Here is a 72,089-nt window from a genome sequence, read left to right as displayed (position 1 = left end):
TTAAGAAGGATATTGACAAGCTGGAACGTGTGCAAAGGAGGGAGTCCAAGATGATCAGGGGGTCTGGAAACCAAGGAATGGTTGAGGGAGTTGGGCATGTTTAGCCTGGTTATAAGAGGAGACTGATAAGAGACATGACAGCCATCTTCAAATAACTAAAGGGCTGTCACATAGAAGATGAAGCCATCTTTTTCCCTCTTGCTCTGGAAGGTAGGACCCCAACCAATGGATTCAAGTTACAAGAAAGGAGATTCTGACTAAACATCAGGAAGAACTTTTTGACAGTAAGAGAAGAACCTTTTGACAGTGGAACAAACTTCCTCAGAAGGTGGTGGGTTCTCCTTCCTTGGATGATGAAGCAGGCCTATATATGATTTAGAATGTGTAGGTTCACTCTTTTGCAAGGCCAAGTCAGTCTTCTTTGACCGCAATAAGCCACCTGTAAATTAAGAATGGACAAAACTGTCAATTTTGGTTTCCCCCAGTTTCTTATTTTCCCAATTTTAAGTTCAAGCAACTACATTTCTGGAACAGTTTGCAATCTGGGGAAAAAAAATAACCCTGATGAAAGTTCATTGGCATTTTGATGCGTATTTATTCTAACATACACATTATAGTATGCAATTTTGCCTAATATACATATTTTTGCAAGCAATTTCCCCTAATGCATTTTTTCTATGCTATCGTCATTAACATACTTTTTGTGCACACTTCCCTCAATATATGCATGCATATATGCATACAATATTTGGAGGAGTGTGAAAAGTGTGTATAGCTGCATTTCAGTTTGTGCATTCTTCTGGAATGTGCAAATTGGGTTGTTGTTGTTGTTTAGTCGTTTAGTCGTGTCCAACTCTTTGTGACCCCATGGACCAGAGCACGCCAGGCACTCCTGTCTTCCACTGCCTCCCACAGTTTGGTCAGACTCATGTTGGTGGCTTCGAGAACACTGTCCAACCATCTCATCCTCTGTCGTCCCCTTCTCCTTGTGCCCTCCATCTTTCCCAACATCGGGGTCTTTTCCAGGGAGTCTTCTCTTCTCATGAGGTGGCCAAAGTATTGGAGCCTCAGCTTCACGATCTGTCCTTCCAGTGAGCACTCAGGGCTGATTTCCTTCAGAATGGATAGGTTTGATCTTCTTGCAGTCCATGGGACTCTCAAGAGTCTCCTCCAGCACCATAATTCAAAAGCATCAATTCTTCGGCGATCAGCCTTCTTAATGGTCCAGCTCTCACTTCCATAAATCACTACTGGGAAATTGGGTAGGTTCAAACAAAAATAGGAACAAGCCTCAGTGAGTGTATACAATTCTGAGCTAGATTGACCCAATGGTCTGACTCAGGATAAGGCAGCACCCTATGTTCCTTTGCTGTGTTTAAGAGACTTTTTTTCCATGTGTGCAGTTGCTTCTACAGCAGCATGTCATATTACGGTACTTAGGGCCAACAATAGCTTGGATGAGGTCACAAGTTATTGGACTGTTCGGTGGTGTGGAGGGTAATAACGCTGAAAGGTCAGGTTATCGTGCACCCCGCCATAAAGTCCAGCGAGGCATCCCTCTACTGTGATGATCCTTAAATCCTCTTGCACAAAGGGGGGGGGTATTGGTTTGTTTCTGTTCTTTTTTATTATGTATTTTGTTTTGTTTTTTATATTGTAATTATATACTGTGAACTGCCCTGAGATCTATGCATATAGGGTAGCATACAAAAATTAATATATATATATATATATATATATATATATATATATATATATATATATATAAAGAAAATATATGTAAATAACTGAAAGACGAGATCACAGAAATCATAGTTTCAATAAATTGCAGCTTAATTTGGAATGCTGGTGTCGTGGTCACTCTGACCTGCACATCACCTCCGGACGTTTCACGGTCTATTGATGATGTGCCAACGACAAAATAAATACCTTCAGACACTCACACACCTCAGACCAGGATAAGGTAAAATAAAACAAGATGATTTATTGTGTACATAAGCTTAATGGTTGCAGTACAAATCTTAGATGTCCCAAATTACAGATGGTTCCTATACCGGCCTATTACCTCTAAATATAAATTACCGGCCTATTACCGCTAAAGTCAACTAAATAAATATTTGTAACAAATCACACAGCTCTGTATCCTGTCTGCCTATAATCACTATCTCTTATCCACCTCAATATTAAACCAGATCTCTCTGCGAATAGCCAACCAACTCCTAACTCCACACCAACTCAACAACTCAACTGACTTCAACTACTCACTGACTCCAGGGGTGGGGTTTTTATACTCCCCCAGAGCCCTCCCCCCTGGGTTCTCAGAGTTCTACTAAGATTAACCCTCTACAACCTGGCAAATTTTTAAGCTGATCGCTACATAACCTCCCCCCTTTTTAGGTTTGAATCCGGAGGGGTACTTTATTGTTTAAGTCACCTCCTGATCAAACAACACAGTTTAACATACAAACATTGGAATCTACATTAACTATCCTTACCTCCTCCCATCCAAATATACACATATACATACCACCTCTAAATGCATAAAACAACTTTTTTTTAATGTCCACTTGGTCTTCTTCCTCCGGTCTCCTGGGTAGATTGTCAGTCCAAATTTCGGATATCAGAGGTACCGCTGTCGCTCTTGTCGGGTCTAGACGTTGATGACGCACTTGATCTATGAGATGACTTTCTGTGGGTGTCAACTGGGATCTCTTCTCTGACGTAAACTCGTGGACGCTCGCAACCGACCTCTCTTTCACTCTTGTCTCCCTCGCGAATAGCATTCCTCTCAGGTGGGCATACTTTTACTCTGCCTCTGGGTCTTGGAATCTTTGCTGCAGACACAACTGGCATGGTGGTTGTCTCTGCTATTTCTTTAACTAGAGCTTGTTTTCCAGCCTTTCGCTTCCTCGCTCTTCTAACCATCTTAGGCAGGGGTCCCCAGACTTACCCGCCTTCGGGCCGGAGGGCGGGGGAGTGCGCTCCAGTGCGCATGCGCACACCCATTTACTGGTGCGGTGGCGCGCTTCCAGGCCGGAAAAATCGCCAAAATTTGTTTGTGTGCATGCGTATGGGCCTCCCCCGACCCGGAAGTGCACCTACCCCGACCCGGAAGTGCACCGGAAATGACCTCTTCTGGGTCGGGAGAGGCCCATACGCATACACAGAAACGATTTTCGGCATTTTTTTTCAGATCTGGAAGCGCGCCGCAAGAGCGGGCGGCGCGGGGCGGCGCGGGCCGGATTGGGAGGCCAATTGGGCCGCATCCGGCCCGGGGGCCGTAGTCTGGGGACCCCTGATCTTAGGGATAGCTGTATCATCTGATTTCTTAATATCTTCCCTAAGTTTTTCTGGCAAATTCTCACTTTTCAAGATTTCTACTTCTGTTTCTTTTACTTCAGCTGCAACAGATTTTCTATTGCGCTTAACTGACCCACATTGCACATTCAGCTTCCTCTTTTTGGCACCAATTTGGTCATTTCCTTCTGTATTACTTAAGTTAGGTTCTTCAGTAGTTTCCTTAAGAACTATAGGTTTGGTCTCTTTGGTTTCTTTGGAACCGATAGACTTCCTGATCACATACTCTGCTTTCTCAGCTGGCACTTGAGTAATATTGCAACTATTTTGGACTTTGCTTACATGGCACAGGTCCTTCTGCCACTGAGTATCAGTATCATTCAGACTTGTATTTGAAAGAGTAATCGTGTCAGTTACTGAAGTGAAACAATCTCTAGGCACGGATCTTGACCTATTGAGTTTTCCTGGACCACGGTTAAACTGTACCCCTCTGGGTTTGTCAGAAGTGTTTGAACCGCTCTCATTCATAGGTAATATTTTCGCTGTACCAGGAACCTGGTATGAGAAGGTTTCCCTACCCATACAACTTTTTTTTTTTTAAATACATTTTATTCCAGTTTTCCAAATTCAACAAATTAACAAAACCAATCTTTTATACAAAATCTTATATTCACATCTTTTACCTTGCTCCGCCGAGCTATGACTTCCCCCCCTCCCTTCATGCGGGTTTCTTGTTAATTCCCTTTTTTGCAGTTCCTTTTTTGACATATTGGTCAATTCGTAAGGTTTATTTTAATCCTGCGAGAGTTTTTAATGATCTACACCAGTGGTTCCCAACAGGTGGTCCGGGGACCCCCAGGGGTCCGCGAGCTATGCCAGAGGGGTCCGCAAGATGCTATTAGAATAAAAAATATATTAAATATATTTCGTATGCTAACAGATTTTTTGTTTTGGCCGCTTCCTGCATGAGCAGAGTCTAGCGCAAAACTAGAATTAGATAGAGGCAGTAGTTCTGCTGTATGCCGTTTGGTGGCGCTTTACAAACACTACTGTTTTGCAAAGAGGCAGCACGTGCATTCTACTAACGCTCACCTCCCCAAGATGCTTTGCGCGTGTCGGCTTCATTTGTGCGCTACTGCGCAGATACCCTGTCTTCTCCATTCCCCTCCCTCCTCCCTGGCGCGCGCTGCCTCTTTGCAAAACAGTAGTGTTTGTAAACAAAGCATTGTTTTTCGCGGAAGCTACAGTTCGCGTAGTTAAAAATGGACCGTTGGTTAAAAAGTGGTTCATCTCATTAAGAACTGAAAATTAAAACTAACTGTATACTGATGGAGTACTCTGTTGTAACTGTAAAAAACGTATAAATATAAAATATAAAAAGACTCTTAATTTGGCTCACACTTTTTAATTTTAGGATTAGGAATTAATGGGGGTCCTTGTCACAATAGCGGCTCGATGAGGGGTCCTCGAGAAAATTTTGTTGGGAACCCCTGATCTACAGTTTTTCTCCATATAGTCCACATATTTACTCCAGCCCTTTTGAAACCTTGTCTCCCCCTGGTCACGAATCTTGCATGTCAATCTAGCAAGTTCAGCATAGTCCATCATTTTTATCTGCCACTCCACAATTGTAGGTAATTCCTGTAATTTCCATTTTTGGGCTAACAAAGTCCTAGCCGCGGTTGTTGCATACATAAACAGTGTTTGATCTTCTTTTCTAATCTCTCCTCCCATTATTCCTAACAAAAATGCTTCTGGTTTTTTTGGAAAAGTATATCTAAACATCTTTTTCAATTCGTTATATAAACTTTCCCAAAATCTTTTAACTTTTTCGCATGTCCACCACATATGATAAAATTCACCATCTTTCTCTTTACATTTCCAGCAACTTTTGTCACTCATTCTATACATTTTAGCTAATTTAACTGGAGTTAAATACCATCTGTACATCATCTTATATACATTTGCTGTAAATCTTAAAGTTTGATTCCATAATTTCAACCACGCATCATATTCAATATTATGCCCCAAATCTTTTGCCCATTTAATCATCACTTCTTTTGTCAACTCATCTTTTGTATACCACTCCAACAACAAATCGTACATCTTTGCCAAAAGCTTTGTTTTGCCTTCTAGCACTTCTATTCGAAATTTGGATCTTTTATCCTCAAAACCTATTTTTCTATCTTCTTTAAGCACATCATTTATTTGATGGTATTCTATCCATCCTGTTAACACTCCTTTAATGTCCTCAAAAGGTTTTAAACTCCATCCTTTTTCAGTTTTCGTCAAGATTTCCTCATGCGTGGCCCGCCTCTTCTCCATATTTACTTTCTTAACTGTTAATACCTCTGCTGGTGAGACCCACCAGGGTGTTTTAGTCTCTAACAGCCTTTTATTTCTTTCCCACACCTCGTACAGAGATCTTCTTATCACATGATTCGTAAACCCGGTATGTGATTTCTTTTTGTCATAACATAAATATGCATGCCATCCAAATCTATTGTTAAAACCTTCCAAATCTAACAAGTCCGTATTCTCTAGAGTTATCCATTCTTTTATCCAACAGATACAAGACGCTTCATAATAAAGTCTCAAGTCTGGCAGGGCGAATCCACCTCTTTCTTTCTTATCTACCAAAATTTTATGTTTTATTCTAGGTTTTTTCCCCTGCCAGACAAATCTTGATAAAATCTTTTGCCACTCTTGGAATTGCCTCGTACCTTTAACCACAGGTATAGTTTGAAATAGGAATAACATCTTAGGTAATACATTCATCTTTATTGTTGCGATTCTTCCTAAGAATGACATTTTCATATTAGTCCATCTTTCCATGTCTTTCTTTATTTCCTTCCATACTTGTTCGTAATTATCACTATAAAGATTAATATTCTTTGCTGTCATCCATATTCCCAGATATTTTACCTTTTTAGCCACGTCGAGTCCATGTTTTAACTGTAATTCCTGTTTTTCTTCTTTCGTCATATTCATTGCCATAACCTTGGTTTTTTGTCTATTTAATTTGAATCTTGCCAATTGACCAAATTTCTCCATTACTTCTATAGCTTCTGCAACACTTTCCTTTGGATTTTCCAATGTTAAAACTAAATCATCTGCGAAGGCTTTCACTTTAAATTGCTTTGCACCTACCTTAATACCTCTAATTGTAGATAGGTCTCTTAATCTGATCAATAATATTTCCAGGACCATGATGAACAATAACGGTGATAAAGGGCAGCCCTGTCTAGTTCCTTTTGTGATTTCAAAATATTCTGTTAGGGTGTTATTAATTATCAATCTTGCCTTTTGCTCTGAATAAATCGCCTCGATCCCATTCACGAATGTATTCTTCCCAACCATTGATTCCAAATTCCTCTTCATGAATTGCCAAGATATATTGTCAAAAGCTTTCTCAGCATCTACAAACATCAAAACAGCTGGTTTATCTATCTTGGTCTCCAGATATTCTATTACATCTATTATGTGTCTTACATTATCCTTTAACTGTCTACCAGGAAGAAAACCAGCCTGATCCTTATGTATTATTTGATTTAAAACTTCTTTCAATCTCTTGGACATTATATCTGCGAAAAGTTTGTAATCATTATTCAATAATGAGATTGGTCTATAATTTTTAACTTCTAAGCCATCCGTATCCGGCTTTGGGATCAATGTTATGTATGCCTCTTTCCATGTATTTGGGATCTTTCCCCCCAACAGAATATCATTCATCATTTCCTCTAAAACTGGAACCAACAGTTCATTCAGTACTTTATAATATTTCGCCGTTAAACCATCTGGTCCTGGAGCTTTACCTTGTTTCATTCTCCCTATTGCTTGTTGTAATTCTTGTGTCGTTATCCTGTTATTTAGCTTCTTCCTCTCTTCTTCTGGAATTGGTTTCAAGCCATATTTTCCTAGATACTCACTGATCTTCTTCTCATCTTCTTTCTTTTTGCAATACAAATCCTTATAGAATTTTTGAAAGGTTTTCTTAATCTCCTTTGGATCTTCCGTCACTCCTCCCTCTGTTTTAATCTTAGTTATTATGTTCTGATTTTGACGTTTCCTTAACTGCCAAGCCAACAGTTTTCCTGTTTTATTCGCCGATTCGAAATTTCTTTGTCTCATTTGTTTTATTTTCCACTCAATCTCCTGATTGATCAACATGGAGAATTGTGTCTGTAACATCTTTATATTATTCTTTATTTGCTGATTCTCGGGTTTATCAATCAGGTTCTTCTCATTTTCCATGAGACATTTCAAAATTTCTTCTTTCTTCCTTTCTTTCTTTCGTTTCAGAAAACTGTTTTGCTGTATTAGAAAGCCTCTCATCACTGCTTTACTTGCATCCCATACCATATCCAGTCCGGTATCTTTGTGTAAATTCCAATGAAAGTAGTCTTTCAGGGTCTTCTTAGCTTTCGAGACCACCTCTTTATCATCAAATAGATCTTCCTTCATTCTCCACCTGAAGGACTTTTGGTCTTTGCTTTTCAATTCCATGAATATAGAATTATGGTCTGACAGTGTACGTGGTATTATCTCTGTTTTACTCACCCTGGGCACTAGTTCCTTGGAGATCCACATGTTATCTATCCTTCCCGAACTCTGATTTGGTTCTGAGAAGAATGTAAATTGTTTAGTTGTAGGGTGCCTCAGTCTCCAAATATCCACTAGACCCAGGTTTTCTACTAGTTCAAAAAAGGATTTTGGTAATTTACCTTCATTCTTCCTTTTCTTGGTCCTATCCAATTCTGGCACTGTCACTCCATTAAAATCGCCCATAAGCATTATCTTTTGATCCATATATTCAGTCAGCCTTTCCTCCAGATTCTTGTAGAATTCAGCTTTATTTTCATTCGGTGCATAGATTCCCACCACTAACATTTTTTCTCCCTCAATCGATATTTGAGCCGCGATTATTCTTCCTTCTTCATCTTTAAAAATCAATTTCGGATCTAATTTCTCCTTTATATACAAGACCACTCCTCTCTTTTTCTTTTCCATCGAATTTATAAACTCTTTACCCAACCTTTTATTTTTAAGAATATAACTATGTTTTTTTGCCACATGTGTTTCCTGAAGACAAATTATATCCAAATTCTTCTTCTTCAAAACATGATCAATTTTATTCCTTTTAATCTTATTATTCAAGCCATTCACGTTCCAGGAATGTATCTTCAATGCCATTTTACTTCCTACTATCAGGAAGAACAAAAAATTATTTTCCTAAACTTGGTCGGGTTCTTTATTTAAATCCTTATCTTCTTCTTCTTCTTCCTCTCTCTCTGATTCCTCTTCTTTCTCTTGATCTTGGTCTTCTTCCTCTGCCTTTTCTTCTTCTTCCTCTCTTCTCTTTCTCCTCCTTCTTTGTGGTCTTGGGTCTTCTTCCTCTTCCGCTGTTAGTTCTGCTAGAACAGCCAGTTCTGGGTCCAACTCTCCCAAAAAAATTTCGTACTTCCTCAAGAATTTTCCGATATCCTGTATACTTGTCAGCACATGTCTCTTCTCCTTATAATGAAACATCATTCCCTCGGGGTATTCCCATCTATGTTGAATTCCATTTTTCTTAAGCAAGGCCACCATTGCTTTATAATTATCGCGTTTTTTCAAAAATCTTCCTGGTATCTCTTTAAACACAATTATAGGCTTGCCACTGATGATTAGCTTGTTGGTGAAACTCAGTCTTAAAATCTCATTTTTCATCTCCATTGTATTGAATATCACCACACAATCACCAGGTGCTTTCCTTGCTTTGGCCTTTGCTGATTTCACCTTAATTCTAAACACATTTACAATTGTCTGACTCACTTCTTCATCTGTTTTTCCCATCCATTTTGCCAATTCAGCAATTATTCTCGATTTGATATCTTCTCCCGTTTCTTCAGGAATACCCCTCAATTTCAAATTCAACTGTCTTTGTTTCATTTCTATCAATGCTGAATTGTCAAGCATTTGTTCATGTGCCTTATCCAGTTTTTTCACTTTGTCTTTCACTTTATCCGTTTCCTTTTTAACCTCTTTTACTTCTTTTTGTGTCTTCTTAATTGAATCTTCCATTGTTTTGGATCTCACTGACAGATCTTTTATCTGAGTCGAAAGCTCTCCCACCGCTCCTTCAATCTTCTTGTCAATCTCTCCCAATTTCTTATCCATTCGCTGTTCACTATGTTTAAATTCATCTTTAATTTTTTGCCATAAAGCTTCTAGATCTTTAACTTCTTCTTGTTTAGAGCCTCTTCTGTCTTTCGGTGTGCTTGCCGGCTTCTTTTCCTCTTTACCTGCCATTTTTATTCAGGAGGGAAACAAAAACAAACAAACAAACAAAAAAAAGACAAAGAAAATCCCCCTTCTCACCACTAAAGGGTACTGCTCAAAATCCCAAGTTCCTGCAATACCCAATTTACCCCCAGATGGCACTATACTTTGTCCCAACTCCTGAGTATGTATATTCCCTTCTCCACCACTGGGTGGTATACTCTCAATTCTCAGTCCTCTTTCAATACTTTTCCACTCTCAGTACATAGAAGGATTACAGATTGCAATTCCCCTTAACTCAGTCCCTCCTTAATAAGCTCCCTTCCGCTTCTTACTCAATTGAGTTCACCTTTAATTTCAAAGACCTAAAACAAAGAAGCCAAGTCCCGCAACTCTTCAGCCACTTGCAGGCTTAATCCACATATAGAATCCAATGCGACCCAAAACAAGTTAAAAGCTTCAGCCACTTGCAGGCTTAATCCAATTAGGGAGAGTAAAGACCCCAGATCTGCATTTCTAAAGCTGTAAATCCCTCTCTTCAGCCTCTTGATGGCTCAATCCAAGATCGGCCCCCCCTTCAGAGCTCAAAGTTAGTGTAGAAATACTCTACTCATAATTGTTTTAGAAGTCAGCCTTCTCCTCCCCCTCCTTCAGTGCTGCAGCGATGTTAAAACAGCTTTCAGGCAACTCAAAACCGATCGTATTTTCTGGGCTAGAGCACAGATAATACACAGTATCTAATTAGGGAGAGTAAAGTCCCCAGATCTGCATTTCTAAAGCTGTAAATCCCCCTCTTCAGCCTCTTGATGGCTCAATCCAAGATCGGCCCCCCCTTCAGAGCTCAAAGTTAGTGTGAAAATACTCTACTCATAATTGTTTTAGAAGTCAGCCTTCTCCTCCCCCTCCTTCAGTGCTGCAGCAATGTTAAAACAGCTTTCAGGCAACTCAAAGCCGATCGTATTTTCTAGGCTAGAGCACAGATTATACACAGTATCTAATTAGGGAGAGTAAAGACCCCAGATCTGCATTTCTAAAGCTGTAAATCCCCCTCTTCAGCCTCTTGATGGCTCAATCCAAGATCAGCCCCCCCTTCAGAGCTCAAAGTTAGTGTGGAAATACTCTACTCGTAATTGTTTTAAAAGTCAGCCTTCTCCTCCCCCTCCTTCAGTGCTGCAGCGATGTTAAAACAGCTTTCAGGCAACTCAAAGCCGATCGTATTTTCTGGGCTAGAGCGCAGATAATACAAAGTATCTAGATCACTTGCAGATCCACCACCAAGATAGAGACAAAGTATCAATATAGAGTCTTTAGGTAATTCTTTTCACCCCTCAAAACTTGCCTTGTTACAAAATAAACAAGGGCTTCTGCAAAACTCACTCCGCAGGCAGGCAGTTTCACTTTCCATAGCTCAGCTCCTCCGATTTTCTTACTGCGCCATTTTCTCCCGCTGCTGGGACGGGCCCCGTTTTTGCGCCCCACAGCTTCACAAATCCGATTTCTAATCAATAGCCAATTATCTCCTCCGTCTTTTGACACGGATTATTTATAATTTAAGAGAACTTGCTGCTTACCATCGGAAGCCAGAGACTGCGCTTAACGGAGCCAGTGGTCTCTCCCCTTTCGCGCCCGCAGCTCAATCCCACGCCCGGTTCCCAGGTTATAAAAACCTAGAAAAACCAGGTGTAGGAGAGCACGCTGGGCACTGCTGGGTGCCACGACCCTCAGGGTAACCCCCCCTGAGGTTTTAGAAGTCCGCAGAGCCTTTGCGTGACTTCAAAGCGCTCCGTTAAGCTCGAGATTCCCCGAGGGGCTATCTCGCACTTCCTTTGATGTCCGCAGCTCGCCGGAAGCTCCGCCCATACAACTTTTTGGAGATTGGGCTACATTAGGAAGCTCTTGTGTGGGTCGTGAGAGACAAGGATCACTCTCTAACTTGGAATCTTTTTCTTCCCCCACTTTAACTTCTTCATGCCCTTTTACTGCAACTTGACTCAGACTAGTTTTATCTACTTTCCCCCAGCCTTGATAAAGTAAGTTGTTTTCCTTCGCATCACTGGTCTTAGTAAACGTATCCCCTAAAGTACTTGGTGGGCTAATGATCCCTTCTGGGTTCTGAGTAATTTGCATTAACAATGAATCATGTAGCAGCCCCTCAGTGTCTTCCTTTTGCTTTTTAGCCAAACTAAGGGTTTGGTTCGCAATCACAGGTTCTATAAACATTTCTTTTCCTTCCCTGGCTTGTGTAGCTTGGACTTCCTTATCTAAAAGTCTCTTGCTCAAGCCCAACTTCTCAGGGCTTTCAGGCGTTAATTCCTTATTATTTGCAGCTGCCTCAAAACAAGACTGTAAACTTGTATCAGCCTTTTGGCTCTCAGCAAACTTTGAGGGTTGATTAGAAACTAAAGGAATTAAAACTGTTTCAGAATTTCTCTCAGCAACTGTGTCAATGCTGGGTAACTGTTGCTGGCTTGGTGCTCTAGTTATCACCTTTGCACTCTGTACATGTTCAATAAGATCCCAACCGATTAACGCTGCTGCTGGGATTTCTGGTGACACAGCCACTTGCCATTGGCCTGACCAATTTTTAAATCTTAGCTGTACCGAAGCTACTGGCAAGGTTGCAGGAGTTAAGGAGATTCCCTTCAGCGTGATTGTTTTTCCTGGGATATAAGCGTTTTTATCGACAACCTGAGAGTGCAATACAGTCACCCGCGAGCACAAATCTTTCAGAGCTATAAAATGTTGACCCTCAATCCATATTTCTTCCCCTGTTCGATTTAATAAAATCTCATCTCTCTGAATAAGGTAACATTCCATCACTCTAGCTATGGGTACTGTCTCCCCTGGTTGAGGCCTATCCGTGTGTGGCATTGCCGTGGCAACTTCAGCTTCAGCAGAGGTCGACTCCAAGGCTCTGACACAATATGTCTGCTTGAGAGACCTGCTATTATATATCTTATGTTTTCCTGGCTCATTTCTACAAAAGGCTTGCCGGTGCCCTTTGCGACCACATCCCCAACAAATGATTTTGGGCTTTTCACCCCCACCACTTTTTATACATTTTTCCTCAGCTGCCCCCGATATGGTGGATGTCGTATTTGGTCCTGAGGGGAAATTTTTCTTTACCAATTCCGAGGTAAATTTTGTTGGTGAATTTGGCTTTTTATTTTTATTTAACTCTCCCCAATGTTTTTCTTTATTTCTTGGACCATCATAGGCGTGATCTCGTATTTCATTAATCTCATCCCCCAATCTAGCAGCTTCTAGTATCGTTGCAGGTCTCTTTTCCTTAATGAGAAATTTTAAATGAGTATTGATGGTGTCATAAAACTGCTCTAAGGCAATAACTTCTTTAATTTTCTCCACAGAATCTGCACCCTCTTGTTCCAACCATTTGTTTAAATAATTTGTTAACTTAGCCCCCAGCTGGGCGAAAGTCTCCTCACGCAATTTACTGGCGCTCCTAAACTGTTGTCTTAAATGTTCTGAGGTAATCCCAAACCTCGAAAAAACTAGTTGTTTAAAAGAACCAAAATCTTTGGACTGTTCCAAGGGCATTTGTGAATAAATATCAGTTGGAGCCCCACTTCTAGCTCTCAGGATTGACATTTTCTCATCTTTAATTTTAAAATCTTCACATGCCCTCTCAAAAGAAATTATGAATGCCTCAGGACTATCCCTGTCCTTATATTCAGGAAAACGCTTCAAATCTACCTTACTAGTAGTTTGCGCAAGTGTATTATTACTGTTGTTCTGGTTTTCCTGTGCTGTTAATTCTAATTTTTTCAATTCCAGTTGAAATTGCATTTCTCTCTCTCTCAGTTCTCTCTCTTTCTCTTTCTTCAGCTTGTAATCTCATTTCTGTTTCTCTTTCTCTTAATTGTCTTTCTTCTCTTTCCCTCTCAAAAGTCATTTCTTTTTCTCTTCTCTCAGCTTGTAATCTCATTTCTGTTTCTCTCAACTGATATTCCTTCTCTAATTTCCACCTCTCAAATTCCTCAGACATTTGTGGAACCCTCCCCTCAGATGGGGTTTCACTAACTGTTTCAACTCTAGACTCTTCAATTTGTAAAGACCCATTTTCCTCCTGGGTTCTTTCAACAGAGGTTTCCCTCATAGCTGGTTTACTTTTCTTCGGTGGCATATTTTTTATTATTTGTTGGTTGTTTAATAAAGTTGGTTGAAATAAAAGATTGTCTCTTTAAAACTATTTCTTCCGGCTGGGTTTTCCAAAATTAGGTGTAAAGTCACGCCTAAGATTCCCTTTTAACCTTTTCCAGCGTACTTTATCAACCTCTCCAAATAAAAACCTCTCAGCCAAAATAGTTTTGAAATTAAAGTAAGTCTGTCTCCTCTACAATCTCTCAGCAATTAGGAACTCTGCACCGCACCCTAGGGCCAGTTAATTTCTCTCAGAATTAACCCTCTCCCCTTCCAGGTGTATGCCCTTCCTTTCTCACTGGATTGTAGGCTCTTACTTAATTTCTAGTACTTTCAATCTTTCTTTATTCCTGACACTTTCTGTCAGAAAACTCAAAATTGTCAGTCTCTCAAATAACTAGGCGTGTGGGTGTTGGATTCGAAACACGACGCTGCCACCAATTTATGCCTCACTTATATCGATCAATCTATCTATCCCACCGCTACCACCAGTTTATGTCGCGGTCACTCTGACCTGCACATCACCCCCGGACGTTTCACGGTCTATTGATGATGTGCCAATGACAAAATAAATACCTTCAGACACTCACACACCTCAGACCAGGATAAGGTAAAATAAAACAAGATGATTTATTGTGTACATAAGCTTAATGGTTGCAGTACAAATCTTAGATGTCCCAAATTACAGATGGTTCCTATACCGGCCTATTACCTCTAAATATAAATTACCGGCCTATTACCGCTAAAGTCAACTAAATAAATATTTGTAACAAATCACACAGCTCTGTATCCTATCTGCCTATAATCACTATCTCTTATCCACCTCAATATTAAACCAGCTCTCTCTGCGAATAACCAACCAACTCCTAACTCCACACCAACTCAACAACTCAACTGACTTCAACTACTCACTGACTCCAGGGGTGGGGTTTTTATACTCCCCCAGAGCCCTCCCCCCTGGGTTCTCAGAGTTCTATTAAGATTAACCCTCTACAACCTGGCTAATTTTTAAGCTGATCGCTACAGCTGGCAACCCCATAAAAGAACAACTCCTGTTTCTGCGCATAAGTTTCTGGCAACTGCAGGAGATGGAAAAGAAATAGGATTTAATTAGCATAAGTGTTGTGGGATGATTCTCAGCTTCATGAACATTAAAGGACTAGTACATCCAGCAGTGTAGAAATTGGGATATGTGCCACGAAAGCTGAAAGTACGTTTCCGAGCACAGTTCAAAGTGTTGGTGCTGACCTTTAAAGCCCTAAACGGCCTCAGTCCAGTATACCTAAAGGAGCGTCTCCACCCCCATCATTCTGCCCGGACACTGAGGTCCAGCTCCAAGGGCCTTCTGGCGGTTCCCTCATTGCGAGAATCCAAGTTGCAGGGAACCAGGCAGAGGGCTTTCTCGGTGGTGGCGCCTGCCCTGTGAAATGCCCTCCCATCAGATGTCAAAAAGGAAAACAGCTACCAGATTTTTAGAAGACATCTGAAGGCAGCCTTGTTTAGGGAGGTTTTTAATGTTTAAGAAATTAGTGTATTTAATGTTTCTGTTGGAAGCCGCCCAGAGTGGCTGGGGAAACCCAGCCAGATGGGCAGGGTATAAATAAATTATTATTATTATTATTATTATTATTATTATTACTCAGTCCTTAATTTTAAAGAGCATTTTAATTAAAGAATAGGAAAAAAGAGAAAGTTACTTTGAATATAATACTGATCACCAAAGCACACAAAGAATTACAGTATATACAGCAGGAATACTAACAGGAAGAGCAAGGAAGCTATCATCTCCTCCCTGGGAGCTTGCATACCCAGGTCATTGCACTTGGCCACTATTTTGTGTAATGGGAAATAGGTCAGTGTGTAAAAGCAAGATGGAAAAAATAGCATTGTTTATCATGCAATACCAAGATTTATTGTCTGTGACCCTGCAATAATAGCAATGCTAGCTTAAGCTCAACCTCTTCTAAATATAGGGCCGGTACTGGCCATGTTGCAGGCTACCAGGAAATAAACGTTAATTTTGTAATATAAATCAGCCTTCACCAACCCGGTACCCCTCCAGATGTTTTGGAATGTGACTCCTATCAGCTACATCCAGCATGGCTGTGTGGCTGGTGCTGATGGGGAATTGGAGTTCAACACACTTGAGGGACAACTGTGTTGTGAAAGGTCGAGCAAACACATTAGCATTGAACAGTTATATGTACAAAAAGTAAAAAAAAAATAGTTTAAAAAGAGTGAGAACTGCGTGCTCATGAGCAACTCTTCTGCTTCCCTTCCTTCAACACTGCTCCCGAGTTTTGAGGCCAGGAGTGCTAGTTCACATAAGAAGTAGTTCCTGTATAGCAGGGGTGGCCAACTCCCAAGAGACTGTGATCTGCTTTCAGAATTAAAATCTGGAGGTGATCTACCCCCATTTTGGGGGGTTTGGCTCAAAGTTGTTGAGCTTCTTTTAGGGAGAAGGAAAGGGGGGGGTGACCAGATTTGGTAACCTTTTGGGGGGAGCACTGCCCAAATACTTTTCTTACGGGGGACAACAGAAACTTTTGGTACGCCGCACAAACTCCTTTACCCACTCCATTAATCCAGTGTTTCCCAACCTTGTGCCTCCAGATGTTTTGAGACTACAATTCCCATCATCCCTAGCTAGCAAGACCAGTGGTCAGGAATGATGGAAATTGTAGTCCGAAAACAGCTGGAGGCACAAGGTTTGGAAACACTGCATTAACCTATCAAGATTTCTTAACAAATACATGCCTTCATCCATTGTTAGTGTGACACCTGCACCACCATTTTGGTAACCAACTGTTCGATATCAGGTGAGTACTGTGTCAGGGCCAGCTTCAGGGAATCCTTAAGGTGCTCATCTGTCATGTTTGAACGTTGCTTACTCTTTGTCATTTCTAAATATGAAAATGCAGCTTCACACAAAAAAGTAGAACCAAAACATGAGTGTAAAATTTCACTGCATCTTCTCAAATTTGGAAATTTCTGTCTGAGCACAAACTTCCAAAATGATTCTTCTTCTGCACGGGTCCTCAGAAAAATGTCATTTTTCAGAGTTAATATCTAATTTTCAAGAGATATTTTGCACAATGAGTAACTTGTACTGATAATGACAGCAATTTTTAAAATGTTCAAATCAGAATGGAATGGAAATGACATGTATGCTACAATTAATTCAATTTTTTCAAAGTCGCCAAATCTTTTTACTAACTCCAGAATAACAGAACCAATTTCAACCACATACTTCTCTGTTTGAAAAACAAAGTCAGGATTTTTTCCCAGATGGCCCTGCATATTAGGAAAGTGATCAAAAATTTTGATTGTAAGATCAGCCATCCACCTCTATCTCTCTCTCTCCCCCCCCCACCCCCCAGCTGGGTGCCAGCTAGCAGCATCCATCCACCTCTCTCTCCCCTCCCCACCCCCCAGCTGGGAGCCAGCTGCTAGAGTGTCTCTCTCTCTCTTTTGCTATCTGGCTCCTAGTGGCTCTGAGTCGCGGCTCCCACTTTCCTCCAGCTACTCACTTGGGTCCTGTTACTTGCTGAGGAAAGTGGAGCCATCCCACGCAGGCACGCAAACTCACGCACACCCCTCCCTCTCTGCCGGCATGAGGGAGGAGGAGCCGGGGAGCTCTAGGCAGGCAAGAGAGACGGGGAGCAATCCAGCCATTCTGTGCAATGCACTAACACAGTCACACATAAGCTCTGTATCTGGAAGAGGGAAGGAGCTCTCCCTGCAATTGCCTATGGTTATTGAGCTTTTTGTGGGGGAGGGACAAGAGTTATTGAGGGGTTTTTTTAGGGGGAGAGCTCTTTCTTTTCTTTTAGGCTGGTGGTCACTAAGGAACCCACAATCTACCGGCGATCGACCAGAAACGTCCTTGGGATCTACCAGTAGATCGCGATTGACCTGTTGGCCATGCCTGCTGTATAGCATCACAGAAATTGGCCCAGGACAGAAAGGCTGTAATGTGCCAAACACTGTTATGTTTCATGAAGTCTGGTCTTTATGAAAAGAAATGCAGCACTAAAGAGACACAAAACGGTGGGTAAAGAGAGAGAGAGAGGGAGAGGGAGTCTTTTGTATTCTTTCCCTCATCTACCCCAAAAGGAGAGAAAGAAAAAAGTTACTCTTTTAAACTTTACTACAACTCCTGTGACTATAAAGTTATGCCATAAGTCATTACAGCACTTTTCACACATGCAAAACAACTAATTTCCCGATTTTCATTTTCTTTGAGTAGTGCATCATCAAGGCCACGGTGTATCAACAAAAGTCTTTCTCGACTTGTTTCCATGTCCTTTGCCAGATTGCTTTACTTCTTTGCTGGGAAGGGGGAAATAAATCACAAAATTATTATCTGAAATTAGGGGCACTTTAAAAACAAACAGTTAAATCTGATAAATTTAGTAAATGCCTTCAGAACTTAAGGTAGGGTTGCTTGAGATAGCAATAATAGTCATTCGCTATACAGTGGTACCTCAGGTTAAAAACCTAATTTGTTCCGGAGGTCCGTTCATAACCTGAAACTGTTCTTAACCTGAGACACCACTTTAATGTTGGGAAAGATTGAGGGCACTAGGAGAAGGGGACGACAGAGGATGAGATGGTTGGACAGTGTTCTCGAAGCTACGAACATGAGTTTGACCAAACTGCAGGAGGCAGTGGAAGACAGGAGTGCCTGGCGTGCTATGGTCCATGGGGTCACGAAGAGTCAGACATGACTAAACAACTAAACAACAACAAAACAACAATAATAATACTGTATATTTCTGCATATAAGACTAGGAAAATCTTTTCAAAAGTCAGGGGTCGTATTATATGCCGGGTCGTATTTATTATACGATGAGTATATCCCAAACTCTATATTTTACCTGGAAAAGTTGGGGGTCATCTTATATGCCCAGTTGTCCTATACGCTGGAATATTTGGTAATTTATTATTTATACCCCACCCATCTGGCCGAGTCTCCCCAGCCACTCTGGGCGGCTCCCAATTGAATATTAAAACAATACAGCATATTTAGCTAATGGGGCCTCCCGCTGCCACCACGTCGCCAGAGCACAATTTCTGTTCTCATCCTGAAGCAAAGTTCTTAATGCGAGGTACTATTTCTGGGTTAGTGGAGTCTGTAACCTGAAGCGTATGTAACCTGAAGCGTATGTAACCCAAGGTACCTGAAAGATCAGCATCAGTTGGTTTTTGCAGCTATTTTAGTTCTACAAATCTATTCAAGGATGTGCAAATGTAGGGAGGTGGAACATATTCGGATGGTCCGCCCCCACCACTTAATGGATCCAAATTGTTTCCAGAGTGGTAGGGGATGCTTTATCCCATGTTGATGGCCTTTCAGCCGATTCCCTGGTGGCCCGCTGGAATGTGGAGTTAACTAGGGCTATTGACTGCTTGGCTCCAAAGCGCCCTCTCGGATTGCATGCAGCCCAGACAGCCCTGTGGTTTTCCACAGATCTGAGGGCGATGAAACAATCGCTGAGATGGCTAGAGTGCCGGTGGCGGATAACTCATTCTGAATCTGACCGGACACGGGTAGGAGCTCAATGTCGAGCCTACCAAGTGGCGGTAGCGATGGCGAATAAGACCTTCTTCACCACCTCTATTGCATCTGCAGAAAACAGCAGCAGGAGACTTTTTCAGGTGGTTCGCAGCTTAGTGGAACCACCTGCTCCATTGGGGCCCAGTCTGGGCCACATGATCTCCTACAACGATTTTGCAAATTTTTTTGCAGATAAAGTTGCTCAGATTCAGGAAGAGGTAGACTCCACCATGGGAGCAGGGCCGGGGTGGGGGAGTACTAGAGGTCTGTCTAGTCAAGTTGCATGGGATCAATTCCAATCTGTTACCTCCAAGGATGTGGACAGGCTGCTTGGACGAGTGAAACCAAGCACCTGTCTCCTTGTTCCTTGCCCATCCTGGCTAATGAAAGCTAGCCAGGAAGGGCTGGGTGATGGGCTTCATGGGTTAGTGAATGCTTCTCTCCGTGAGGGAGCCTTCCCGAACCCGCTTCCCGAACCCGAGTGGTTGCTGAACAATTCCAGGCACGCCTGGAAGCAGCAGGCCATTTGGATCCCTTCCAGTCAGGATTCAGGCCTCATCATGGGACTGAAACTGCCTTGGTTGCACTGGTTAATGATCTCCGGTGGGCTAGGGACAAAGGTGAGAGCTGATCCTGCTGGATCTCTCAGCGGCTTTTGACACCATCGAGCATAACATCATTCTGGACCGTCTAGAGGGGCTGGGAGCTGGGGGCACTGTTATACAGTGGTTCCGCTCTTTCCTCCTGGGCCATGTTCAGAATGTGGTGGGGGGATGAGTGTTCAGCACTGATGGCCTGCTGGCGGTTCCCTCGTTGCGAGAAGCCAAGTTACAGGGAACTAGGCAGAGGGCCTTCTCGGTAGTGGCGCCCACCCTGTGGAACGCCCTCCCATCTGTCAAAGAGAAAAACAACTACCAGACTTTTAGAAGACATCTGAAGGCAGCCCTGTTTAGGGAGGCTTTTAATGTTTAATTTTTCTGTTGGAAGCCGCCCAGAGTGGCTGGGGAAACCCAGCCAGATGGGCGGGGTATAAATATATTATTATTATTATTATTATTATTATTATTATTATTATTATTATTATTATTATTTGAAGTGTAAGACTGAATGTAGAAGGTCCCAAGTTCAACCCTTTGCATCTCCAATTATGCAAAAGATCTTTACAGGACACCCTGGAGAGCCATGGTTTGTTAAACAAAATATTTTATTTTTTAAAATCTATTTTTTAATTTTTCCAATTAAAACACAATTATATCACATCAATTATTTCCATTATTTCAAATTATACAAATACATATCAACTGAACCAAATGTTATGCCAAATCATCAAATTTTTTGGCTTCCCATGCTTCAAAATCTGGGGATTCTAGATAACTGTCTGCACTGCCGTCTTTATTCTAATGTCCAAATCTTCAAACTCGCAGTCTATAATAGTCCCGATCTTTTCCAACAGTCACTCAAAGTCCATAATAATCCCGATATTTTCCCACAATCCCTCTAGATGTTTTCTTTCTTTCAATTTTGCCACAGCTGCTGAGATAAACATCAAACGAGATTTAACGCATATTCATTCTCCTGTGTGAATTTTATCCAGTCCGACCTCCCCATAAATCTCTCTTTATCTGGAGTGCCTCTCCTGCTGCGTCGGCCGTCGAGCGCAAACAAGCGCCATCTTGCATGACTCAGATCGTTTTCCACCTTCTTCTCAGGCTTCTTAAACTGTCCATCTATCACAAAATTACAGCTTTATCAGGCAAGGCCCAGCCAGTTCAAATTATGCACAGTCTCTTAGCAGATTTATGGCTCTCCTTGCCCTTTAGCTGCACTTTGCTTCAGACCGCTGTTCAAATTCAATGTGCATCACACCTCGTAAATCCACCCAACAACTCCAGGCACACTCCAACAACTTATCCGATTGGGGAGGTTTTTCCTCTAACAGCTTTACGCAAACAGCTTCTAAAAACATACTAAATAGCAATCCTCTAATTATATAAAGTCCGATAATCACACAGGTCGTTTCCATTTCTCATTTGTTCCAAATACCAGGGCAGTCCGTCCGGGAAGGTGGTAAGTGCCTCTTAAAGTATTAAAAAAATAAAAAATTCACTTCCCTTTTCGTTCCGTCCCAATCAATCTTTCTTCTGAAAATTCCTTGGCAGTATCTTCTCCCCCTTCTTTTGAAGCATGTCCATGAATTTAATTCCAATTATCCTCTTTAATCATGGAGATCTCGCTCACACAGGGTGGCCTCCGGGAGTTCCGGCCCCCATGGGTGCTCGGCCCAGGCCCCCCCACCCCTCAAAGAGTCAGGGTGGGTTAGGGGGCATCCATGGGCCAGTGCCCCCGTCAAAACCCGGGGGGTGGGGAGACTGCTATTACTCCCCTAGCAGCCGCCAAATTCCCCATGAAGGTCGGAGAGGTGGAAAAGGGGTCAGCCATTTTCCCCCACGAGTGAAACCGGAAGCCGGTTTGTTAAACAAATTATGGCTTAGCATGATGTGTTTGGCCCATCTGGCTCTGACTGTGAGGGGCTCTCTACAGTGTTCTGTAAAGATCTAGTGGTTTCTAGCTATTCCTTTGTAGCTTAGCAAACATGTTGGGTGGGGTGGCTAAACAAACCAGAGTTAAAGAAGGGTGTTGGGCTTGTGACTACACCAAGCCATAATTAACACAAACTAAGTTTCACAAGCCAACAATAAATCATGGCTTTAGACTGTAGTGTGCTGATACCAAACAAACAATAGTTTAGGTGGTTGGCAGGGTTTGGATGGTCAAACTACGGCTTAATAAACTGTAGTTTAATTTACCATGGCTTACTGTTATGTGCAAATGAAATGTCAGTACAAGGCAGGTTTGAATGTCCATGTGGAGAAACAGTGACATGACCAGGTTATGTGAATGAATGCTGTTCTGTTATAAAAAGGGTTTGATTTGTAAATAGTTCTGAATGAGACAAAAAGATTGGCAGTTTACTTCTAACAGAGACCTGGAACATAAAAGGTTTTCTTCAGTTAGCGTAACAAGAAAGAGTTATGCTAACACAATTAATAAAAGGGGTGACTATATGCCTTGCAAGGCTTTCCATGATGTCAGTGGACATTGGAGACCAGCTTCTTAAGACAGGGTAGTGGAACCAAAAAGGTCAAACTGTGGCAGATCTTCTTAGTTAAAAATCAACAAGACGTTGGGATTACAGAGCATAATTTTTGTGTGGTTGAACTGTTTTCTGACTGAAGGCAATATAAAGACAGACAAAGCACTGACGAGAGAGAATGAAGAGGGCAGTCACAAGTCCAGACTGAGTATTTCAGCCTAGCCTACATCAAAGGGTTGCTGTGAAGAAATGGGGAGGGGGGAACCTTGAGCTCCTTGCAAAAAAGGTAGGATATAAATTGAATAATAATGTCCTCTTATTTTACACTTCAAGTATCCCCATCGACTCTTTAACACAGTACAAGTGGGGTTTAATGAATTTTACTTACTTTCTCATTCAATCTAGTGTTAAGAAGATGCACAAACAGTTGGAACAAACAGATTAAACACTCATGATTATCTCATTGATGAATTGCTTGAATGACTTGCAAGTTCAGTTGCAGTCCTAGATTAATTAATCTTGATTTCCATGAAATGGATTTAGTTTAAACAGAAACCACTGAACTGAATAGCAAGCCAGAGATTAATGAAGTACATAAAACATGAACATTTCCCCCCACCCCACTCAATTCCCTGCGGATTATTAACAAAATTGGGAAATTGTAGTATTTTTAGTAACCATTAGTCTAACAGAATGATCACATCCACCACCAATACTATTTTACCTTTATTTACAAAGGAAGGAATGTATTTTTTTTTTAAAAAAAAAACAGTAATAAAGTGGCAATTCAAAATGTTGCAGTGGGGAGGGGTGTTCATGGTCAGGGTTCCTGACCACCAGCTAAGCAATGTTGCAGGAAACTCTTCCCCCTGACGCTGTGTGTGCCTGGCAACTTTGCCTGTAGACCATTCGCAGCCAAGTGGAATCTGCAGCAAACCTTGCATAGTAGAAGGTCCTCCCTCAGTATTCCAGTCAGTCCTACCTTCTTTCAAGATGTTCCAATCCAATTCCTCCACAGCTCCCTCAATATACTTTAACCATTTAGCATGCTTTGTACTCATTGGACTGTTTCTGTCTCATTCCCCTCTTCTCCCCTTTCAGGTTCTCTCTCTCTCTCTCTCTCCCTCCCTCTCTCTCTCTCTCTCCCTCCCCTACTGTTGCAAACCTTGGGCCTGCTGATAACCTCCGTCTGGTGTGGGGGTGTCATAATTTTGGGAACACAAGTTCCACACTCAGATAATATGTTTGCCATTAGTAAATGTTCTATTTCTGAACTGCCTTATTTGCTACAAGGCTGTGAGCCTCTCAAGGGGGGCAAACAGAGATCTACAAGTTTTACCCTGGCTCAGTAGCCAGCCATTATTTGTGCCCACTGCTGACTCCTTCCCTAGTCATCTGCATTTGCCAAAGGGCTGGGGAGGGAAGATGTAGAAGGAGAGTTGCTTCATATTATTGTTGGCTTTGGAGAAGGAAGAAGCTCCTTTCTATCACTGTTCTCCATTGCATTGCATTCTGGGCCTCAGCAGTTGACAGAAATTCTGGGAGGGCAATCTGTGGACTGCAAAGCCCCCTGCCTGGTTTAATAAGGGGTCAGGGCCATTTGATGCAGCAAGTGGGTTTATGGAGCCACAGCTGCAAAACTAAAATCTGTAAAGATTCGGGAAATAAGGAAGTTTGCCAATGGCTTTAAAGTGACGATAAACACCACTATTTGGAGACACCCGCACACACACCAATTCATAGCTAGAAAAACTGGGCCTCAGGGACTATTTTTGATGAAATATTCAAGGTTTGTGTCTTACTAGAAAAACTAATAACTAGAAGCGACTTCCGGTCTGCTGCGCTGGCGAGAGGGCGCAGAAGCCTCGAGCTCCGAGGCTTCTGGCTTTCGCGTGTGTGGGGGGAATCCCGCGTGGGTGCGCGGACCCCCAGAAACCCCGGGTTGTGCTTCCCGGGGGCATTTTGGCCCGGCAGAGCTCCTTAACGCGACTCCTCCGCTACCCGAGAAGCCTGTGACCTCTCGAGAGTTAGCGGAGTGGTAGTTGCGGGAGCCATCTTGGGCATTTTCATCACCTTCCGAAACGAAGCCCTGATCCCTCAGGCAGTTAGCAGTGGATGCCTTCCATAAATTAAAGGATTGGAAAAAGAACTCCACGTGGGAGATCTTAAAAAAATGGAAGTCGGTCTCCCACATTGGGCATTTTAAAATACAGTAACTTGATCTCTGACAAGGGAAGGGAGAGGAACAACCAATTCGTCAGAAATAAGACTTTGAAACCCTCCAGGAGACCGGACCTTGGTTTCTGGAGAGATCAGTGAATGGACTCAAAATTTGTGGATATTACGAAGAGATGATATGGTTTACTTGGATTTAATGGAATAGCCAGGACGGGACTTAAAATGGTTTCTACTATGTAATTTGATTCCTGCCACATCCGGTTTTATTATCTGCTGTTTCCCACAGGACCTAAGACCAAGGACGATGGAAGTTCCAACACCATCACAGGATTTCTACTACCAAAAGATCTTTCTGTAACTTTTGTACATTAAAGAGGAGCTGAACAAGAACAATACGCAATGGAATCAAATTTAAAAAAGACTGGAGGTGCCATGTAATGATGAAGAAAAAGACGAGGAAAGAGGACAGATCAGCTCTGAGACAATACAGGAGGAAGTACAAATGATAGACAATAAGGACACTCAAGAAAAATTTAAAAGTTACAAAGAAGAGGAGGAAGAAGGATGGCAAAATGTCCCACATGTGAGAGATGTGGGTCTGATTCAGGACTTAATTAAAGAACCCCTCAATCGAGAACCAGAGAGGACCCTTGCACTCCCAGTGAGAGGGAGCGCGGGGAAACCACTGGCAAACTGGGATGAGAGGAGGGTGCTGGGAAGCAACAAGAAAAATGGGGAAACAACATGCTGAACTCACAAAATATTGTGGGAAGTTTGCAGTGAGGGTGGGTGTGGGTTAAAAAGTCATTCATGTGGTTAAAGGCTGGATTGATGGGGAAAGTCTGACACTGGTATGAACTATGGAATTTGCTGGTTTTTCTGGATTATCTGGGTCCAGGAGAAGGAGGGAAGAATGAGTATTAAAAGAGAATTCTTTTCTGATGAAAATTTAAGTTGGGGAAGTAATTAACTAGAATGTATGTATATAAGAATTGAGTGAATAGATAAAAGTGAAAGGATATAATCAGAGAGGTAATTTTAATTAATGGGAAAATAATTGGTATTATGTGAAAACTGTTCTATAAGGATCTCGAAATGGGGAACCAATGGGGGGGGGAACCGGGGGAGTCTAAATGATATGATAATGTGATAAGAATACTAGAAATTTTTGTTTCTTCTTTTTTATGCATTTTTGTTTGGTTATGGGTTTTTCTCTTTTTCTTTTTTCTTTTTCTTCTTTTTATATTTTGTATTTTTGAATGGTTTCTTTTATGTGAAAAATGAATAAAGATGAATTTTAAAAAAACTAATAACTAGAAGCACTAATGCTTTGAAATGCGCCTCCTGTTTCATGAAAGGGGGGGGGGTCAAAACAATGGAAAAATCCCATAGCCCCACTGAAAGCAAAGCTACTAAATACAGGCAAAACTTGCCATCATTCTAACATCACTCCTTTCGCATCTTTGCAAAACCAAGCAAAACGTTAGTAGTTAGAGAAGCAAGGAGTAAACAGCAGTTTAGTAGAAACAGTGTTAAAATCTATAGTAATTTTAGACATGCAAGAATTCCATGTAATAGGCCTTTTTCTGGATTTTACATCAGCATTCAGTGGGATTTCCCCCCAATACCCGTTGGATCAAATGAGGAAATCTGAAACCAAAAGGCAAAAAGACAAAAAAACAGCAACCCCAAAACCCAAAGTTTTGCTAAGCACTATCCCAGAAACATGTGAACCCCATGCAAAAGATAGCTCATATCTACTTTTCAGAAGGAACAAATATTTCATTCAGGAACTAATTCCTTTTGGCAAATGAATTTCTAAGATCAAAGTGGTATTTATCCTAAAACGGCCACCTGAACTTTGAAAATGTCCAGATAAGCCAAGAATTACAGAGCCATAAACTATTTTCTAATACCCATAAGAGATCTATGAACAACCAATAATTTAAGTTCAGGAATATTTTTTCATTATCTTGTATACATTTTTTTATACAGCTAATTTTTGAACTGGAACAAAAACCAAGTCCCTGAATATGGTTCAAAATTTCAATTACTACCTACCCTTACGTAGTTCTCCAACAGCTATCTGTAAAATATTTAAAATATATATGTGTATATGTATGTGTGTGTGTAAATATAAATATAAATATAAATGTCTACATGTCTAGCTTGGATCTCCCAAATTAAATGACTCTAATTGACAAATACAATAATTAATAATTCTACAAAACAAATACAAGAAACAGCAGAACATTAATTAGGTTAATGGCAGGTTGTTAGCTTTAGGGCCGGTAATGACAACATGTAGTCAAGAGCAGAGAGAAAATGTGTCCCACAGGTTGGCTCATAGCCTCATCCCCTCTCCCCAAAACTGCAAGATTGCTAGTCCCTTAGCTCCCAGAGGAGCTGATTTGGACAAGAGAGAAAGAATACATGGAGTGTAGATCCCAGTGGAATGATGAGTGTACACTTAACCTGTTAAAGACCGGCAAGGCTGAACCTGGCGTAAATACCAACTATACCAGTTGAACTCAGCAGAGTAGCGCAGGCACTGCGGAAACTTCTTGGTTGCAGGATGAAGGCAAGTTGCAGGAACACAGGAACTCACTGCCACTAGTACTGTGTAACTATTTACAGCTTTATTTACAGGAACAAAACAACAAACAGTACATAGATCAGTACTTCTCTCTATCTCTCTACAACACAATAACCACATCAGAAACACACCACCAACTCTCCACACACAGCACATATTCACCCTCAGTCTTTAAGGGTTTTTTCCACCAATCACTTTGCTGTTGCTTAGGGTCTATCACTAGGCAGATTATCCAGCCCTGGAGATTGCTGAATCACTCTTCTGGGCATGTTGCCAGCTCTTAATTGCTATGTGACCAGATGCACGTACTCACACAGTAAAAAAAAACTCAACACCCCCTCACATCTGATCATCAGAGCAATTAGTTCCTGAGCATATGCAAAGTTTCTTTCAACACACTTTGTTAAACAAACCCAAACTTTTACACATTTGTTCATTCTTGACACTTGTTAGCGGTTTTGTCATCACATCTGCAATGTTCTGATCACTAGGCACATATATACATTCAATTACATTCTTTTGTATATTGCATCTGACATTTTGGTATTTAATTGACACATGTTTCATAGAATCATAGAATCATAGAATCATAGAGTTGGAAGAGACCACAAGGGCCATCCAGTCCAACCCCCTGCCAAGCAGGAAACACCATCAAAGCATCCCTGACAGATGGCTGTCAAGCCTCTGCTTAAAGACCTCCAAAGAAGAAGACTCCACCACACTCCTTGGCAGCAAATTCCACTGCCGAACAGCTCTTACTGTCATGAAGTTCTTCCTAATGTTTAGGTGGAATTTTCTTTCTTGTAGTTTGAATCCGTTGCTCCGTGTCCGCTTCTCTGGAGCAGCAGAAAACAACCTTTCTCCCTCCTCTATATGGCATCCTTTTATATATTTGAACATGGCTTTCATATCACCCCTTAACCTTCTCTTCTCCAGGCTAAACATACCCAGCTCCCTAAGCCGTTCCTCATAAGGCATAGTTTCCAGGCCTTTGACCATTTTGGTTGCCCTCTTCTGGACACGTTCCAGCTTATCAGTATCCTTCTTGAACTGTGGTGCCCAGAACTGGACACAGTACTCCAGGTGAGGTCTGACCAGAGCAGAATACAGTGGTACTTCCCTTGATCTAGATGCTATACTCCTATTGATGCAGCCCAGAATTGCATTGGCTTTTTTAGCTGCTGCATCACACTGCTGACTCATGTCAAGTTTGTGGTCTACCAAGACTCCTAGATCCTTTTCACATGTACTGCTCTCAAGCCAGGTGTCTCCCATCCTGTATTTGTGCCTTTCATTTTTTTTTTTTTTGCCCAAGTGTAGTACTTTACATTTCTCCTTGTTAAAATTCATCTTGTTTGCTTTGGCCCAGTTGTCTAATCTGTTAAGGTCATTCTGAAGTGTGATCCTGTCCTCTGGGGTGTTAGCCACCCCTCCCAATTTGGTGTTGTCACAGTGGCCGGAGTGGACTACTTCAGAGTAACGACGCTACGCAGCTCTGCATTTTATTCTTTTATTGGTGCTGCGTATTTACAGTGCTCAAGTCATTGCTATTTACACGGAGCGATGTTGTCAGTCGGTTTCAGAACCTCCTAATGGCTTTTGGCGCGTCTTTCTCCAACACAAAAGCTTTGGCAGACCCATCCTCTTGCCCCTCCTCTTCCTGCGTAATTCTGGAGTTGGGGGGATGGGTCTTCCCCCCTTACTTGCCCCTTCCTGTCCCACCTGGGACCCTGGCTCCTCTACCTTGCCTGAGCCTCGGACACGACTTCCTGCTTCCCCACTGGAATCGGAACTCTCCCTGCTTTCCCCTTTGCTCGGGGACGGGCTTGAACTCAGGAGGGGAGGGACTTCGCGATATCCCCTGTCCCTCACATCCACCCCCCTCCCAAGCTCTCCTTCACCCCTCCCCAGGCCCCCCCCATGTGTCGGTGACGACTGGAAGCCTAAAAACTCGGTGCTCTCCGAGCCCGTTGGTGTGAACACCTCCCCCCAGTCCTGCGAGCCCCCCCCTTCCGCCTGGGAGGACGGGAATCCCAAAAAGTCCGTGGCGTCAGAGCTGGTGGGGGTAAAAATGTTTTGCCAATCTGCTCCTTCCTCTGACTGGGTGGATCTTGGCGACACCCATACCTCATCCTCTGGTTCCTCAAACTCCGCTTCCCAGCGCCATGGTGAGCTGTTCTCCCGTGCCTCCTCCTCCTCCCCCTCCCTTTCCATGTGCCAGGGCTTGGGTCTGTGGGGAAAGAGGGCGTGAAATTCTTCCACCAAGAATTCCTCCTGTATTTGAGTGGCGGGAACCCATTCATTCTGGGACGGTGGAGCATCCTCCCATGCCATGAGGTACTCCAGGCCCCCCACCCCCCACCTTGAATCCAGGATGGCCGTGGCCTCATTGAGTTGCTCCCTGCTTTCCCTCTCCCCCCCTCCCTCGGGGGTTTGTTCGCTGTCTCGGAGCCTGCTGCTTTCCCTGTACGGCGACAGCAGCGATCTATGAAACACTGGATGCACCCTCATGTCCTCTGGCAGTGCCAGCCTGTATGCCACCGGGTTGACCTGTTGCGTGACCGTGAAGGGGCCCAGCCATTTGGGTGCCAGCTTTTTGCACCTCCCTCTGGTGGGAAGGCCCTCCGAGGACAACCACACCTTGTCCCCCACCCTGATGACCTCCCCTTGTCGCCTGTGGCGATCTGCCCCCTTTTTGTACGCTTCCTTGGCCCTCTCCAAGTGTTCTCTGAGCTGCTGGTGCACCGTCTCCAGTTCCTCTGCCCAATCCTCAGCCTGTGGGCCCTCCTCCTCCTCCTCCCTCTCCCTCTCTGGGAAAGATCTGAGGTCGCGCCCGTAATTGGCCTTAAAGGGCGACACCCCTGTGGAGACGTGCACTGCATTGTTGTAGGCAAATTCTGCTAGTGGCAAGCGATCCACCCAGTCCGTTTGCCGCTGGCTGACGTAGCATCTCAGGTACTGCTGCAGAATGGCGTTGACCCTCTCCGCTTGTCCGTTGGTCTGCGGGTGTCTAGCCGTCGACAAGCTGACCTCCACCTGCAGGAGGTTCATGAGCCGCCACCAGAACCTGGAAACAAATTGGCGGCCACGATCCGAAATAACCCTTAAAGGTAATCCATGCAGTCTGAAAATGTGATCAACAAACAGTTTGGCTGTCTCTTCTGCCGAGACTGCCCTGGCACACGGTATAAAGTGACACATTTTGGACATGAGGTCCACCACCACCAACACTGCAGTCTTACCCCTGGACGAAGGCAGATCTGTGATGAAGTCCATGGACACCACTTCCCACGGCCTGTGTGGTGTGGCTAAGGGCTCCAGCAACCCTGGTGGCGCTGCTCTGACCACCTTCGCCCGCTGGCAGGTGGTACAGCCCCTTACATAGTCTCGAACATCTTCCCTCACCCCTGGCCACCAGAAGTGTCTCATGACTAGGTGAGTGGTCTTGTCCCTTCCAAAATGCCCCGCTGTAGGGTTGTCGTGCATCTGCTTGAGGACCGTGCGTCGAAGCTGGGTGGTGGGTAGGTACAGCGCACCCTTGTAGAAAAGCAGCCCTCTGCGTTCTGCAAAGTCTTTTGCCTGCTCCCTCCCCCCTCTCAGTTCTCTGAAGATGCGGTTGGCAAATTCATCCGCTGCCGTCAGTGCTGTGAGTTCTGCCTTGCTCACCACTGCTGCTCCGCAGGACCATGCCGACTGGGGGAAAATGTGCCTTGGGGCTGGTGGCGCCTCCTCCTCCATGTACTCTGGCTTGCGGGAGAGGGCATCCGCCCTGACATTCTGCTCTCCTGGGATGTAGTGTATGGAGAAGTTGAAGTTCGAGAAGAACTCCGCCCACCGTATCTGCCGCTGGTTGAGCACCCTGGCAGTTCTCCAGAACTCCAGGTTCTTGTGGTCTGTGCACACCTGGATGGGGTGCTTGGCGCCCACCAGGAAGTGTCTCCAGTGCTGGAACGCCGCGTGGATCGCAAGAAGTTCTCGATCAAAAACTGTGTAGTTTCGCTCGGGCTGGGTCAACTTCCTGGAGAAGAAGGCACAGGGTCTCCACTCTCTGTTGGCGTCCAGTTGCAACAAAATGGCGCCCACAGCCTTATCAGAAGCATCTGTTTCAATGCGTAGGGGCGCGTCCTGAACCACGTGGAACAGGTTCTGGTCTGAGGCGAACACCCTCTTGAGGCTTTCGAACGCTGCTTGCGCCTCTGGTGTCCACCTGAACTTCTGCTTGCCTCTCAGGCAGTCAGTGATGGGAGCCGTAACTCGAGAGAAGTTCTTGATGAACTTCCTGTAGAAGTTGGCAAAGCCTAGTAGGCGTTGGGCATCTTTGCGCGTCCTGGGGCTGTGCCAGTCCAGGATGGTCTGCACCTTGTCCTTGTCCATTGCCAGCCCCTTGTCTGACAGCTTGTAGCCCAGGAAGTCCACCTCCTTGGTGTGAAACTTGCACTTCTCCAGCTTCACATACAGGTGGTTCTCCTTCAGGCGCTGTAACACCTCCCTGACGTCCTTCACGTGCTGCACTGGGTCGTTGGAGTAAATAAGGATGTCATCCAGAAAGACCAAGCATTTCCTGAAGAGTAGGGACCCCAGGACGTGGTGCATGAAGGCCTGGAAGCATGCTGAGCCCCCTTGCAACCCGAAGGGCATCACCAGATATTCAAAAGAGCCCAGAGGCGTGAACATCGTGGTTTTCCACTCATCACCTTCCCGGATCCTGATCAAGTTGTACGCCCCCCTCAGGTCTAGCTTGGTGAAAATCTTGCCCCTGCGTGCCGCTGTCAGGAGATCATCCACTCTGGGCATGGGGAAAGCCACTGGCTCTGTCACCGAATTCAGCCGTCTAAAATCCACCACAAGACGGCGCTGTTGCGTGTCTTTCTTGTCCACCCAGAAGACCGGGCTGCCCCCTGCTGCCTTGCTTTCTCTGATGAACCCCCGCTTGAGGTTCTTGTCGATAAAAGCGCGCAGATCCTCCAGTTCCTGGTCTGACATGGCGTACAGCTTGGCTGGGGGTATAGTTGCCCCCGGCACCAGGTTGATCTGGCAGTCAAAAGGCCTGTGTGGGGGCAGGTGGTCGGACTCCGCTTCACTGAAGACCTCCTGCAGGTCCCAGTATGGTTTGGGTATCGCCTCACCCCCTTTGACGTGCATGGTGGCCACCGTGGCTATTGGAGGCCCCTCCCCTGGTTGGTGCTGCATGCAATGTTCCAGGCAAAAGTCCGATCCAAAAGTGATGCATCTCTGATGCCAACTTATGGAGGGGTCGTGGCGCGCCAGCCAGCTCATGCCCAAAACGATTGGGGGGTCTGAGATGGTGGTGACGTTGAATGCCAGTGTCTCTGAGTGCCTTCCAACCGTCATTCTCATGGGGGGGGTTTGATGAGTGATGGCCCCTCCCAGCAGCTCTCTGCCGTCAATGGTTGCCACGTGCAGAGGAAAATCCAGCTGCAGAAGCTGGATCTGGTGCTCTTCTGCAAAGTTCCTCGAGAAGAAGTTCGCTGACGCCCCACTGTCAATTAAGGCGAGGACTGTCAGGGGATAGCCATTAGGGAGCGTGAGCGTCACTTCTAGAACCACTCCTGCTCTGGGAGGGGTGGGCTGGCTCTGCTCCTCTCTGTGCGGGTGGGTGGGCTGGGGCTGGTGTCTGCTGACTGTGCCTGGCTGCCGCCCCTTGTCTCCTGCAGCCAGGCTTTCCCGTTTCCCTGCTGTGGTGCTGCGTCAGTGGGGGAGGGCACAACCGTTCCCGCCTTTCCTTGCCACTCCCTGCGATGTGGGCAGTCTCTGACGAGATGCTGGGGGGAGTTGCAGAGAAAGCAATTCCCACCCCTTCCCTCCTTGCGTCTTGGCGCCGCTGGGGTTTGAAAAGCCCGCGCGCGCGCGCTATCAATCTGCATGGGTTCCTGGTCCTGACTGGCCCCAGGCGTGGCTTGAAAGGGTTGTTGAGGGAGTGGCTTCTCCTGCGACCGTGGGAACCAAGCCCGCTTTGCGCGCGTTGCTTGCTTGTCGCTCCATCTGGATTCCTGCCTCACCCCCACCGCCAGAGCCGCTTTGCTCAGTTGATCCATATTACTGGGCTTTGGACCTCTCGAGAGCTCATCCTTCACCTCCTCATGCAACCCCAAGTAAAACGCCGCTTGCATTGGGGCAGACTCCAGATCCCACCCCAATCTGTGCACCAGCATGGTGAATTTCGCCCAATACGCGCGAACTGTCATATTTCCTTGGCGTAAATCATGAAGTTCCTCCTTAGTCTGGTCCATATGACTATCGGACGAATACATCGTTTTCAAACCTTCTAGAAATAGTTTGACATTCTTCATGCAAGGATTCCTTGTTGCAATTAACGGTCTTAGCCACTCCCTGGCCGCCCCTGTAAGGTGCTCCACAATAAACGCTACTCTGTGCTCATCATCAGGGAACTCATCGTGGTGCAGCTCAAGAGCATACACAATCTCAGTCTCAAAGCCCTGAAACTCCTTCGGGTCTCCATTGAACTTGCTTACTAGGGTCCCAGCTCTCCTTCCTGGCAGCACTTGGACTTGGGGTGCCCCTCCCGCCTTGTTTTTCTCTGCATCCAGCTTGTTTTGGAGGTCTACCGCCACCGCCCTTAAATGCTGCTCTTTTTCCTGGAGCTCTCTCACCTGTTCCGCAAGTTGTAGCCGGTCGTCCTGGACCTTCTTAGTCTCCTCTTTAGCTGCCTTCAATTCTCCCTGCGCCTGCAGCGACAGCTGTTGCAGTTCTAGCTGGGCTTGCTCAGCGATCTGCCGCCACTTCTCCGCCTCTGACACGCTCATCCCGGCAACTCCAAAGTAGCCCAAAAATGATTAGGAGGTTGCTGTCACAGTGGCCGGAGTGGACTACTTCAGAGTAACGACGCTACGCAGCTCTGCATTTTATTCTTTTATTGGTGCTGCGTATTTACAGTGCTCAAGTCATTGCTATTTACACGGAGCGATGTTGTCAGTCGGTTTCAGAACCTCCTAATGGCTTTTGGCGCGTCTTTCTCCAACACAAAAGCTTTGGCAGACCCATCCTCTTGCCCCTCCTCTTCCTGCGTAATTCTGGAGTTGGGGGGATGGGTCTTCCCCCCTTACTTGCCCCTTCCTGTCCCACCTGGGACCCTGGCTCCTCTACCTTGCCTGAGCCTCGGACACGACTTCCTGCTTCCCCACTGGAATCGGAACTCTCCCTGCTTTCCCCTTTGCTCGGGGACGGGCTTGAACTCAGGAGGGGAGGGACTTCGCGATATCCCCTGTCCCTCACAGGTGTCATCTGCAAACTTGCTCAGGATGCCCTCAAGCCCATCATCCAAGTCATTGATAAAGATGTTGAACAAGACTGGGCCCAAGACAGAACCCTGTGGCACCCCACTAGTCACTACTCTCCAGGATGAGGAGGAGCCATTGATGAGCACCCTTTGGGTTCGGTCAGTAAGCCAGTTGCAAATCCACTGAATGGTAGCATTGTCTAGCCCACATTTTACCAGCTTCTTTACAAGAATATCATGGGGCACCTCGTCAAAGGACTTGCTGAAATCAAGATAGGCTACATCCACAGCGTTCCCTTTATCTACCAGGCTTGTAATTCTGTCAAAAAATGAGATCAGATTAGTCTGACATGACTTATTTTTCAGAAACCCATGCTGACTTTTAGTGATCACAGAGTTTCTTTCTAGGTGCTCACAGACTGTTTGCTTAATGATCTGCTCTAGAATCTTTCCTGGTATTGATGTCAGGCTGACTGGGTGGTAATTGTTTGGGTCCTCTCTTTTCCCCTTTTTGAAAATAGGGACAACATTTGCCCTCCTCCAGTCTGCTGGAACTTCGCCTGTTATCCAGGAATTTTCAAAGATTATTGCTAGTGGTTCTGAAATCACCTCTGCCAGTTCTTTTAATACTCTTGGATGTAGTTCATCTGGCCCTGGAGACTTGAATACATCTAAACTAGCCAAGTATTCTTTGGATTTTTATTTGAACTGGTCAGTATAACTCAGTGTAATACAAGCTTGATTGTCAACAAACACTTTCACTGGTGCATCACATTTTATACCCAGGTCTATCAGTAGCTGTCTGAAAAACACCAACTCATTGCAGAGTTCACTTATCGCAGAATATTCAGCTTCTGTCGAAGAAAACTGATAATATTCTGACGTCGAGATTTCCAACTGATTAATGACCCACCAAACATAAATATCAAACCAGTAACTGATTTTCGCTCTGGCAAATTAGCCCAGTCACTGTCTGAATAACATTGCAGAGTCTCATCTTCAACTGAATTCAGCTGCAAAACATGGTCAACAGTATGCTTTAAATACCGTAACACACGCTTAACAGCCTTCCAGGCTTAGCTACCTGTCTGCTTAATATGCCCACTGCATAACTGATATCCAGCCTACTCCACAGAGCTAAATAAAGTAAGCTTCCTATGGCGGATTGATACACCTCTTGGTGTTCGAACTCCGGACAATCATCATTGTGCAGAGACTTAATGAACCCTGGCTCCATGGGAGATTTTGCTCCCTTGCAGTCCTGCATATTGTAAGCAGTTAGAAGTTGTTTGATTTCCCCTTTTTGACTCAGCAAACAGCTTCCATCTGGTGCCCAGCACACTTCCAAAGCAAGATAAGATTTGGCCTCTCCAAGGTCTTTTACCTTGAACCTTTTGCTTAACTGTGTAGCAAGCGTTTTGATTTGTTTGTCGGTCTTGGCTAGAAATAACAAGTCATCAACGAAGATTACACAAAATTCTTGTTTCTCATTAGACCCACGCATATAGACACAGTTATCAGCCACACTACGCTGGAACACTATAGAAATTAATCCTTCATCAAGGCACTTGTTCCAGTTGTGTGCTGATTGTTTTAAGCCATACAGAGCTTTGTGTAGCTTAAGCACTCTGTTTGTCCCTGACTCAAAACCTGGTGGTTCAGCTAGGTAAATATCTTCTTCTAGCTTTGCGTGTAAATAAGCGGTCTGTATATCAAAATGACGGGTTTTCAGCTTGCGTTTTGCTGCTAGCGAAAACATCAAGCGTATAGAATCGCTCCTGGCCGTGGGTGCAAACACATCTTCGAAATCCAATCCTGGCCTCTGTGAAAAACCTTGCGCTACCAACCATGCTTTGTACTTGTAATCACCAGTTGGTAATGGCTTTAGTTTAAATACCCATCTGCACCCCACAATTTTGGCACCCTGTGGAGGTGGCATGGATGTGAAAACCTCATGTTCCCTCAAAGAATCCATTTCCTCACTCATGGCGTGTTTCCAGAGACAAGCCTGTTCTTCTGGCAATGCCAATACCTCTTGGAAATTTTTAGGTTCACATACAACATGATAAGCATTTGACGTACCAGGTGAAAAACGATCAGGTGGCACTCCCTTGTTCTCCTTTTGAGAACGCCTTGGAGTAAAACTTTTCTCCATTTGGCTTTCATCCCCCTCAGAACTTCGCCCCCTTGCTGTTGCTTAGCAACAGGCGAAGACTGACTATCTTCCTGCTTTGGAGATAATATTCCTGGGCTTTTACACTCCCCCTCAGAGTCTGCACTTTGTCCTTGCTTTTTACTGCCAGCAAACTTCTGAGAAGATTGCAGCCAGACTTCTGAGTTAGCATGCAGTTTCTCACAGCCTTTCTGTTCACAAAACGTAGCATTCGTGGAAACTACAAGCCCACTTTGCCCTTCAGCAAATCTGTACCCTTTGCCAAGGTCTTGGTAGCCAACAAACACAAGCAACTTGGATTTTGGATCCCCTTTGCGTCTACTCTGTTTAGGAATATGAACCCACTCTTGCACGCCAAAAGTATGCAAATGATCCACCTTTGGTCGTTTGTTGTACAACTTAAAATATGGGGTTGTATTAATGGTACTATGGAACAGCCTGTTCTGTAGATAACATGCGGTCATCAGAGATTCCGCCCAATAAGCCATTGAAAGACCTGCATCTTCCAGCATGGAGGACATCATATCTTGCAAAAACCTCTGCTTTCCAGCTCTTAATTGCTTTGTGACCAGATGCACATACTCACACAGTAAAAAAAAACAAAAAAACTCAACATAACCCTCCATTTGGAGCCCCCTGGAGCGAAGAGGATGTTTTATGAGATCCCAGCCTTAAAAGAAGGCTTTTCTTTCCAAGGCTTGTGAACATTAAGCATTCCTTCTCCCACTATTTATACAACTGTGTGATATCTGCTCATCCTTCCATTCTCAACTTCTTCTGATCATCTGTACCTATGAACTTACACATATGAAGATATACTCTCATTTCCCAATTTCCCAATCAGGAAACAGCTGTTGGCAAGTCAAGAGTTTATTACTACAATATCAGATTGTGACTGCTAAAATGCAGAAATATTTCTGAATTAATAATTCTTCTGAGACTACTATAGTCACTGGTTGGAAGGCCTCAAAATCAGTGATGAGGGTCTTGATAAGACAGTGTGGCCTATTTAATAACAAAAGGGGAAGGGATTTTGTTAAGTTGTGGGTAGACATCGCAGACATTGCAGCGGTTGGAAGCTGGGTGCTGTGGATCTGTCCTCTCTCTATCAGAAGCTGTGAGTAGCTGGTTCCTGTGCTTGCTGTGGGGAACATCGCTCTCAGATGGCTTCACAACCTTATCCGATGGCTTTTGAGCGCCTGAACAACCACAACTACTTGCTTTGGTCAGAGTGGATGCAGGCTGTGCTCCAGAGGGACCATCTCTGGGAAGCAGTGCACAGACCGCCCACTAAGCCTGATGCTGAAGAACAGGACAAAGACCAAAGAGCAAGGGCCACCATCGTGCTTGGTTTAGACAACTCACAGATGCTGTATGTGCGAGTGCATAAAACTGCAAGAGCCGTGTGGTTGGCGTTGAAGCATCTTCACATCTGTGAAACTGCTAATTCCAGACTCTCCATCCGAAAGTCGCTGTACAGAGCGAGATTGCAGCCTGGTGTTTCCATGCAGGATCATTTGCACAGTTTGCTGCTGAAGTTTGTGGCGCTGCAGGAAATAGATTGTGTGCTGAATCAGGAGGAACAGGTCTGCATTACTTTAAACTCTCTTCCTGAAAGCTGGGACATGTTAGTGTTAATGCTGGAGGCTATGCGTGAGCAGGATTTGACTCTTGACTTTGTGACCGAGCGTTTGCTTGAGGAAGCGGAGAAGCTCAAGGAAAAGGTGTCGGCTTTGGAAGCTTCGGCAAGCGGTCGGCTTGCAAAGAATGCAGATAACAGTCCGGGGGAGAAGCAAGAGAAGCAGCCACAACAGCGTCAGCATCCAGTGTCTGGTGAGGAATCTGCGTATGCTGTTCGTCGGTGCTACACCTGTGGGTCCAGACAGCATCTAAAGGCGCAGTGTCCAGAGGTGACAAGATTCCAGGGCCAGCAATGGCAGCAGCAGAAGAAGAAGAGGAAAAAATTCGGCAAGAGCAAGCAGTCGACTCAACTTGTGACAGCTGTGGTGCAGTGTGCTGACGAGAGGCAGAACATCTGGGTGGCCGACTCAGGGAGCTCTTGGCACATTGTAACCTCAGAAGAGTTGTTTGTTGCTAAAAGTTCAACAAAGCGCAGTCAGGTGGCGTTGGCTGATGGCAGAAAGTCTGAGGTACAGTCAGGCGGTTCTGCCCATGTTGCCTGTTTATGCTCCAACCTGGACAATGTATTGTGTGTGCCGTCACTGTGAAGTAATTTGATGTCAGTGTCGTGTTTGATGAAAGCTGGGTTTGGTGTTCATTTTGAGGGCAACTGCTGTGTTATCTCAAGAAACGGCGAGACTCTGGGAACATCCGTTCCAGAGAATGGTTTGTTTGTGCTTCGAGACTGTTCTCAACATTCTGAAGTGGTTGGCAATGTGTTTAAGAATGAACCTATGCATAAAAACTGTATCCATTTGTAACATCGCAGATTGGGACATGCTAATTGGAAAAAATGTGTTGAAAATGTCTGATTTAACTGAGGGATGCAAGTTGCAGAATTGTGAAAAGTATCTTGAGTGCAATGTGTGCAAGAAAGTTAAAAGCCATAGAGGTTCTTATCCAAGAAGCGACAGGGTATCTGATGAACCGTTTAAACTTGTTCATGCAGATGTGTCAGGACCTTTCCCTGAAAGCAGAGGTCAGTCACGTTTTGCGCTCATGATTGTTGACGACGCAACTCATTTTGGTCGGCTTTACCCCATGAAACACAAAGGTGAAGTTTTCACAAAGTTTAAAGGTTGGGTTGCCATGGTAGAAAGGCAATTTAATCTTAAAGTCAGGAAACTTTAGTCTGACAAGGGAGGAGAATTTATGGCTGGTGCATTCCAGAATTGGCTTCAGAAGAAGGGCATAGGGCATAGAAAAACAAATCCTTTTAGTCCTGAAGAGAACAGATTTGCCGAAAGAAAAGGGAAATTTTAACAAGACATGATGTATTCCATGCTTGAAGATGCAGGGCTTCCAATGTCTTACTGGGCGGAGTCTATGTTAATGGCAGCTTACGTGCAAAATCGCTTGTTTCATAGTGCTATTGGTACCACTCCGTACTTTAAATTGTTCAACAAGAAGCCTAAGATAGATAATTTGCATACTTTTGGTTCCCAGGCTTGGGTGCATATTCCAAAAGCTCAGAGACACAAGGGTGATGCTAAATCAAAACTGCTTGTGTTCATTGGTTACCAAGACCTTGGAAAAGGTACCCTTTGAGGAAGGAAAGAGTGGGCTTGTGGTTTCCCAAAATGCTGCATTTTGTGAGCAGAAAGGCTGGGAAAAGCTCCATGCAAATACAGAGATCTGGTTACAACCCTCACAGGAGTTTGCTGGTTCAAAGCAAGGAGTTAGTTCAACTTCTGAGGGGGAGGAAAAGAGCCCAAGAATGTTATCTCCAGAGCAGGAAGATGGTCAGACTACTCCTGTTGCCAGGCAACGGCATGGGGGGCTGAAGTCTGAGGGGGATGAGAGTGAGTCGGAGGAAAGTTTTACTCTCAGGCACTCTCAGAGAGAAAACAAAGGGATACCTCCAGACAAATTTTTCCCAGACACGGCAAATATTTATCATGTTGCCTGTGAACCTCATAGTTTTCAGGAGGTTTTGGCACTTCCAGAGAAAGAGGCAAATTTCTGGAAGCAGGCCATGAACGAGGAGATGGATTCTCTTAAAGAACATGAGATTTTTACATCAGTATCTACACCCAAATGAGTGAAAGTTGTAGGGTGCAGATGGGTGTACAAACTAAAGCCTCTCTCACCCGGTGGTTACAAGTATAAGGCAAGACTTGTGGCAGAAGGGTTCTCACAACGGCCGGGGCTTGATTTTGATGAAGTTTTTGCTCCCACTGCCCAAAGTGAGAGTGTACATTTTCTGTTTGCCTTAGCAGCAAAAAGGCAACTCAGGGTCAATCATTTTGACATACAAACAGCCTAATTGCATGCTTCTTTAGAAGAGGACGTTTATTTGGCAGAACCACCTGGTTTTGAAACTGGAACAAATAAAGTGTTGAAATTGAACAAAGCATTTTATGGGCTGAGGCAGTCAGCAAGAAACTGGAACAAGTGCTTAGGTGATGTTTTAATTTCACTTGGTTTCCAGCGCAGTATTGCTGATAACTGTTTACGTTAAAGGGTCAGGAGCTTCAAAGGAATTCTGTGTAATTTCTGTAGACAACCTTTTACACGTGTGTGACAAACACAGACACGAATGTCTGCCAAACAACCAGCCAAACATTTCAAAGTCAAAGACCTTGGTCCGGTAAAAATCTATTTAGGGTTAGAAATGTGCTGGGCAGATGACGGAAGCTGTTTGCTAAGTCAGAAAATCAAAATAAAACAATTTTAAACACCTATGGCATGCAGGACTGCAAAGGGGTAAACACACGCATGGAGCCAGGTTTCATTAAGTCACTGCACACTGAGGAAAGTGAAGAATTTGATCAGCCAGAGCTGTATCAATCTGCAATTGGAAGTTTGTTATATCTAGCTCAGTGGAGTCGCCCAGACATTAGCTACGCAGTTGGCATTCTATCCAGACAGGTAGCTAAACCAACTGTTATTGCCTGGAAAGCAGTAAAACTTTTTTCGTTACCTCAAACAGACAATTGACTGTGTGCTAAGATTCAGTTCAGCAGGTGATGAGGTGTTACAATGTTATTCCGACAGTGACTGGGCAAATTTACCTAGTTGTAAATCAGTTACTGGTATGGTGATCATGTTTGGTGGGGCACTCATTGGATGGAAGTCAAGGCATTAATCTATTGTTAGTGTGTCATCCACTGAGGCTGAATATGGTGCCCTGAGTGAGCTTTGTAATAAGCTTTGCTTTTTTAAACAATTGTTAATTGATCTGGGAATAAATTGCAATGAGCCTGTAAAAGTTTGTCTTGATAATCAAGTTTGTATCACCTTGAGCAACACACAAAGTTTCAAGTCAAAGTCAAAACATGTGTCTGTAAATTATCAAAATGTGAGATGCAATGTTGAAAACAAGTAATTGATTGTGTGTATGTATCCAGTGATCAGAACATTGCAGATGTAATGACCAAACCGTTAGCTGGTGTTAAAAACAAACTGATGTGTGAAAGTTTGAGTTTGTTTGAAAAAATGAGTTTAAAGCACTTTGCTTATGCTCAGGAGAGCTAATAGCTTAAGTGTATTCGCTGTGAGGGGTTTTGGGAGATTTCACCTTGGTGCGAAAGTGCAGCTCAACACACAAATGCTATTAGGAGCTGGCCAGGTGCCAGCAGCAATGAATCAGCACTCTGAACTCTGCCTAGTGATTAGAAGCCTAGCAACAGCTACCGTGTTTCCCCTATTTTAAGACGTAGCCATAATATAAGCCAGGGGTTCCCAACAAAATTTTCTCGAGGACCCCTCATCGAGCCGCTATTGTGACAAGGACCCCCATTAATTCCCAATCCTAAAATTAAAAAGTGAGAGCCAAATTAAGAGTCTTTTTATATTTTATATTTATACATTTTTTACAGTTGCTTGAACATCAAATGCATTATCTTCCTCTTCATCTGTAGGCCTTTGTTGTTTTAACGAACCACTTTTTAACCAACGGTCCATTTTTAACTACGCGAACTGTAGCTTCCGCAAAAAACAACGCTTTGTTTACAAACACTACTGTTTTGCAAAGAGGCAGCGCGCGCCAGGGAGGAGGGAGGGGAATGGAGAAGACAGGGTACCTGCGCAGTAGCGCACAAATGAAGCCGACATGCGCAAAGCAACTTGGGGAGGTGAGCGTTAGTAGAATGCGCGCGCTGCCTCTTTGCAAAACAGTAGTGTTTGTAAACGGCATACAGCAGAACTACTGCCTCTATCTAATTCTAGTTTTGCGCTAGACTCTGCTCATGCAGGAAGCGGCCAAAACAAAAAATCTGTTATCATACGAAATATATTTAATATATTTTTTATTCTAATTGCATCTTGCGGACCCCTCTGGCATAGCTCGCGGACCCCTGGGGGTCCCCGGACCACCTGTTGGGAACCACTGATATAAGCCATAGCAGGATTTCTAATCTAAGCAATTGCGCGATACAAGCCATACCCCGAAAATAAGACATACTGATAGACCCTTCACCCACTAGCAATAACCCCCCTCCCGCCAGCCAACTCCCCCACCCTTAAAAATCTCTCCCCATTTTACTGTCGCTCCACAGACACGTATTTCCTTTAAAAGCTTGTAAAAATGCACCGAAGAGCCATAGCTGCAGGCTGCCGAAGCCTCCTGATTTTCGCTCCCCGTTTCTGAGAGCATTTTTTAAAATAAAAGGATTTGAAAATATTTTTTTAGCCAAGCTGTGTAAGCTCTACTTGGTGAAGAGGAGGAAAGTGGGGTGGGGAGGAGATGAAGGCACGAGGAAGAAGACGCCGCCTCATGAATGTAAAGGCTGTTTTCCCTTTTAGGGAGAGACCTCCGTGAGCGCATCTGTCTCTCTCTCTCTCCCCCCCCCCGTGCGTGTCTCTCTCTCTCTCTCTCTCTCTCTCTCTCTCACACACACACACACACACACACACACACACACACACACACAGCCCACCTCTTGCTTCCCCCCACCTTTCCCTTCCATTCAATGCGCCCACCCATGAGTTGCCTGTTGATTTCCTCTTGACAGGAATCTCCCGTGTCTGATTGTTGTCTCCTTGTTTTTACCGAAGACATAAAGCAGGCTTTTTAAAAAAGCGAGGATTCTTTTTCTTTCTACCTTATGCCGCTTGGTTGTCTGTGGAGCTGCCCCTTTAAGGATTTGTAAGTAGTCTGGATCGCAGTCCTTGCCTTAGGGGGATTAAGGACTTTAAGCTGCTACCGGTAAACGCTGCCCTACACAAAAGTTAAACTGCCGGTCCTAACAACACGTGCTTCCTTTACCCACAAAAATTTAACTCACCTCGCTGGCTCAATTGCTTCTTAATTGCTACCATTTACCAAGTCAGCAATCTTAATTGCTGCTTAGCTGGCTTCTTTGTTCTCAGCAGGTAACGTAGCTTCTTTGCTATAAGTGATACAAAGTGCTACATTGTTGGAACTTCAGACTGTTGGAACTTAAGTCTTGGGCAGCTGGCTGGTAGAGATCCTTATTTGCTTTACGTATAGGCTACTGCTAGGACTGTATCACACAGATAGATTCCATTATACTGGTTTATATTTAAAAAGCTCCAGTGTAGCAGATTGCTATTAAGTGAGTCCCCACCTCAGAGGAGAGAGAGAGCAGCCCTTCGCGAACATCCCAGGGCCGGGGAGAGAGGGCTGGGCCACACACCTCCCTTCCCTCAGACTCGTAATAAAAATACCAGTAAGACACCCCACCAAAAATAAGCCACCCTGTGGTTTTTTGAGGAAAAAAGTAATAAGACGGTGTCTTAAAAAAGGGGAAACACGGTAGATGATTGGTGTGAAGACACATAAAAACTGAGGCTAACGTGCTCAGTGTTGGGAGTGTTTGGAGAGTTCGGATGGTGCTGGTGGAGTTTAGAAAGATAGAGAGAAGTATTGATTTATGTACTGTTTGTTGTTTTGTTGTAAATAAAGCTGTATATAGTTACTCAGTACTAGTGGCAGTGAGTTCCTGTGTCAAGTTACTTGCCTTCAACTGCGACCAATAAGTTGCTGCTGTGCCAGGGCTTACTCTGCTGAAGTTCAACTGGTATAGTTTGCATTTACACCAGGCTTGGCCTTGCTGGTCTTTAAAATCTTTAACAGTTCCTCCACTGTATTTATCTTTCATTTCTGTTATTTGGGCTGTTAATTCTGTCACTGCCTCCTGTAGTTTATTCCCAATAGCCTTTTCGCTCTCCTTTACGTTTTTCCTAATCTCTTTTAATTCTGCTAATATTTTTGCCATATCTCCTTCACTTTCATTTTCCTGTCCTGATGGTCATCTTTCCCCTGGGGTAGTTGTTTTCTGTTTGTATGACATATTGTTTGGGTATAGATTATATGTCTCACATTGGGGGGGGGGGCTTCCTTCCTCCTATTTCACCTGTCAGTAGCCTGTTAGAGCACTTTACTGTAGCCAATATTCTCCTTTAATCTTATTCAAACTATAATTTTGAATGTTTGTCTTTGTTCTGTCACCACCCCTCCAGACAGTCCCCCGGTCCTCCCTTTGATCCCATCTCCAATCCCCCTTTAATCCCACCCATTAGAGCCACAGGAGGTTTTGTCAATCCTTAACTTGAATTCCATTGGTATACACCAGAGTCAGGAAAAATGCAGGCCTAGATGTCAAACATAGCAAAAGTGGAGATATATCCATTTATATATTGTACCACTTCAAGCAGCTAACAAAACAGAATGCTTTTCCATGTTCCTCCCCCCAACCTGCTACCCCCAACCATCAGCCAAAAGAACTCACATGTCAGGGAGGAGGTTAGTTTAGAATGATTCTCATTAATTTTTATTTGTGCAGGGCTCTTTTTGTTGTTGTTGACAGAAGAGCATTCAATCATATTAGCCTTGCCTGCAGTCTAAAGTGGCACAGTGAATAAACAGCTTTACCAACCTATCTGCTGCTCATGAGAAATAGTCTAACAACAAACTTCAAGCACAGCATCTTTTTGCCTTCCAGTCATATTTGAGTGACAGTGCATCTATATAAGGAAGCAGGAGTGAAGGGTAAGAGAGCCACACTGCCTCCTGCCTATCCCTCTCTGGGCTGAACTTTCCACATTAGAAAGTAGCCAACACTAGTGTCACAGTTGAAAAGGAGCTTGCAGGAATGATGATGCACCTCCCCCCCCCAAAAAAAAAAGAATAGGGAGGAGGGCTTATTCACATTCTGCATATGGACAAATCCTGAGCCAAATCAGAACAATTTGGAAAGATCAGAAACTTAGCAGAGCTCAAGTGAGCCTCTCCAAATCACCTGGAGCAGTATTCAGGGGCCTCCTGCACATTTTTCCACCCAAGCTGATAAGAAAAAAAAAATCAGAGTAGGGAAGGGGGGAGCTGGCAAGAATATCTTTATGAGTGACAAGGTTGGGTTTTAATTGGAGGGAATGATCCTTTCCTAGTGGACTCTAATTGCAGTGTTTGGGGGGAAGAATGCTGAAGAAATAAATATCCTTTTTCTTGTTATTTCTTCTAGTGCTGCTGGTCTCTGGCATGTGCACACACAGCTTAGCACTTCATTTCTGAGACTTTCTGGGGCCAACTGAGCAGAGCATAAGCCTGAAGCAGCCCCCCCCCCCAATTCCTCTTATCCCCCTAGCCCAAGCACCCATCCTTCTGTAAGTCTGCATGTTACACTGTAGAGGTGGTGTTCCTAGGAAAGTATGCCATTTTCATACAAAAATAACTTTCCCCAAAACCACATGGAGGAAAGCAAATCCCTTTAAAAGGCACCTAGCACAAAAAAGTAAGGGACCCAGGTGGTGCTGTGGGTTAAACCACAGAGTCTAGGGCTTGCTGATCAGAAGGTCGGCAGTTTGAATCCCTGCAACGGAGTGAGTTTCCGTTGCTCGGTCCCAGCTCCTGCCCACCTAGCAGTTCGAAAGCACATAAAAGTGCAAGTAGATAAATAGGGACCGCTCCGGCGGGAAAGTAAACGGTGTTTCCGTGTGCTGCTCTGGTTTGCCAGAAGCAGCTTTGTCATGCTGGCCACATGACCCGGAAGCTGTCTGCGGACAAACACCGGCTCCCTCGGCCTATAGAGCGAGATGAGCGCCGCAACCCCAGAGTTGGACACGACTGGACCTGATGGTCAGGGGCCCCTTTACCTTTACCTTTAGAGGTGGACATAGGCTGGAGTTCCAATACAAAACACAAAGTGGTTACAAAGGGCAGAAGTCTGCTCAGCTCTTATATCTATCAGCAGATAATTGCTTTTTTAAAATTTTATGTTGTTAGCCACCTTTGGAAGTCTTCAGGTGGAAAGGCAGGACATAGGTTTACTAAAAATAAAAAAGATGCACTCTCACACCCAAACACACCTGTATCAGAAGCAACTGTGGGACATGGATACATAGAACGAAATGCTACATACACAAAACACTTTTGGAATAGATTGTGTGAATGCAGTTCCAATCTCTTCATGTTTGCCTCCTCAATAAGTTTGTGAAAGAACTGCAGAAGCACCAGAAAGCTTAGAAAAAATTTTAAGGGCTTAACCTTTTTATCTGAACAGCAGCCTCCAAGGCATAGTTTCAAAGAGAGATGCTGCTGTGCATGAAGGGGGGGGGCGACGGCTAAGAATAAGAAATGCCTGTTATATCCATGGGCCAAGTTACATGCTTCTCTGGATAGTTTTAACCCTGTGATAACTATTATTTCAGATCAAAAGACTTCAAGGCCTATGTGCAAAATACACACAGCTGTATTATTACTGTCTAGCTTGCAAACTTTCCTTTCAGCAAGACTGTGTTTATTTTTCGAATACCTATTAAGCAGCATTTGTGCCAGAGCAACCCACACATTCTTCATCCACATAACTTGCATGTAGAAAATCCAAACCAAATATATTCAGGTTACATAGACAACAACTGCCTACCCAACACCACCCCATTTTCTCTCCAATCAGCAAACTCACCTTCCCTTCATTTACAATGCAGGCATACTGCTTCTTCAGTCTTGAGTCTCCAAAATGATATTGGAGTACAGCTGCCATCATCCCCAGCTGAATGAATGGTCAAGTATGAAGGGGGTTGTAGGCTAACAACATCTGGGGCCCAATGTTGAAATAAAGTTCTACTTCAAGTAAGCCTGGGACCTGATTATGTGCCCCCAAGTTTGATTGCTGATTGTTTCCATTTTATCAATAGATCCCCAAGACCAAAAATATTGATCTGTGTTAGAACGCATCACAAGATGCCTTATAGAACTCAGTTGCTGGATATGTGCCCCTACTGATCAACATCAGCACCTTCTATTTCCCATAAAAAGCTTTTCTGGAAGAAAGGAGAATTATAGGCTCCACACCACTCAGTGGAAGGCAGCTCACTGTACTCATGGCATAGGACTTAAAAACAGCCCAACATAACCCTTGAAAACAGAGACAAATCAGTGAGATCCACTCTCAACTTCCATCCCTCCTTCAAAACAATGCTACACAGTGCCCCAATTTTTTTTCTGATAGACTAGGTGCAATATCCAGCAAAGTAGTTCCATTAGTCCAAGGATTTCTGTTTTCACAATGGCACTTCACCTCCCTCTCCCCTCCCCAGGTGCCATCCCCAAATCTACTCGCGTGAGTTAGTTGCAGTAAAGGAACTTTTTTGCATGATATCACCCCATGTATGGAGAACATTTCTCAGTCTGAGGGCCACTTTCCCTTCTGAGGGCCGTATGGCAGTGGTGTGCAAGACCCAAGGCAAAAAGTAGGTGGAGCCAGAGGTGGAACAAAGAAAGCAGCTCTTCCCTTTGAATGTAGATTCAAGCTACGTGGAAGTCACTGGTTTCTATCTACACGCCCCCACATAGACATTCTCCATCCAGGCAAGCAAGGGGCATTATCCTAGCTCAAGGACACATCTCAGCCAGTCAAGAGCCCTCAATGAGGGTACAGAACAGGATCTGTGAGCAGTGTGACCTGGGGAGAGTCCTGAGGGCTGCAAAGAAGCACTAGCAAGGCTGCATTTGGCCCCTGCATTTGTGATCTTCTGGTCAATCCTCTCCAAAAAGGCACTAAACAAAAACTTTGTTTGAATATTCATTTGAATTTAAGATGAAGCATTTCACGTATATTCTAAATAAATAGTACTTACCAATAGCAGTCAGATAAATTAAAGCAAGTACTGCACTGCTACAAGAGCCATAATTCCTAAGCCTGCAATCACAACAGAAGCTTGTTTTGGTGGGCATTCTGTTGAGAGAGAGAAAATGGAGTATTTAGGTTAGCATTTGTGTTTCTATTTTCTGAGTTGGTCTGGCAGTGTAACTACAACATGTAGGAAAAGATATATAGCCATAACATCTTGCACCAATGTGCACATTAATTGCTACAGGAAGTGTCAGGTCTTGCTGTATCTTTTACATGCATCAACCACCAGTATTCTGGACAAGGGAGTAAAGCACAACCTCTTAATGACCGCATAAGGAATATGCAGAAAAATATTAAGGAACTGTAGGTCAAAAACCGACAGCAAACAAATACACTTGGCTATATTTTCATTTTCTGCAAGCATTGGTCTCTATGACTCTTTCAGAATTTCAATGGTTTTATGCTAAAACCTGGATCACAAACATCTTTGATAATATGCATTTAGTGAAATTAAATTATTATTCACTAACAATGAAGTTATTGACAGGAGACTGAAGAACAGATATTACTTCCATCTAGGACAGGGGGGGGGGGGAACCCAATACAAACACAATTATTTTAAAATTCCAATTCCAATCTGTTACCTCCGAGGATGTGGACAGGCTGCTTGGACGAGTGAAACCAACCACCTGTCTCCTTGATCCTTGCCCATCCTGGCTTATAAAAGCTGGCCGGGAAGGGCTGGGCGATGGGCTTCGCGGGTTGGTGAATGCTTCTCTCTGTGAGGGAGCCTTTCCAGACCCGCTGAAAGAGGCGGTTATTAAACCGCTTCTTAAAAAACCATCTTTAGATGCGGCCAATATGGCCAACTATCGCCCAGTCTCAAATCTTCCATTCTTGGGCAAGGTGATTGAGCGGGTGGTTGCTGAACAACTCCAGGCACACCTGGAAGAAGCGGACCATTTGGATCCCTTCCAGTCAGGATTCAGGCCTCATCATGGGACTGAAACTGCCTTGGTCGCACTGGTTGATGATCTCCGGCGGGCTAGGGACAAAGGTGACAGCTGTTTCCTAGTTCTGCTGGATCTCTCAGCGGCTTTTGACACCATCGACCATAACATCCTTCTGGACCGTCTAGAGGGGTTGGGAGCTGGGGGCACTGTCATACAGTGGTTCCGCTCCTTCCTACTGGGCCGTGTTCAGAAAGTGGTGGTGGGGGATGAGTGTTCGGACCCCTGAGCTCTCACTTGTGGGGTGCCTCAGGGTTCTGTCCTCTCCCCCATGCTTTTTAACATCTACATGCAGCCGCTGGGAGAGCTCATCAGGGGGTTTGGGCTGGGTGTCCATCAGTATGCGGACGATACCCAGCTCTACCTCTCTTTCAAATCAGAACCAGTGAAGGCAGTGAAGGTCTTGTGTGAGTGCCTGGAGGTGGTTGGAGGATGGATGGCGGCTAACAGATTGAGGTTGAATCCTGACAAGACAGAAGTACTGTTAGTGGGGGACAGGAGGCGGGCAGGCGTGGAGGACTCCCTGGTCCTGAATGGGGTAACTGTGCCCCTGAAGGACCACGTGCGCAGCCTGGGAGTCATTCTGGACTCACAGCTGTCCATGGAGGCACAGGTCAATTCTGTGTCCAGGGCAGCTGTCTATCAGCTCCACCTGGTACACAGGCTGAGACCCTACCTGCCTGCAGATTGTCTCGCCAGCGTGGTGCATGCTCTGGTTATCTCCCGCTTGGACTACTGCAATGCGCTCTACGTGGGGCTACCTTTGAAGGTGACCCGGAAACTACAACTAATCCAGAATGCGGCAGCTAGACTGGTGACTGGGAGTGGCTGCCGAGACCACATAACACTGGTCTTGAAAGATCTACATTGGCTTCCAGTACATTTCCGAGCACAGTTCAAAGTGTTGGTGCTGGCCTTTAAAGCCCTAAACGGCCTCGGTCCAGTATACCTGAAGGAGCGTCTCCACCCCCATCGTTCTGCCCGGACACTGAGGTCCAGCTCCAAGGGCCTTCTGGCGGTTCCCTCATTGCGAGAAGCCAAGTTGCAGGGAACCAGGCAGAGGGCCTTCTCAGTGGTGGCGCCTGCCCTGTGGAACGCCCTCCCATCAGATGTCAAAAAGGAAAACAGCTACCAGATTTTTAGAAGACATCTGAAGGCAGCCCTGTTTAGGGAGGCTTTTAATGTTTAAGAAATTAGTTTATTTTAATGTTTCTGTTGGAAGCCGCCCAGAGTGGCTGGGGAAACCCGGCCAGATGAGTGGGGTATAAATAATAAATTATTATTATTATTATTATTATTATTATTATTATTATTATTAAACTCAAAATGGTTGAATATGGAGGAAATATTTAAATGCTGGATGCCAAAGAACAACTCACACACTTGACGAAGACTTGTTGAATAGGCTTGTGTTAAAATCAGTCACAGTGAGCCTAAAAAAAAAAATCTAGGCAATGACTTTCACACACAGTTACACAAAGTTTAGTAAAGCTTTAGAAATCTTGCTGAAATTTAAGAATGCATACAATTTCCTCTTCATTAATCAGAGACCCCAAATTTTGTGTGCTTGTGTGGTGTGGTGGTGGTGGACCTCTCACTAATGGCCGCTGAGACCATATAACACCGGTCCTGAAAGACCTAGATTGGCTCCCAGTATGTTTCCGAGCACAGTTCAAAGTGTTGGTGCTGACCTTTAAAGCCCTAAATGGCCTCGGTCCAGTATATCTGAAGGAGCGTCTCCTCCCCCATCGTTCTGCGGTCCAGCACCGAGGGCCTTCTGGCGGTTCCCTCACTGCGAGAAGCAAAGCTACAGGGAACCAGGCAGAGGGCCTTCTCAGTAGTGGCGCCCGCCCTGTGGAATGCCCTCCCATCAGATGTCAAAGAGATAAACAACTACCTGGCATTTAGGAAATATCCGAAGGCAGCACTGTTTAGGGAAGTTTTTAATGTGTGATATTTTAATGTACAGTATTTTAATCATTGTTGGAAGCCGCCCAGAGTAGCTGGGGAAACACAGCCGGATGGGCGGGGTACAAATAAATTATTATTATTATTATTATTATTATTATTATTATTATTATTATTATTGCAAAAGGAAAAGCCTAGAAACTGCATAGCAAAATCAGAACTCCTTTCAGATATTTTGTGACCTCAAATGAGTATCTGCAATCCACAGGAGTTACTGCAACCCTGAACATTGTTGTTGTTTAGTCATTTAGTCGTGTCCGACTCTTCATGACCCCATGGACCAGAGCACGCCAGGCACTCCTGTCTTCCACTGCCTCCCACAGTTTGGTCAGACTCATGTTGGTGGCTTCGAGAACACTGTCCAATCATCTCGTCCTCTGTCGTCCCCTTCTCCTTGTGCCCTCCATCTTTCCCAACATCGGGGTCTTTTCCAGGGAGTCTTCTCTTCTCATGAGGTGGCCAAAGTATTGGAGCCTCAGCTTCAGGATCTGTCCTTCCAGTGAGCACTCAGGGCTGATTTCCTTCAGAATGGATAGGTTTGATCTTCTTGCAGTCCATGGGACTCTCAAGAGTCTCCTCCAGCACCATAATTCAAAAGCATCAATTCTTCGGCGATCAGCCTTCTTTATGGTCCAGCTCTCACTTCCATACATCACTACTGGGAAAACCATAGCTTTATGGTTGTGTCATTTGCATATCTGAGGTTGTTGATATTTCTTCCAGCAATCTTAATTCCGGTTTGGGATTCATCTAGTCCAGCCTTTCGCATGATGAATTCTGCATGTAAGTTAAGTAAGCAGGGAGACAATATACAACCTTGTCGTACTCCTTTCCCAATTTTGAACCAATCAGTTGTTCCATATCCAGTTCTAACTGTGGCTTCTTGTCCCACATAGAGATTACTCGGGAAACAGACAAGGTGATCAGGCACTCCCATTTCTTTAAGAACTTGCCATAGTTTGCTGTGGTCGACACAGTCAAAGGCTTTTGCATAGTCAATGAAGCAGAAGTAGACGTTTTTCTGGAACTCTCTAGCTTTCTCCATAATCCAGCGCATGTTTGCTATTTGGTCTCTGGTTCCTCTGCCCTTTCGAAATACAGCTTCCACTTCTGGGAGTTCTCGGTCCACATTCTGCCTAAGCCTGCCTTGTAGAATTTTAAGCATAACCTTGCTAGCGTGTGAAATGAGCGCAATTGTGCGGTAGTTGGAGCATTCTTTGGCACTGCCCTTCTTTGGGATTGGGATGTAGACTGATCTTCTCCAATCCTCTGGCCATTGCTGAGTTTTCCAAAGCTTGAACCAGCCTTTATCTAATAAGAAAGATAAGAGGGGAGCATACAGAGCCATTAGAACAGGGCTACTGCCGCTTTATTTGCCAAACATTGAATATTGGTTTGTTGTTGTTGTTGTTGTTCTTGTTGTTTAGGCGTTTAGGCATGTCCGACTCTTCATGACCCCATGGACCATAGCACGTCAGGCACTCCTGTCTTCCACTGCCTCCTGCAGTTTGGTCAAACTCATGTTTGTAGCTTCAAGAACACTGTCCAACCACCTCGTCCTCTGTTGTCCCCTTCTCCTAGTGCCCTTAATCTTTCCCAACATCAGGGTCTTTTCCAAGGATTCTCCTCTTCTCATGAGGTGGCCAAAGTACTGGCGCCTCAGCTTCACTATCTGTCCTTCCAGTGAGCACTCCGGGCTGATTTCCTTCAGAATGGATAGGTTTGATCTTCTTGCAGTCCATGGGACTCTCAAGAGTCTCCTCCAGCACCATAATTCTGCCTAAGCCTGCCGTGTAGAATTTTAAGCATAACCTTGCTATTCTGTGAAATGAGCGCAATTGTGCGGTAGTTGGAGCATTCTTTGGCACTGCCCTTCTTTGGAATTGGGATGTAGACTGATGGGATGTATCACTGCCTTGTCGTGGCGAAGGGGCTTGAATAACTCAGAGAAGCTATGAGCTATGCCATGCAGGGCCACCCAAGATGGACAGGTCATAGGGGAGAGTTTTGACTAAACGCGATCCACCTGGAGAAGGAACTGGCAAGCCACTCCAGTATCCCTGCCAAGAAAACTCCATGGACAAAGACAACAGGAATATTGCTTTAGAGCAGTGGAAAGAGCTGAAGACTGGATGCCTGCAGTTAAAGATAATTTATTCAAACAAGGTTTTAGGACACACACACACACAGCAGCTCTTTTGCTTTGTTTTTTTAAAGGATGCAAGAAATGTCACAGAGACAGCTTTTTCTAAACTCAAATGTAAGTACAATCTCCATGCCCCCCCCCCAAAGAGCACAGCAAATTTAGATGTCTAGTATGCTATAATTATTTCTGGCTGGCCACCCTTAGAAAGACAACCTTTAAATATTTGAAACTCAGGCATTTCACACATTCTTTTTTTAAATTATATTTATTGACATTTTCAACTTTAAATTTCCATTCACATTCACCATCTTACATCATAACCAACCATCAAGAAAAAGAAAGAAAGAAAGAAAGAAAAAGGACAAAAAAATTGTAGAAAAACGAAAAAACGAAAAACAAAACAGAAAAAATAGACAATACGAAAAAGAAAAAGAAAAAGAAAAAGAGAAAAATCAATCTAATATTATTAACTTTATCATAACTTTGACTTCCTCGCTCCTCCCTTTCCGAGTCTAATTCAACCTTTATCTGGCAATTTTCCATTTTACATTATTTCAATTACACACATCTCCATTTAATTCTTATAATAATACCATATATAAAAAATTATGGTATAAATTATATATAAAAAATTAGGTTATGCTTAAAATTCTACAAGGCAGGCTTAGGCAGTATGTGGACCGAGAACTCCCAGAAGTGCAAGCTGGATTTCGAAGGGGCAGAGGAACCAGAGACCAAATAGCAAACATGCGCTGGATTATGGAGAAAGCTAGAGAGTTCCAGAAAAACGTCTACTTCTGCTTCATTGACTATGCAAAAGCCTTTGACTGTGTCGACCACAGCAAACTATGGCAAGTTCTTAAAGAAATGGGAGTGCCTGATCACCTCATCTGTCTCCTGAGAAATCTCTACGTGGGACAAGAAGCTACAGTTAGAACTGGATATGGAACAACTGATTGGTTCAAAATTGGGAAAGGAGTACGACAAGGCTGTATATTGTCTCCCTGCTTATTTAACTATATGCAGAATTCATCATGCGAAAGGCTGGACTAGATGAATCCCAAACCGGAATTAAGATTGCCGGAAGAAATATCAACAACCTCAGATATGCAGATGACACAACCTTGATGGCAGAAAGCGAGGAGGAATTAAAGAACCTTTTAATGAGGGTGAAAGAGGAGAGCACAAAATATGGTCTGAAGCTCAACATCAAAAAAACCAAGATCATGGCCACTGGTCCCATCACCTCCTGGCAAATAGAAGGGGAATAAATGGAGGCAGTGAGAGATTTTACTTTCTTGGGCTCCTTGATCACTGCAGATGGTGACAGCAGTCACGAAATTAAAAGACTCCTGCTTCTTGGGAGAAAAGCAATGACAAACCTAGACAGCATCTTAAAAAGCAGAGACATCACCTTGCCTACAAAGGTCCATATAGTTAAAGCTATGGTTTTCCCAGTAGTGATGTATGGAAGTGAGAGCTGGACCATAAAGAAGGCTGATCACCGAAGAATTGATGCTTTTGAATTATGGTGCTGGAGGAGACTCTTGAGACTCCCATGGACTGCAAGAAGATCAAACCTATCCATTCTGAAGGAAATCAGCCCTGAGTGCTCACAGGAAGGACAGATCGTGAAGCTGAGGCTCCAATACTTTGGCCACCTCATGAGAAGAGAAGAATCCTTGGAAAAGACCCTGATGTTGGGAAAGAGTGAGGGCACAAGGAGAAGGGGACGACAGAGGACAAGATGGTTGGACAGTGTTCTCGAAGCTACGAACATGAGTTTGACCAAACTGCGGGAGGCAGTGCAAGACAGGAGTGCCTGGCGTGCTATGGTCCATGGGGTCACGAAGAGTCGGACATGACGAAACGACTAAACAACAACAAATATAAAAAATTATTTCTACTACATAGCATATTACTTATTACTCTAAATATTCCCTTTAGCCTCTTATTTATTCACTAAAATTATTCTAGCTTATACAATTCATATTCTAACATCTCACTTAACCTCTATTCTAAATACCCCCCTCCATGTCCCGGTGACCAGTCCCTGGAAGTCCCAAATCCACTCCTGTGTGCAATCCAATTCTAAACTGTTTTATCAGTCCCTCGTTTGCATTAAATCTCTAACCCACTCCATCTCTCACCCACTCCAGCCCAGATTCTTCCACCCAGCACCCCCTCTGCCAACCCCCCTTTAAGTTCTTCTTTTTCTTGTCTTCCCATTTAGCAAGTCTTTCGCCTGGATCTCGCCTCCCTTCTCTCACTAAGGAGGTTCGAATCCAGGCCACCTCTTTTTTCTTCATCACAGCTTGATTGTTGTTACCCGGGAAACGCTCTCCCTCTCTCACTGAGAGAAGCAGCCCCTGGGAATCTAAATCCAGTTCAGCTTTTCTGTCATGGCATGGGTCCCGTGCAACCTCTCCCACCGGTTGCACTTCGTTCAAGATACAGAGCTCGTCTTGGTCCTCTTCTTCTAATAAGTTCAGATTTTTATCCTCCAAAATTTCATGCTGTGTCTCTAAACTGTCAATTTGAGAGAGTTGGTGCAGGGGTTCAATCAGTAACTTTGTTAATCTTCGGTACTCCTTTACTCCCGTCGATACTTCTTGAATTTTTTCCCAGAGACATTGTAGCTTGCTCTCCCACATCTTGTCAAATTGTTTTGTCTGTCTAAGTCCTTTGTCTTCTCAGGTTACAAAATGGCGAATAGGCTGTTGTGTCAGAGACGGAATCAAAGCTGAGTTGGCCAGTTCCTCCAGGTTCCCGTCACCGGGCTACCGGAGGGTTCCTTGAAGATCCATTTCCAATTTGGCAGAAATCCACGTAATAATTCACCTCCCCTTGGCTCCGCTACCCTGGGGAGGGATTCAGTTTTTCCTTTTTAGTAAAGTTCAGAGCCGCTTTCCAGTGTTATGGCTGCAGGCTCGGCAATTGCATCTTATTTCCTCGTTAAGGGGGGGGGGACGACCTCCGTTGATTTTTTAAATTCCCCTCCCAAGTCCAAATTCTTTCCAAATTTCAAAGAAAACTTAGTTACTCATGGCCCAATTCTTAATTTGAAGGTATCTGGTGCTCTGAAGCGACGGCTTAGGGCTTCACTCCACCGAGGTAGCGAATGTATCCATGGCTCCGTCCCGGACTGACTGCTCTCGGGGCTCAAACTTCGAGCTTGCCGGGCATCAGCCGGGACTTAAGGGGCACAGCTGGATCCCACGACCACCGAAAGCCCAATCGGGGGGTTTTCCGGGTGGCCGCTTCGCCCAAGCGGCTCACCCCTTCCTCGGCGGGGCCAGAATTCTCGGAGACCGAGAAATCCGTGCCAAGCGCTAATGCCAGGCCTTTAAATATTTGAAACTCAGGCATTTCACACACTCTGTCACCTTGCTGATGTTTAATGCTGTTAAGAGTAAAGAAATGCATCTAAATGTGAAAAGATTTATGTTCACAATTTTCTCTGCTGCAGTGAGTGAAAACGGCATGTGTGTGTGTGTGTGCGTGCACGCGTGCAGGCGTACGTGTGTACACACGCGCACACCACACACACTAAGATTGTGGGCACAAATTAAAATAATTACAAAAAAGGTCAGCAGTAGCTCTGAGTGAATCTTTAGGATATGCAATATTACAAAGTTAACAATTTAATGCAAACCCTTTAGATCCTACTTGCAAAATGCAGCAGTACTGTTAGCAAACACCATGGGAGACCGGGCCTCCGGGCCCTTCCCCGGTTAGCCCTTACTGGATGGCTCACCGTCTGATGTAGCCAGTCTTCGGTCCAGGCTCTGTGAACCTGGACACGCTATGGCAGAGATCCAGACACAGCATCCACGTTGACAGCAAGAGAGAGAGAGAGAGAGAGAGAGAGAGAGAGAGAGAGAGAGAGAGAGAGAGAGAGAGAGAGAGAGAGACGTCTCGGCATATTTACAAGCTTTATTCAGAGTATCTCAGAAGAGAGACAAGCATGTCTTCCTTCCTTCTCCATCAGTGAAAAGCAAAAGCAATAACAAACGGAAGTACACAGACATGTGACACAACAACAGTTACATGCCTATCCCTTAAGGTGGAACTGAATTCCTAACAAGTACATGGCATAGCCCAGGGGTCTCCAAACTTACCTGGCCCTGGGTTGATGCCTCCAGGGCCGATTACACAGCAGGATGGAGTGCGCAGGACCGTGCACCCATACGCGTGCACACACACAATTTTTGGTGCACTTCCAGGTTGCGGGAACACTGGAAATAGCTTGTGTGCATGCGCATGGGCCTCCTCCGACCTGGAGGTGCACTGGAAATGACACTTCTGCATGCGCACAAGCTATTTCCGATGCTTCAGCGATCCGGAAGTGGGCAGCCACGCTGTGCCATGCCAGTAAGAGTGGGCAGTGGCAGCGGGGGTTTCTGGGGGCTGGATAAATGAGCCTTGTGGGCTGTATCCAGCCCCAGGGCTGTAGTTTGAGGAACCCTGGCATAGCCATCTAATTAGAAGGTAACACCACATTCAGGTGATTGTTTGTTCAAGAGATAAAATAGATCCCTGTTCTATAAAACCCTGTGCGGATTTCACAAACCCTTTGTGTATTTCATAATAGACAAGCTGCTTTGTAGGATATTTGTTAAGTGTGCTAGCAAGCTGATTCCCCTTGATAGTATAAAGGGTAAATACTTTCTAGAGAACAAAAAATGTAAAGAAATTTAATAAAATAAAATACATTGCTCACCTGATAAACTTGCACCCATACCTGCCACAGCAATTACATATCCAAGTACTTTCAGAATTATCAGAATAAGTCCAAAGAGCGGTGGCTTATCAAAAACTGGGAAAATAATCATAGGTTATTGAGAAAAGAATGGCAAAATCAAAAAGATACATAAGTGAAAAATGGAACAAAGTAAACATCTGAAATGTAACTGAAACCAGTGTAAACGTGTGCATGGAATGTTAAGTAAAAACAACCAAAAAACCTCCCACAGCTAGGCTGTCTCGTTTATCTTATTACATCACAGTACATACAACGCTGTATATTAAAACAGAAATGATATACCAAAGACAAGTAGCTGCATTCCTCGATCCAGCTAGCTTTCAGCATTTAGGTGCCACACATGTTTATATCAGAGCTAATCAGAGTATTAGACACATCCATTTATCTTTACCAAGTTAAACAATCTTTTCAGCTTAGCTTCTTGTCTCTATCACGGAACAGAGGCAGATGAGGCCAACTTATCTATTAGCTTCAAGTAACACCATAGAATCATAGAGTTGGAAGAGACCACAAGGGCCATCCAGTTCAACCCCCTGCCAAGCAGGAAACACCATCAAAACACACTTCTGTGAATGGCAAAGGAGGAAACAAAAGCTCTCTCTCTCCAGCATCTGCAGTGAAATGCCACAATGCAGACACATGCTACACCTCAATACAGTTGTACCTTGGTTGACGAACACCTTGCAACTCGAACATTTTGGCTCCCGCAGCCCATCGGAAGCTGTGCCTCTGTTTCTGAACGTTTTGGAAGTCAAAATGGACTTCTGGAACGCATTCTGCTTGAATTCCAAGGTACGACTGTAATGCTAAAATTTCTCCCAGAAGTTCTCCAATACAGGGCTGGCGCTAACATTGTTAAAAACATCTACAACCTGTGAGGGACAGAAGATATCGGGAGGTCCCTCCCCTCCTGAGTTCCAGCCCATCCCCGAGCGCTGGGGAAAGCAGGGAGAGTTCCGACTCAAGTGGGGAAGCAGGAAGTGGTGTCCGAGGCTCAGGCAAGGTAGCAGAGCCAATTCCCAAGGTGGGACAGGAAGGGGGGAGCAAGGGGGGAAGACCGATCCCCCAACTCCGGAATTGCGCAAAAAACGTCGGGGGAAGAGGCTGGGTCTCCCCAAGCTTTTATGCTGGAGAAAAACGCGCCAACCTCCATTCGGAGGTACTGAAGAAGACTGACCAGATGTGTCATTTTCTGTAAATAGCACTGCCTTCAGCACTGTAAATACACAGCACTAATAAAAGGATAAAATGCAGAGCTGTGTAGAGTCGTTACTCTGAAGTAGCCCACTCAGGCCACTGTGACACAACCCAACAAATCTAAGGGGTTTTCCCTTTCTGCTTCCTCTCCCCACACCACAATGGATTATGAAAACAAGTTCATGAGTTAGTAAAGTAACAGATGCTCACCTGATTGAAGCACAAAGAAGAGCAGAGGCACCAAAATGACAGCAGGGAGTACAACTAAGCCAAGACCAACTTGAGTTGCTACTGTATAGCCCTCTGCAAGAAGCCAAATGAAATTTAAAAAAAGAAAAAAACAGATACCATTCAGGAAAAGCAAGTCAAGTGTTTCTTTGATCTAGACTCTACAATAGAGAGGGCAACGATAATTCAAGAATTTGTAAGAACCTGGGATTTGACTGTGGAGGAATTGGAGATCCAGATTGTCAAGGCATTTAGGTTTGGAACAAGATCAAAGAAAGATACACAATTTGTGAGTGATTGTATGATTACATTCCAAACCAAGGAACAAAGAGATAGAATTCTTGGATTACATTACCAGAAGACCCTGAAAGTCCAGGAAACCCAGATCATCCTGTTTAAAGATATTCCTAAATTCTTTCTCGACCTGAGGTCACATTATACAGATCTGACGATTGTTTTAAGGCAAAAATGAATTTTTTTCAGGTGGGATTTCCCTGAAGGCCTAAATTTTCAGTTTCAACAAAAGAAGATAAGGATAAAATCAGTGGAGGATAAGAAGAAATTCTTATTGAAGTACGGGGGAGAACTGCAAGGATCAGGGTGCCCGACCCCAGACTTGCCTCGGGAACCAATAGAATTGGATTCGGACTCAGACTTAGGAGAGGGCACAGCAGCCTCAAAGTAAACCAAAATGTCACTGAGGATTTTATCTTGGAACTCTAATGGTTTGAATTCACGGCGTAAAAAGAATCAGGTATACCATATTTTAGCAAAACAAAAATTGGATGTAATTTGTTTACAAGAGACTCATGTCACAAGACTACATAGAAGAATTCTGCAAAACAAAAAGCTGGGAGAAGAATTCATATCATCAGATAAAGTTAAAAAACGAGGAGTAGTAATTTATGCGAAAGAGAAATTGAATCCAAAATTAATTTTTAAAGATGAAGAAGGGAGATATGTTGCTATCCAAATAACATCACAAGGCGAAAAAATTTTGGTTGTGGAAATTTACGCACCAAATGATGGCAAATCGGATTTCTTTAAAAGGCTCCATGATGTACTTTTGGACTATTTGGACTATAAAATATGCTTGCTGGGTGACTTGAACGGAGTGGTTTCAACGTTAATGGACAGATCACAAAGACAGAAAATCACGAATGAAGGAAGACTTCCAAGGTCGTTCTTCGAATTGATCGACAATTTGGATTTGATTGACACATGGAGGCTGAAAAACCCATTGGAAAAAGACCAAACTTTTTTCTCAGATGCAAAATAATGCTGGAGCCGTATCAATTATATTTGGATTACTAGAGAATTAACTCCGAGAATTAACAATGTGGAAATATGTCCGAGAACTTGCTCCGATCATAACGCAGTTATATTGGATTTGAAAACATCTCTACAGGGTACCTTCAGATGGAGAATGAATGTTGCTTTGTTTAGAAATGAGAAAATCGTGGAGAAGGCCCAGAAAGTTCTGAAAGACTATTTTGAGATGAATTTGAGGACAACGTTGGAAAAAGGACAATTTGGGATGCCAGTAAAGCTGTTATGAGAGGATTTTTGATACAACAAAATGCAATTAAGAAAAAAGAGCAAAATGCAAAGGAGAACATTTTAAACAAAGAAAAAGAAAAAGAAAAGAAGTTAAGCAGTAACCCTAAGAATCAACAGATTCAAAAAGAAATTAAAGTATTACAAACACAGTTCTCCCAATTGATGAATCAAGAGATTGAATGGAAAATTAAATGGATGAAACAAAAATCATTTGAATCAGCAAATAAATGCAGCAAACTACTGACTTGGCAACTGAGAAGGGGACAGAATACTATTACAAATCTCGTGCAAGAAGGGAAAAATCTGGAACACCCAACAGAGATTCGAAAATGTTTTCAAAAATATTATAAGCAACTGTATAAAAGAGGAAAAGAAGATAAAGATAAAGTGGAGCAATTTCTGGACAAAAATGGCTTGCAAAAAATTCCTGAATATAAAAAATCCCTACTTTGTCAACAAATTTCAACACAAGAAGTGGAACAGGCTTTAATGCAAATGCAATTGGGTAAAGCACCAGGCACTGTGGGTTAAACCACAGAGTCTAGGGCTTGCTGATCAGAAGGTCGGCGGTTCGAATCCCTGCAATGGGGTGAGCTCCCATTGCTTGGTCCCAGCTCCTGCCCACCTAGCAGTTCGAAAGCACATCAAAGTGCAAGTAGATAAATAGGTACCGCTCTGGCGGGAAGGTAAACGGTGTTTCCGTGCGCTGCTCTGGTTCGCCAGAAGCAGCTTTGTCATGCTGGCCACATGACCCGGAAGCTGTCTGCGGACAAACGCTGGCTCCCTCGGCCTATAGAGCGAGATGAGCGCCGCAACCCCAGAGTCGGACACGACTGGACCTGATGGTCAGGGGCCCCTTTACCCTTTACCTTTTAAAGCACCAGGACCAGACGGCCTAACAGCTAAATATTATAGAATGATGAAAGACTGGTTGACACAACCTTTGTTGGACTTATGCAACCAAATATTGAAAGGTGGGGAGGCACCGGAGTCTTGGAAGGAGGCTTATATTACTTTGATACCAAAACCAGATATGGACAGAACTCAAGTTAAGAATTATCGTCCAATCTCCTTGTTAAATGTGGATTACAAAATATTTACAAATATCTTGGCTGCTAGATTGAAAAGAGTGCTAAAAGACATTATCCACCATGACCAAGCGGGCTTCTTACCTGGGAGACATATGAAAGAAAATATTAGGAACGTGGTGGATATTCTAGAGATGTTGGAACAGAAGAAAAATACAAAAGCTAAATTAATGTTTATAGATGCTGAGAAAGCCTTTGATAATATTTCTTGGTTGTTTCTGAAAAAGAATTTAGAAAGGATGGAGATAGGACAAAATTTCCTGAATGGAGTAAATGTGATTTATTCTGAACAAAAAGCTAAAATTATTGTCAACAATGTGGTATCAGAGGAAATAAGAATTGAAAAAGGAACAAGACAAGGTTGCCCCCTCTCACCTTTGTTATTTATCTCGGTCCTGGAAGTTTTACTCTCAATGATAAGGAAAGAGGAAGAAATTAAAGGAGTGACAGTAAGGAAAAAACAATTTAAACTCAAAGCCTTTGCTGATGACTTAGTATTGACTTTACAAGATCCTGATTCCAGTGCCCTGAAGGCACTGGATTTAATTCAAGATTTTGGAAGTGTGGCAGGTTTTAAATTAAATAAGAATAAAACCAAAGTTTTAGATAAAAATTTAAGTGGTAATGAAAGAGAAAAGTTACAGGAAGCAACTGGTTTACTATTTGTTAAAAAGGTGTAAATATGACTGCAAAAAATTGAATTTGTTTAAAGATAATTATGTTAAATTGTGGAATGAAGTTAAGAATGATCTAGAACGTTGGACAAATTTGAAGTTATCTTTGTTGGGCCGTATAGCAACAGTTAAGATGAATGTATTGCCAAAAATGCTATTTTTGTTTCAATCATTGCCAATAATTGATAAGTTGGACTGTTTCAAAGAATGGCAGAAGGTGCTTTCGAAATTTATATGGCAGGGGGGAAAACCCAGGATTAAATATAAGATACTTACAGATGATAAACCAAGAGGGGGCTTTTCCCTGCCAGACTTAAAGATTTACTATGAAGCAGCGGCCTTTTGCTGGATGAAAGAATGGTTTATGTTAGAAAACACTGATGTATTAGACCTAGAAGGCTATGACAATGCTTTTGGGGACTTCCGGTCCGTCGCGCCGGAGAAGAAGGACGCAGGGACTTCGCGCGCCCAAGTCCCTGGCCTCGCGGAGGGGGGGGGAGTCCGCAGAGCGAGTGGACTCCCCGTAAAAACACCGGGTAGAGAGTCCCGGTGACTCACACGCCCAGCGGCTGCTCCGTTTCGCGGATCCCCCGCTGCCCGAGAGCTCAGTAGAGCGATCGAGAGCCAGCGGGGTGGAACTGCGGGAGCCATTTTGGGCTACATCTTACCTCCAAGAAGCGAAGCTCCGAGTCCTGACCCGGCAAGCGGCGGATTCTTCCAAAGAAAATAAAAGATTTCCACAAAGTAAGTGAAATTCTTATTTGGACTTTAAAAAAATCAATTGGGAAAATAGGAGAGATTTTAAAGAAACGGAAGTCGATCTCTTCCTAATGGCAAATCGGGAGGCGTTTTAAATAAACTCAAGCCGAAAGAGGAAAAAGTTTCAGGGACAGTGGACCCGAGAGAAAGAAAGACTTTTCCGAACCTTCTCAGCTCCCGAGTCCGGCACCCCTTGAGGTACAGCATTGTTAAGGGGAAGAGCGCTTTGACAGCTGTCAAAATCTGTCAAACTGTCAAAAGACCGGGTGGACTTATTGCATTTCTGTGAACAGTAAAAATTGATTGAAAATGAGGTAGAACTATTCAAATTGGAATTAAAAATGGATTTGTGATGGAGTTAAAGACAAAGGAAAAGACCAGCCAAGATGGAGCCGATCGTCTAACAGGAAGGAATTTTCCAGCACCCTTTGCTCCCTATCTCCTGTTTGTCTGCGGTTAAGAGAAGTATGAAAACAAAGTATTCTCGAGCCTTCCAGGAGGCTGTGCTGAACTACCCACAAACATGGGAGGACATTTACAAGGAACGGCAACATCCCAATTTATCATCATTAGAGGCTGAAGTCCAAGCTCAGAATTTAGAGGACAATTTGGAATTTGAGACTGTTGATTTTGAGACTGTATGTGAGGAGAAACAACCTGATGAGAATTTTGAAGGTGACTTGGACTACAAAAAATATGTTTTGGATGAAGCAAAGCATGGATTTCAAAAGGAAGAAAAACAAGAAAAGCAAGAAAATGAGAAGCAAAGGGACATGAAGATCAATGGAATTGAAGATCCTGGAGGGGCTAAAATGTGGAGTGGGGTTATTGAGGGATGGGAAGGACAGGGACAGGGGGGAACAAAGGCCTGGAGATGGGATTGGGAAAGAACTGGTGTGGGGTGAAAATTTTAGTTAAAAGGGGTTTTTTTTTTGCTTTTGAATGACGGTTTTCGAAATCTTGGCTTGCTAACGGAAATGCTGATCCAATTGGGGGAAAAGACGTAGGGAGAGGGGAAGGAGAGTGTGATAAAGTATATGGTTAAGATTTAATGTAGAGATATGATAGTTAAAAAAAACAAAAAACTGTGTTTTCTGGAGGGAGGCAGAAGAATGGCTGAGGAAAGAATTTTTAGTTTAATATTAATTTTTGTGAGTTCAGATAGGTGTCTGGGCAGAGAGCTGCCTATCCTCCTCTCTTTACTCGGAGGCACCCAGTGGCAGGGGGTGCTCAGAGGGGAGAGGAGGGGGTGGAAGGAAACCCAGACACAAAAATGGAACCTTGGAAGTGCTGTGCCCTGCGGGTTCCTCTTGTGGCAGGAGGGGGCCTGTGGGAGGGCAGCATGGAAAAGGAGGAGGATTAAGTCAATACTATAAGAATAAGATTTTGTTTTTTAAAAAATATATTTTTATTAATTTTTCCAATTAAAACCAATTATATCACATTCATTATTTCAAATTATACACACATATATCAATCAAACCGAATGTTATGCCAAATCATCTAAAAAATTTTTTTGGGGTTCCCATGCTTCAAGAAATTGGGGATTCCTCGCAACCGTCCACTGCCGTCTTTTTTTTCTAAAGTTCAAATCGTCTCTCTGAGTCCATAATAATCCAGATCTTTCCCTTACAGTCACATAGATGTTTTCCTCTTTCAACCGATTATTTCTCAGCTGCTGAGATAAATGTCAAACAAGGTTTCACAAATGTTCTTTCTCCTGTGTGAGTTAATCAGTCCAGCCTCCCCATGAATCTTCTTGGTCTGGAGCGTCCCTATTGCGCCGATCTCTCAACACGAAGCAGCGCCATCTTAAAAAACTCAAATCACTTTCGTTTTCTCTCATAACCATGTAGATTAACGATCTTTATAAAATTTACAGCTTTTCCAGGCAGAAGATCCAGCCATCACACCATGCATAGAGTCTTGGTAAATCAATGGATCTCCTTGCCCTATAGCTGAACTTAGCTTCAGGTCGCTGCTCCAATTATAAGAATAAGATTTTGAATTGGATTAGAAAACCCGCCATAATTAATTAAAGAAGTTAGGAAAACCAGGAGGAAGAGTATCGAGGAAGTCACAATTATAATGTTAAGATAATAAGAATTGGGAATTTATATTTTTTCCCTATTGTTGTGTGTGTTTGTTTAAGTATGCTTATGAAAGAGCTGGGGGGAAACCAACCCTCAGAGCTCCTCCATCCCTGTCCTTTCAGTGGCAGGGAGGGGATAAGGGGGGAGGAGGGAGGGGGGAGGCCAAACCCAACTTATAATGGACCCCTTTGATTCTCAACGCCCACGGGTCCTACTGGTGGCAGAAGTGGACTGGTGGGTGGAGGGAAATTGAAGGGACAGTGTTATATTCTATGTTTTGTTTGTCTTGTTTGTATAAAACTAATAAAAATCATTATTAAAAAAAAGTCAATGCTTTTGGTTGGCATGCATATTTATGGTATGATAAGATGAAGGTTCACAAAGGTTTTAAGAATCATATAATCAGAAAATCATTGTATAATGTATGGTTTAGATACAAGGATTTATTAGAAAGGAAAACACCTAAATGGGTCTCACCCTTGGAGGCCAAGGCCTTTAAAAGATTGAATATGGAAACCAGTTGGCCAAAGTATAGAGATATACTGATAGAAGACGGAGACCAATTTAAGTTAAAAACATAAGAACAATTAAAACATAAGTTAGATGATTGGCTCCAATATCACCAGATTAATGAATTGTTCAAATTAGATAGAAAAGTTGGTTTTTTGTCGGAAAAGTCAAAGCTGGAAACAGAACTGTTGGAACCAAAAACGAAAATACTCTCTAGAATGTATAAGTTACTGCTTGAGTGGCATACGAAAGATGAACAAACAAAGAATGTTATGATTTTGTGGGCAAAGGATGTGGGACATAATATCATGATAGACGACTGGGGGGAAATGATGTATAGATGGTATCTTACACCAGTAAAATTAGCCAAGATCTACCACAACCATGATAGCAAATGTTGGAAATGTAAGAAAGAGGAAGGTTCCTTCTACAATATGTGGTGGACGTGCGCATTAGTAAGAGATTTCTGGGAAAAGATTTATAATGAACTAAAGAAGGTGTTGAAAAACACGTTTGTTAAGAAACCAGAATCTTTTCTATTGGGCATGGTTGCGGTTCTACTTGCGAAAAATTGGAAGACCCACGAAATACCAACGAAATACCAAATGATGGAATACATGGAACTGGCTGAGATGACCGGAAGAATCCGTGACCGGGGAGAAGAGGCGATTGATGAAGATTGGAAAGATTTTTAAATGTATTAAAAAAAATATGCTAAAATTGTATATTAAGATAGATTTAGGAGTTAAAAATGCTGTGGAATTAGTGATTATGGAAAAAATTTTATAAGGATGATAGGTTCAGGAAATTCTTTTTAAAATGTATTGGAAATTGCTAGAATTTAGATAGACAAAGAAGAGTAGAGGGAGGGATCTCGAGGAGGTCCCTTAATACCATGATATGAGAAAGGATTATATTTTTAGAATTTTTTGTGTTTTCTTTTTGCTTTTTCTGTTTTGTATTGTATTGCTGTTTGTTCTTTCATGTCTTGTTTTCTATTGTAAAACTAATAAAAATTATTTTAAAAAATGACAAAGCGGGTTCTCTAATTAAGGAGAACACATGTTGCGGGAGGGGAAACAGAACGACCCCTGAGTTGCTGGGCAGATGAGTCAAGATGGCCATGGGGTGACTGGGCATTTTGTGTTGTTGCTGGGGAAGAAGCTATGTTGCAAGTTAAATGATTGGCAGCTCTAGCATTTATAAACCCCTGTGAGTTGGTTCTGGTTTCACTTTTTCCAAACGCATCGGATCAGGGAGAGGTTGAATGGTGTTTGGTACCCTGCCCTGTCCTCTCTCAGGGAGTGTTTACCTACTGACTTCCACAGATGGCTAGAGGAAATCAGTGCAGATCTGTCCCAGGGCGGGGGACAGATGGATTAACCAATGCGTAAGCAACCACTCACATTTGATTGTATTTAAATAAAGTTTTGGCCAAAATAATGCCAAAAACCTTAAACTTAAATTGCTGTGTGTGTGTGTGTGTGTGTGTGTGTGTGTGTGTGTGTGTGTGTGAATTATTGGGGGGGGGGAGAGTTCTGTGACCCCGATGCACAAAGCTCTAGCTCTACTTAATACCCAACTATCTGAAGGATCACCTCCCTTGTTACTAGTCAGCCCATGCTTTAAGATTTGCATGACTTGCTCATAGTATCACTGATATCCATAGACCATGGCAGAGTAATGTGGCACACTACGGATATGGAATTCCCTCCCCACAGAGGTTTGTTTGTCTCCTACATTTACTACTTTTAAATGTCATCTCCAGGCCTAAAAGGCAGGCTGAGAGATACTGGATGCCTGATTGCTTGCCATTTCTGATTTTTGTTTTTTTCTGCTTTTTTCTGTTTGGACTATACAGAGGTACCTTGGTTCCTGAATGACTTGGCTCCCAAACAAATGGCCCCCCAAATGCTAGAAACCCAGAAGTAAGTGTTCCGATTTGCAATGCTTTTTGGAAGCCGAACATCCGTTTCGGCTGTTGCCATTGTTTCTGGGAAAAATCAGAAGCTGCACCTTGGTTTGCGAACATTTTGGAAGTCGAACGGACTTCCAGAACGGATTGAGTTTGAGAGCCAAGATACCACTGTTTTATTGTTTTATTATGGTTCTGATATATTTAATCATTGTCACAGGGGTGCTGGCGGCTACTCTAGAGTAACGACTCTCCGACACGCTGCCTTTTCATGCTTTTATTTTGTGCAGACTATTTACAGTGCAGAAGCTGTACAACGTACATGTTCTCAGTCTGGGTCAGTACCCCGGAATGGGGATTCCCGTGTCTTTTTCCAACAAAGTAGTCTGGGAATCCCCAATCTCCTCCCCCTTTTCTTCAGGCGCAGCTCCGGAACTGGAGGGAGAGGTCTCCTAGCCGCGGTTTCCTGCCTCCCCTTTTCCCTTTCCCTTCCTTCCTCTCCCGATCGGCGCAGGGGCTCTGTGACCCTGTCAGAGCCCTGCCCCCTACTTCCTGTTTCCCCGCTAGACTCTCATCCCCCTCCCCGCTCCCGCTTGTGCTCGGGGAGGAACTGGTTGTCACGATTGGAGGGGGTAGTCTATAGCGATGGTAATAAAGTTACCTCAAGAAGGAGGCTAGCTTTACAGTAAGGTAGTTTCTTTTTTTTTTTAACCATAATTTTTATTGTTTCTTCATAAATAAACATAATCAAATATTCTTACATAATCACAACTTAAATTAAAAGATATATCCCTGATTATACCTTTTTAGGGATATCTTCTATAATTACAACATGTTTTACATTTGTTCTGCCGAACATGGCTTCCCCTTTCTCCCATCCTTGGTTTTATTAATCAAGTTTTTACGACTTGCGCTCATATAAAACAGAATCTTGTTAGTGTTCTTACATCTTATTGTCTCCTATGTAATCTCCATTATTTACAGATGCAGGTATCATGAAGTCACAAAAGATACAATTGGTGTTTCGCAGTGTGTTTTAAGATATTCCGTAAATTTTCCCCATTCTTTCTCGATTTTCTGATCTTTTTGGTCCCTTACTCTTCCAGTCAGCTTAGCTAGCTCTATATATTCTACCATTTTCTCTTTCCAGTCTACTATTGATGGTACCATAGTGGATTTCCATTTCTGGGCTAGGAGCACCCTGGCTGCTGTGGTGGCATACATAAATATTCTTACATCTTCTTTTCTTATTTCCTTCCCAATTAAGCCTAACAAACATAGTTCAGGTTTCTTTGGGAATGTGTATTTTAACATTTTTTTTAACTCATTATAAATCGCCTCCCAAAAGGGTTTAACTATTTTGCATTGCCACCACATATGATATATTTCTCCAACCTCCTCCCTGCACTTCCAGCATTTCCTGTCCTGTTTCTTATAAATTCTCGCTAGCTTGACTGGGGTCAGATACCAACGGTACATAAGTTTCATAATGTTTTTTTTTAATATCGTGCACGCGGTGAACTTGATATTAGAATTCCATAGTTTTAACCAGAGATCAATTTCTATGTTGTGGCCGATGTCCCTTGCCCATTTGATCATGACGTCTTTTGTCTCTTCATCCTTGGTGTTCCATTCGAGAATAAATTCGTACATGTGTGACAACATCTTTTTGTTTCCTTCCACAATTTCTACTTGAAATTTAGATTTCTCCCTTTCAAAACCATTCCTCCTATTATCTTCCTTGAATAAGTCTACAACCTGATAATACTGTAACCAGCTGGTCATTTTAGGTTTTAATTGATCATATGGTCTAATTTTCCAGCCTTCATCTGATCTTATTATTATGTCGCCATATGTTAACCAATTAGTTTCCATATTTTTCTTCTTAACTGTCAAGGCTTCAGTTGGTGATAACCACAAAGGGGTCTTTCTTTCTAGTAAGTTTTTATACCTTTCCCACACTTCATAAATAGGCTTTATGAATACGTGTGATAAAAATCCTTTGTGCACTTTTACCTTATTGTACCACAGGTACGAGTGCCACCCGAACCTGTTCTTAAAACCTTCCAGGTCTAGTAAGTCAACATCTTTTAAAGCCATCCATTCCCTAGCCCAGACTAGACAGGCAGCCTCGTAATATGTTTTTAAGTCTGGCAGGGCAAAGCCACCCCGTTCTTTTTTGTCTATTAACAATTTGTGCTTTATCCTTGGGGGCTTTCCCTGCCATACAAATCTTGAGATCTTTCTCCTCCATTGATCGAGGCAGCCTGTCCCTTTAACTACCGGGAGTGTTTGGAAAAGGAAAAGCATCCTCGGGAGTAAATTCATCTTTATTGTGGCTATTCGGCCACATAATGACAAATTTAGGTTTTTCCATTTTTCTAAATCCTTTTCTATATCCTTCCAAGTTGTTTCGTAGTTGTCGTTAAATAAGTTGATATTTTTGGGTGATATCCATATCCCTAGATATTTTATTTTTTTGACTGCCATTATACCATATTCGTTCTGTAGTTCCACTATCTCCTGTTTACTTAAATTTTTGACCAACATTTTAGTTTTTCCAGTGTTCAGCCTAAAGCCGGCAAGCGTACCGAATTCCTTTATTTCTTTTAGAGCTTCTTTAATGCTGTCCTGCGGGTCTTCTAGCATTAGAACCAAGTCGTCCGCAAATGCCTTTTGTTTAAATTCTTTCCTCCCCAATTTTATACCCTTTATTGCTTTATTTTCCCTTATTTTTTTCATTAGTATTTCTAACACCGAGATAAATAATAAAGGTGACAAGGGGCACCCTTGTCTCGTGCCTTTTTCAATATTTAGCTCCTCGGTTAGTACACTGTTTACTATAAGTTTAGCCTTTTGCTCATTATAGATGGCTTTGATGCCATTCAGAAAAGTTTCTCCTATGCCCAACATTTCCAAAGATTTTTGCATAAATTTCCATGATATATTGTCGAATGCCTTCTCGGCATCGACAAATATTAAAGCTGACTTCACATCTATCCTCATATCTAAATACTCAATGATGTCTATAACCGTTCTTACATTATTCCTCATATGGCGTCCTGGCAGGAATCCAGTTTGATCCTTATGTATAATCTTATTCAGGACTTGTTTCCATCTATTTGCCAAAATGTCCGCATAGATTTTGTAATCGGTGTTGAGCAACGATATTGGGCGATAGTTCTTTATATTTAACAAATCGGCATCTCCTTTTGGTATTAATGTGATAAAGGCATTTTTCCATGAATCAGGTATTACACCATTTGTTAAGATATTATTTACGACTCTCAACAATATTGGTGACAACTGTTCTTTCAATTCCTTATAAAATTTAGCTGATAGCCCGTCAGGTCCAGGCGTCTTTCCTAGTTTCAATCTTGCCATTGCTCCATGTAACTCCTCTAATGTTATTGATTCATTCAGGTGGCTTTTTTGATCTTCTGTTATTCTGTCCAGCTTACAAGATAGCAGGTATCTATCCATCTCACTTTCCATTTCTTTACCTTTCTGATATAATTCTTTATAGAACCTCTGAAATTCCTTCCTAATTTCGTTTGGATTCTCAATTATCTTTTCGTTTTTCAGTATTTTATTTACATAGTTTTGCTTTTGTTGCCTTTTTAGTTGCCAGGCTAAAAGCTTACCACATTTATTGGCATATTCAAAATTTCTCTGCTTTAGCCATTTCAACTTCCACTCCACCTCCTGGTTTATCATTGTAGAAAACTGGGTTTGTAGCATAGATATCTTTTGTTTTATCTGCTGATTCCCTGGTTTACTAATTAGCAGCTTCTCATTTTCCATAAGGCTTTGTATCAGTATCTCTTTTTTCTTATCCCTCTCCCTCTTTTTTATACTATTCTGTTGGATTAAGAAACCCC

The sequence above is a fragment of the Zootoca vivipara genome, chromosome 4 (genome assembly GCF_963506605.1).
Source record: "Zootoca vivipara chromosome 4, rZooViv1.1, whole genome shotgun sequence".
In the NCBI taxonomy this organism is placed as follows: Eukaryota; Metazoa; Chordata; class Lepidosauria; order Squamata; family Lacertidae; genus Zootoca; species Zootoca vivipara.
Note: the sequence above shows the minus strand (reverse complement) of the source record.